Source organism: Ptychodera flava, chromosome 7, assembly GCF_041260155.1.
Source record: "Ptychodera flava strain L36383 chromosome 7, AS_Pfla_20210202, whole genome shotgun sequence".
NCBI classification, from domain to species: domain Eukaryota; kingdom Metazoa; phylum Hemichordata; class Enteropneusta; family Ptychoderidae; genus Ptychodera; species Ptychodera flava.
Window position 1 is genome coordinate 4,127,892 of NC_091934.1, and position 72,089 is coordinate 4,199,980.

At 36.7% G+C, this 72,089-nt stretch overlaps 6 protein-coding genes across 6 annotated transcripts in view; 3 read left to right on the forward strand and 3 right to left on the reverse strand.

The window, feature by feature from the left end:
* Positions 1-3,957: 3,957 nt before the first annotated feature.
* LOC139137761 (NHL-repeat-containing protein 4-like) lies at positions 3,958-4,296 on the reverse strand. The gene has a single exon (XM_070706026.1). The coding sequence runs from the start codon at positions 4,294-4,296 to the stop codon at positions 3,958-3,960; it is 339 nt and encodes a 112-aa protein (XP_070562127.1).
* A 6,940-nt stretch (positions 4,297-11,236) lies between these two features.
* On the forward strand, positions 11,237-12,229 carry LOC139137762 (putative acyl-CoA synthetase YngI). The gene has a single exon (XM_070706028.1). It carries the CDS (start codon positions 11,237-11,239, stop codon positions 12,227-12,229), a length of 993 nt encoding a protein of 330 aa, XP_070562129.1.
* Positions 12,230-14,762: 2,533 nt separating this feature from the next.
* LOC139136600 (AP-2 complex subunit mu-like) lies at positions 14,763-27,438 on the forward strand. Its single transcript, XM_070704359.1, is given in 11 exon segments — positions 14,763-14,786; positions 15,797-15,921; positions 16,697-16,962; positions 17,865-17,947; positions 18,572-18,707; positions 19,227-19,359; positions 20,303-20,425; positions 21,044-21,179; positions 23,221-23,362; positions 23,365-23,429; positions 24,580-27,438. Coding segments are annotated over 10 exon segments (1,293 nt in total). The 5' UTR covers positions 14,763-14,786; positions 15,797-15,847; the 3' UTR covers positions 24,715-27,438.
* A 2,768-nt stretch (positions 27,439-30,206) lies between these two features.
* LOC139136601 (uncharacterized) lies at positions 30,207-35,419 on the reverse strand. The gene is made up of 2 exons (XM_070704360.1): positions 35,265-35,419; positions 30,207-32,510 (listed from the first exon to the last, which is right to left on the reverse strand). The coding sequence occupies exon 2, from the start codon at positions 32,488-32,490 to the stop codon at positions 31,411-31,413; it is 1,080 nt and encodes a 359-aa protein (XP_070560461.1). The 5' UTR covers positions 32,491-32,510; positions 35,265-35,419; the 3' UTR covers positions 30,207-31,410.
* Positions 35,420-36,687: 1,268 nt separating this feature from the next.
* LOC139136602 (phosphatidylinositol N-acetylglucosaminyltransferase subunit P-like) lies at positions 36,688-42,415 on the reverse strand. Its single transcript, XM_070704361.1, has 4 exons — positions 42,270-42,415; positions 39,257-39,329; positions 38,609-38,727; positions 36,688-38,153 (listed from the first exon to the last, which is right to left on the reverse strand). Exons 1-4 carry the CDS (start codon positions 42,343-42,345, stop codon positions 38,050-38,052), a joined length of 372 nt encoding a protein of 123 aa, XP_070560462.1. The 5' UTR covers positions 42,346-42,415; the 3' UTR covers positions 36,688-38,049.
* Positions 42,416-42,453: 38 nt separating this feature from the next.
* Positions 42,454-72,089, forward strand: part of LOC139137763 (nephrocystin-4-like) — a 48,035-nt gene continuing 18,399 nt past the window's right edge. The window contains exon 1 of the mRNA XM_070706029.1: positions 42,454-42,830. Coding sequence (XP_070562130.1) covers positions 42,678-42,830 — 153 coding nt within the window. The 5' untranslated portion in view covers positions 42,454-42,677. The remainder of the gene's footprint in view (positions 42,831-72,089) is intronic.

Consider the following 72,089-nt stretch of genomic DNA (forward strand, 5'->3'; position numbering starts at 1 on the left):
TCAATTCTTGTCCGGACAGAAATACAAACTCTGTTGACACGCGGATTGCAATGTAGGCATTCTTCTGCACCTGCGCGAGCCATTTACAGCAATTTCAAAATAAATATTCATTACTTATGCCCGGTACTTACGTCGTTGTCCATTGTCCGAGCACGTTGCGTAGCCAGATGTCTGGCAATCCACGACGCGATGTTGTTTTGATCCCGCAATAAACGTGAAATTGTACATCTTGCGTGATCGCGGCGTCACCATATTTGCGTTCTCCCCAGCACGCTGAGCATGCCAGACGTCAACAAACGAGCTCGGAAGGGCAACACGTTTGAACAAAAATTAGCAGTTTTATGTGGCTATAACATCACTAATCATGTTTGTTTCTTCGTAAAACAACATTTTGCAACAAATATGAGCCTCCAACATGGAATTTTCCGAGGTAAAAATGGTTAAAAGTTACAAATAATGGCCCTTTAACTACAGCTGCTTCTGCCCCATCAATAGCTAAACATTGAAATTGTCAACATAGCCAAAACACACACACACACACACACACACACACACACACACACACACACACACACACACACACACACATATATATATATATATATATATATATATATATATATATATATATATATATATATATATATATATATATATATATATATAATATGTGTGTCTGTATATCTGTCTGTCTGTCTGTTTTTCTGTCTGTAACGTCTTTCTGTCTGTATGTGTAGCCAGTAAAGTGGTAGTGTTTACAGTTGAGTTTGGATTTAGGCTGCGTTCACAAAAAAATAGTTAGGGGGCTGGAGGAACTCAGGGGGGATTCGAAACTGAGTAGAGGGGGGACTTGAAAGATTTGCTCTGCCTATAGGGGGCACCTGGAAATTTTTTTGGTTTCCTTTTTTTAACTATTAGAAGGTTTGGTGGGTGGGTAATTCAATGAAACTTTGATGACATTTTAATGTCATGCAATTGTTGCAATTTTAGTAACAATTAAACAAAATCTAGAACCATTTTGTCACATTTCATTACTTTTGTCTCGACAAAAATCTAAAACTGTATGAATTTTTGTAAAAAAACCAAACATGTAAGCCTGGTATCTTGGCAGAAGCTGCAACTGTTGATAATATTTTTCAATATTTTTGTGCAGTATATCTAATACAGTTTTCTTGCATGCTGAAACACACAATATTCGGTTTGTCGACAAAAGCTTGCATGAATATTGGGTGATAATTGAATTAGAGTCCAGACTGACGGTCAGTTGTCAGTGATACAAATGCATGGTACACATACACAGGCTGTGGTGGCAAGCTGAATGTTGGACAGGTAAACACGCTGTAGGAAGTAGAACAAGAATGCAGTTGTATAAACTGAACAAAATTATTGTCAAAATAAGCTACTGCCATGCTACTGCCCACTGCATACCGGTAGTGACAGAGATAGCTCTGACTATGAAGTCGCTGAAGAGTTCGGGTCATGTGACACTCATAACAGTGAAACATGCTTGTACACAAGTCAGGAGAGAGAGCATCACATGGAAGACCAGAAGACTTGAAAGTTATCAGGTATTTTTGAATTTTGGCATATGAGAATAATCAAATATTAATACATAACAAAATAAACGTAAAACTTTGTAAAGTAGAGACTTTGATTCAAATTACCATCATTACACCAACAATTCAGAGATTAAAACGTTTATTTGATGGAAAGTTTTAACCCTTCCAGTATAATCAATGTTTAAAACTTATAAGTAGCATCTAATGTAGCCAGGAATTCACAATTTGCACACTTTCTCATGATCGTCATTTTGTGTGATCTTCAGCAGGTGCCATTGGCCTTGACAGATCGAGATAGATTAACTAAAGTTGGCTTTTATCTCATAAATCAAAAATGTCCACTGATGTGTTTTAAAATGAATCAATTTCAGAACTTGCCTAAAGGAATATGGCTCTACCAACTGCTAATAGCAGGTATAGTGTTGAACATGTACGAGCAGAATCGGCAAATACATGTTTATTTTTTCTTTACGTGCACCCCAAATAAATATGCGGCTATATGATAATTGGGGGGGACATGAACATTTTGAGAGTATCAGGGGGGATCTGAAAAAGAAAATCTGCTTGATCACTACGTATGGATAAAATGATCGTTGACATTGCGAAGTCTCTGCGTAAAGATGTTTGTGTTGCCTGAATATCTAAATGTCAGTTTAGTTTTCCTCTGCAGGGTTTAAAGTCGATTACAATAAAAACGTTGCAAAGGTTTTGTGAAAAAATAGTTGTCATATCCACTTACCCTATCGTCAACACTGTTAATTCCAATTCTACCGTTTACATTATCATTAAATTCATACGACATAGTTTGCAAGAATAATTGACTCACAGCAGTTACAATTGCTTTGGAAATTAGAAACTGAAAAGCAAGATACTATTAACAAGCATATAACGAGTTATCACGCACTGCAGGCGATAAAATGCTGGCCACGTTGTTGGATTTAGAGTCTTACCATCTTACGTATCGATTGTTATTTAATTTTACTTCGAAAAAGAAATGCACTAGTATATATTACCAAACATTCTCAGGAAAATGAATTATAGACATGCAAGGGCTGTTTTAATTATACGTTAAACGTATTCCGATCATTAGGGGGTATGGCAGGATATGTAATATACAGGAAAATAACATTTAATTACCGATGTGTCAGTCTTTAAGGAAATGAGTTTGTTCAGTATGTAATAGTGTCTGGTATCAAATGTGCACGGTAAAGCTGTCATTCTGATCCATTTGCTGTCTTGCTTCCATTGACTGCATCGATGGTTTTATCATTTGTAGACTTTGTCCTCATTTTGAATGTTTGTATTTATTATTTTATTGCTATGTGAATCATTGAGGTTTTTATAGTCCAACGAAAGTTTCAGGTCATTTCAAGGCAAATATACTCGAAATATCAGCACCAAGTTAAATACATATTTCTATGTGTCTGTGTCTGTCTGTCTACCTCTGTCTCTGTCTCTCTCTGTCTCTCTGTCTCTCTGTAATTTTAATGACCAGTACGAAATACTGAAGGTTGATGTCGGCTATCGATGCATTGATATTGGGGTCGAAATCTGGTGTGTCCTGTCGTGATTTTGCAATTATTGATGAAGAACAGCAAGTCCGTTTTCAAATACTTTAATACCTACATGAATTATACCAATTATGACATGAACTACGTGCTACCAAGCCTAATTTGCTCTACCACTCTGGCAGAATAATATTGCAATTCACATAGACATTACATTACAAAGCAAATCCAAGATACCTAAAAGGGATGATGTCATACATCAATTCTGCATCCCTTCTCTTGAATTGTCAATTAGCACCCCTTACTCCCTATCACACCTGGAGTCCGTTTATCGTTAGCAAATTTGGGAAATGTGTCTACCAGATTGCCTGATTGCTGTTTAATGATTTAATAATGTTTAGTGCATTGCATGCGTGCATTACAGTGCATCAGAGATCTGAAGTGTTATTCGCAGTACAAAGGCATTGTACATATGAATCTTACTCAATCGTTCAAAGAAAGCGTCATCATTCATACATTCAGTGAGTTTCAAAGACTGCAACGTTCGCATTCTGTCAATCTCTTTCAAAGAATACGGCGGATTTTTTCCCGAATGCAAAGTATGACAAAATGTAAGCGATATCCAGTACTTTAGTGTCATTATTCAAGATGACAGACAATGCTGCATCATTGAACAGTCACTGCATTCGTCACAGGAATCGATATCGCATGTTTGAAATCTCTCTACAACTCAGAGTTGCTATAGGAGAATTTCAACTTCTCTTGTAACTGTACAAACCCGATATAGCTGCGCTGTCACTAATGCTGCGTTATCCACTAAACAAGTGAATTCTAGGGTCTGTCTGCAAAACCTGAGTAAATACAGGTCAGACGACGGTTTCAGGTGATCTTTAGTTTCTACTCTTCTTAGAGTATTGGTACACTTTGACTCTATTGTTGCCTCCGTCAACCACAACTAACTTTCCGTTAGTCAAAGCCATACCCTCTGGGTGATGTAAACCTTCGACGAGGTGACCGGCGAATGTACCATCATTGCGAATCATCAACACCTGTCCGGTGCGATAGCTCATCACCAGGATGTTGTCTTCTTCGTCGCAACAGATACCGGTCAGAAAATGGCCCGGCAGCTTCGTTGACCACTTCTCATGCCCATTGACATCGAACTTCCGAACATTTCGGTTCCCGTGATCGGATACGACGATGTTATGGCCAGTAGAGTCGACTGCCATATAGAATATACGATCTAACATGTCCTTCTCGCTGATACGGCCAACTTCAACACCATACGGTGTAAATACTCGAATTTGCGACGTTTCGTGACGAGAGCTTGACGCGATGACGTGGCCAACACTGTCAACGGTAACGCCGTGAAGGTAATTCCAAAATACGTCATCGATCGGACTCTTTGGGTAGTCGGAGTCACCCTTACGAATCTTGTGGTGACACTTGTCGATTGAAGTAATCTTGATACAACGCTCACCGTAGTCAATGACGACAAAATGGTGTGACATCGGTCGGCGTTTTAAACATATGTGGTGGTGACTGAAACTTGTAATGTCCCAAAGCATCGAATATTTGAATTCTGCCATTGCCCTTGTCGGCTACAACAATATCGCCCGATTTTGTGACGGCAACTCCCTCGGGATCTCGGAACTCACCAACACCGCTACCTTGCTTTCCAAACTCAAAAAGCAACTTACAAAAATACTGTGGGCAGTCGGAATCGGAAGGACCGTCGACGGCAGTACCACTGTCGTCAACCACTGTACCTAGTGGATCTGTATGGTCGTAGTTGACGATAAATTTGACCGCAGTGTCGATATCCAACTTTGCTTCTATGCACGTATCAGCCAGCTCTTTCAATCGACTTTCAATTTGAGATTTTCCAGACAAGATGTCTCGATCACTTCCCATCTTAAGCACAATATCCGTAAATTCGTAACTGCTTCTCAGTTTCAGTAACTCGACGTCAAGCGATTTCTTCAAATCGGAGAGTTGCGTTTCTTTAATTGCCGCAAGCGAATTTGTATCTCGCTCTAGGGTTGTACGCATGTGATCTATATCATCATGTCGTTTCTGAGCCTCTGTGCGAATCTTGTTCAGAGCCGTTTCTTTTCTTCAAGAATTTCTTGTTCGGATTTGAAACCGCCTTCAGAGTATCGGAGACAAGAGAGATTTTGGTCTTGACTTGGGCGAGCATCTTCTTGAACGCCTCACGGTATTCGGTTACTGCATCAGCTATTTTACAATACCGATGGATGGTTCCTTGTGGTCGAGAACGGTGCAATCTCGACAGATAGGTTTCTCGCAAGTTCTGCAGTAGAATCGGGTAACTTCTCCGCCATGCACGTCACAGGTGGAAACGTTTCCTCGTTGTACCAGACAATCAGTGTACCTGCCCGACCGCAAGTCATCCAAGGTCACCGAATCATGATCGTGGAAAACCTTCAATCGACCGTGGGCCTCCACGCATTCTGTACAGAGCATATCCTTACAGCTTAAGCAATATGATGTAGCATTATTTTTTGATGAACAGCAAGTACATGTGATATCAGTTTCGCCGTCTCGTATCTTTCTCAGCATGGACCTCGTTTCGATTAGGGTAACGATGAAGTAATTATCTCGGATAATATACACACCATTGTGATCGTAGAGAGGTGTGTGGTGGTTGCATACCGGACACTGCACTTCTCGTTGTTCGGTAGAAATGAGCTTCGTTACACAGTCATTGCAAAACGAATGCAAGCAAGGAAGTATCTTGGGCTTATCGATGTCCTGGAAGCAGATTTTACAACGTAAAAATTGATCACTGAGCTCGGAGAATATAGGCGAGGCCGCCATGTCGACATGGAGCTCGACAATGGCATAAATTATACAGATACGCCCAAACTCAATCAGTATTCATGTCATATCGTCTTAATGTAGAGGCATATGTAATGAGTTCACGCGTGCATCGTGTTCTCAATCTTTGAACGGTGTCGTGCCTTTCTTTACGTGTCTCTCTTTCTAAAGATTAATACATCAGTATGTAAAGTCTACAATTCAAAAAAGCTCGAAGTTTCGCGGAACAATGGCATTGGTTCTTATCCTGTGAGTGCTCTGAAAACGATCGTTTTCAGAGCACGCACAGGATAAGAAGCAATGCAATTGTTTGCTTGGCAACAACGCATAAATGCTTGGCGTTGTGAATAGGCTCTTGTATGATATAAAGTTTTATGACTGAACAAAAATAAACAGAGCAGACACAACAACAAAACGTATACAAAAAATCTATATCTAATAAATAGATCGTAACTGTTGTGTACAGTACTAGTGAATATTTTAAGCGAGAGAGAGAGAGAGAGAGAGAGAGAGAGAGAGAGAGAGAGAGAGAGAGAGAGAGAGAGAGAGAGAGAGAGAGAGAGAGAGAGACAGACAGACAGACAGACAGACAGAGAGACAGAGACAGACAGACAGACAGACAGACAGACAGAGACAGAGAGAGGGGGGTATGGGATGCGTTGAAAACACCAGCCTAAGTATAGTTGGGGAAAGGTCGAGGACGTGTTGTAGGATAACGATATATGCAAACCAGAAAGCACGATAAATATGGAACTTGTACATATACCAGCCAGGTTGGCAAGTCGAATTATTGGTGTTTAAAGAGTAACTGACATGCCCTTGTTGTGACAAACAAACATAAAAAATAGTTAAGTATAACAGGGTTCTAAACAAGAGAATTGACGCCCTCGGCCCAAGTCGATCACTTTCTTGAGTATTTGAAGCAAACGTGGAAGGAAGAAAATTGATATTATAGTGGTCGCGGATACCAAATGATCAAATTACTTGGCAACGGTTACTAGGCTTATTTATTATATTCTGGAAAACAGCGAGTTTATTGATAACGAAATACAAAATAATGCAATTAAGGAGGTAAAGGTTACTGAAAATGGTGGAATTAATGTTCACAACGTCCATGGCTGAACATCATGCACAGTGTTTTCATAATTTTTTCAAGCAACGCTCATCTAACCTCAAGACCTGGTAAAACACATTTCACTAAGTAGCCATATCCAAATACTTTCAATATTTCTTTTGCACCGGATAGGTATCTGCACCTCCCTGAATTGATCCTACTGATTTATTTACTATTCGTCTTAATGTCTGCTTTTGTCAATATAGATTATACTTCTCGAGGCTGATTTTGTTAAAACTCAGGATAATTAAGGAACGCTCGAAAACGAAAAAGCTTGCGGGAGACATCGCATATATTGCCATGTTCACATCAACACTTGGGATCAAGCACCGACATTTGCCGATTTGGAATTGTCTTTGTCTGTCAGCCAGGAAAATCGGTAACTGTTTCAAGGTAAGGAGCAATAACTGGATCCTTGAAAAATGAAGCTTAGAATTATAATTGAGAAATAATTTTTAACAGAAAGATGGTTACTACCAAAAGTCAAACGTTACATAAAATGCGCTCCTGTGAACTTGAATTTACGCTTCAAAGATATCTTGTCTTTTCTTAGTTTCCTTCGGATGAAACAAACAAACAAACAAACAAACAACATACACTCTTAGGTGTGAGAGCTGTAAGTTCACAACAGTTTGTTAACTTTCCTGTCACCATGACAATAACGTCAGTTACTAATACCAAAAGAAAATGTACAGTTGACTGTCATTAAAATTTAAAACTGACAATTAAAAATAAATAAGATACTTCCGTAATAAATTAAAATGATGATCAAACGTCCGTGATGGCCAAGTTTTTCATGACAGACTTCGTGTACGGTTTTGCTTGCAAGTTTAGAAAACGTGAAATTGTCGTCATCAATAGCAATGTACAGAATCATAAAGACATCCTTATACACACAAATCACTGTACTTCAGCGATTGTAGGATGCTAGTCAGCGCTATGATAGGTGTACTTAAGATATAAATAGTTGAAGAGAGTTCTCACCATACTGCTTTAAAGACTTCCAATTTTTTAAAAACAATCTGGAAGGGTTCCTCGCTTTTACTAGACCTAGTTAAACTTGTATTTCCAACATGCACAGGGTGCAGTGTACTTAGAAAAATCTTGCTGCATTCATCTGACATGTACCTGCACAGGCAGGGGTACTAGCTACTTCGAACGCTGGGATAAATCCCTGATGGCTTTGATTGCAATAAATCAACAAGAAATGATAAGTTATATGCTTAGATGTAGTAGGAAGCACGCCATCAACGGTACATCGTAACGCTATGTGCATGTATACCCTGAATACGATTGGAACTAAATTGGGATAATTGGATTGGCACAATTTCTCAAGAATTTTAGAAATTTGTCTAATATTACACCATGTTTGCTTACAATCTTTAAAATTTTATTCAAAATTTACGATGCTGTTGAAATGTTATTAGTAAGAATCAGTGCATGAGAGTATCTAATGCGATATTGTTCAAAACATTTTTAAATCTTTTAAATGTAATATAGATATTTTTCTACGATGTGTAGTTTTAAAACTTTTTTATCCAGTCATTTTAACAGTTCTCCTTTTTGATTCGTGTATGTTTTTTAAATTTAATGTATCGTGTTACTTTTATGGTTGTCTTGTACATTTGTCTTGTGATGGTGTGACTTTTTTGTTTCGCAGATCTGTTAGTGGGTTTGCCCGTTGATCTGTGTATCAAATAAAATAAAATAAAAGATAAAAAAAAATAAAATAAAATGACATTTGAACAATATTCATATTTGAATGAAAATATGAGAGTTTGTCTGTAGTTTCTTCATTACTGAAACACTAGTAATAATCTCAGTTTGTCACTTTTCCTCGACCAAAATGAAACTTTTCGATTGATTACAGTTAAGTCAGTCAGGGTCATTTAAAATGTGTCCTGACTCAATTTAATGTTTATGAAGCCTAAAATCCACGAAAAAGTCAGGGGCATTTCAAAAGTGCCTGACTCAAAAGTCGTCAATTAGAGAAATTTTAAGCATTTTGTCTCGTTTCTTTAGTACATTTACACAAAAATGAAAATTTTTTCATGAAAATGAATCCGATGAAAGAGGTATGCAATAATCGTTGTGTTTTCGTTGTTTTGTTTGATGAGAACAACATTTTAAATTTTACATTATTCTATCATTTTGTAAAATTTCAGCTGTAAAAATTTGGATTTCGTTACATTTTCCTACTAACTCTCATCCAATTTTCCCAAATTAGTTCCAATCGTGTTCCTGGCAAAATGCAGGATGTGGAAAGCACTGAAGCATGTGGTCACATCATATAAATACTCAAATCATATCTGACAGGAAAACTGGATACACATATCGTTGGCTTTAAAAAGTCTGTCTTGTATAGCAATGTAAAACGTTATTGCAATACAAAATAGGAATTTTGTGTTAATCCTTCGTAAAAATGTTTTTGGAAGGTCAAAATTACGGCGCACAGTCAATCATTCTATGACGGTAGCGCCAACAGAGGTGTTCGTAGCCTTCGACCTTGTCTCAGTGGCAGTGCCCTTTCTTGCACAACCACTAATGCTCGGCCCGCATATCCGCTTAATTTCACCCGACCGCTGACCCCAATGCTATAAAGCGCCTGTGGTGGCAATTAGATCAGCAATATACAACAAGCTACTAAAATGTATCGTAGCCTAATCTAGTGTTTGTTTACTTATCAAAACAGAAATACAACTTTTCGCAGCGAATTATGGATGCACAACCCACTATATGGTTCATGGTCCCGTGACTGTTCACTTTGAGAAACGCTGAAGCACAGTTTCGACTCAGTATTGCAGCCGCCTTTCACATTGACCATAGAGATTCAAGGTTTTGTTTCTTGGTTGCAAGCACCATTTTCGGCGGGGGACCTAGTCCACAGATTTATCACCTGACAGAGATTGTACATGCTTACAATTCAGCGATAAAGGTAAGGCAAAGTCAGAGGAGAATGAATATTTGTCAAGACAGAGGGTCATGATAAGGACCACTCCTTAGTTTGAACTCAGTACCATGATCAAAGGATCATTTTCGGCCAAATTTTTCGTCGTTGAGCATAGTAAAATGTACGGCAAGCAATACAGTGTGTGCAAGCAATTCTTTTATGAAGTTATGCATACCGCTTCAAGGGCTTCATGACCTGACACGTATCACAATTGATATTCTACTGAAATTATTTCAAGTATACTTGAACTTTGTTACGCATCTATAAAGTATCGGGAGGCATCGAATGACTAGGTTGACCCCGCATGACCTTCGATAAGATTGTAGACCCGTCTACAGCCTGGGCTGATAGGCGCAAACCCCACTTGATACTCATTCCTACATTGAGAGAAACAATCCCATTTTAATATAAAGACATTTGTTTCGTGTGATATAAGACACACTTTACATTCATTATTTTGACTTTGAACTAGTTCGAGACCAACTCGGAAACTACTATGTACTTTTACGTAAGATTTAAGGGCAAAAATTGCACGTAAAGATATGTTCGAAAACATGTTGCAAAACATCTTCCATTTTTATTTATGTTACAATTTAAGCATATAGTCAGACCGCTAACTACAAGTATGATGTGGAAATTAATTTCACTGTGATTCTTGGGTAGTACGTGGCGGTACAAACTGCCAGATATCATGAACTTGCTTAATTATATTTCAGACACTCAAGGAAGGCAAACCATGCAGGGTTTAAGTTAACGAAGAGCTATTGTTATAATGCAAACACCGTCAGACTAGACGGACTTCCGATTGGTCAGACGTTTGACCGTACTGCAGATAAATATCCCGACAGAGAGGCGTTCGTATTTCCCGATGATGATGTAAGAATAACATATGGCGAATTGAAGAAGAAGATAGACAAGTTTGCGTGTGGGTTGATAGCTGTGGGTTTCAATCACGGTGACCGACTGGGTATTTGGAGTGACAACCATCTGGAATGGGTCATTGTTCACTTTGCTGCACTTAAATAGGGCTGGTTTTGGTACACCTGCAAACAGGGATCTCCAAAGAGCAGGCTGAGCATGTCTTGCATAAGACGTAGTGCTCTGGTCTTGTGATGGGATTATCAACGAGAGATTTATTTTCCGTGATTGCTGACGTCATTCCCGAGTTGATGGAAAGTTCGCCGGGAAAAATATCAAGCAGTGAATACACAAGCTTTCACACCGTTATCAACCTAGAAAAACAGGCAAGAAATGGAATGTATCAATGTCAGAAATCCTGGAATTAGGTGAGAGCGTCGGGGAGGAGAAACTCCGTGAGAGGATGGAGGCTGTGGATTATGATGACGTCAGTAACATATTCTTTACGTCTGGTAGCACAGGCTTTCCAAAAGCTGTGGTACATACCCATCACAATCGTCTGAGATCAAGGGCTGCTGTTTCATATGTCGACGAACATGATAATAGAGTGTTTTGCATGTCACCGTTCACACATGTCGGTGGCTCAGAATGGCCTCTGCTTGGCGCTGCAGTTATTGGTAAAACATACATCATTGGCCCTCTGCGATGGCGAGTCCCTGACATCATCAGGTGTTTGCAGGAGGAGCAAATTACAGCGTTGTTTTTCTTGCCGCATATGTTGTATGACGCCATCAGTTATGTGAAAGCAAATGCTGTACAGCTTCCAGCCCTTCAAGCAATTGTGACAGGAGGAAGCATGATGCCAGACAGCCTCCTCACCACTGCAGCTGAAGTTTTTGACGCTAAAGTGTTTCGTGCTTACGGTTCAACAGAAACCCTAGGAATCCTACGACAAAACCCGGCCTCTCCATCAGCCATAACAACCAGCAAAGATGGCTATCCTAGCGCTGGTTGTGAAGTGAAAATTGTGAACGAACAGGGACATGTTCTACCAGTTGGTATTTGTGGAGAGATGTGGTTCAGGTCCTTCTTTACTTTCATCTATTATCTCGGAGATGACGAGAAAACACGAGAAGTAAAGAAGCCCGATGGTTGGTTTTGCAGTGGTGATGTTGGTGTGATGGATGAATCAGGGTATTGTCGCGTCATGGGCAGAAAAACAGACGTCATCGTACGAAGCAGCATCAATATCTACCCTGTGGAAATAGAAGTTGTTCTCATCCAGCATCCGAGCGTCTTGTTAACATCGGTTGTCCCTCTGCCAAATGTAAGATTGAACGAAGATATCTGCGCATGCGTCATCCTGAAAGATGTGAGACGGCTTCTACCGAAGATCTGAGAGATTACTGTCGTAGTCGGGTTCATCAGGATTATCAACCGGATTATATCCTGATCTTCAAGGAATTTCCCAAAATAAATTCACAAAAGATTGACAAGGCAGCCTTAGCTAACGAAGCTCGAAAAGTTATCAGCAGCGAATAAAAAGAATGATAGTGTTCAGTTTTAAATATGTTAATAAATATGTACGCGCTGTCCTTTCATATGAAATAGATTCATTAAGAGACCGCGTGCCCTTTCTCTTGTCAATTTTCTTTTCCTTCAAAGTGAATTTAGTTTGTAAAGGCTGTTCTTCGCAGTGGAAAATGCAGCATCAGAATACGTATGTCCACTATAATGATTATTTATACTCTTTAAGTTGGCAATTGCTTACTCGAAACTTTTCTATTAAATACATCAACCTTCGTATATCTATTACTTTTTCTGTTCTCTGCACAATAGTACAGTTCATTCTATAGTGTGAATCTGTTCAACTTTCAGTTTCCATTTGCTATACATTTGACAGACAAGTCTCCAAATGGTAGCCATATACCGAAAATGGGACACTGTTGATGCACAAATTAAATTCATCTCTCTCCCTATTTCCGTGAATGTGAATAATGCCGAAAATGAAATAAACAAAATAATTTAAACTCTTTATTTGTCTTTGTACACTGTGTCACAATTTTATGGTATTTTTATGGTATTTCTTCAGCGTTTCGACCATAATAAGTTTCCCTTCCCTATTCTTCGAAAGCTAAATTTTCCATACAGTAACAGTAGGTCAACAGTAAACACGATCGGAACTAATTTGGGATAATTGGATCTTCGTGTTTTTCAAATTTCTCAAAAATGGTAGGTGCCTTAGTGCTGAAAGTTGCAATATTACAAATTACCTATGATAAAAACAAGTGAGTAACGTAAAAAGAAAAGCAAATGAGCTTACATTTGCAGATTTTAAAGACATCAGTTCACCATCCAATTATCCCAAATTAGTTCCAATCGTGTAAGTAACAGTAAGTCGAGTTGCTTAAAAACAAATTATGAGATGTATTTTGAAATTCAAAGTATACAATTAAACTAAAATTGTTTCTTATTTTCTTGTGTACTCATTGTTGCCTATATCATATGTACTGAGTTTTTAAAGAAAATGACAATATTTGTATTTACTGTAGTATTCGCTGTGGCACTAGTGTATAGAGTATTAATTTTTCACGCAGTAACCATTCACTTGAATGTCGAAAGTAATGGTACTACTGAATAAAAGACACACAGTCACCCATTCCTTGTCTCAGTGCTTGAAGTATTCAAAGACAAACTGTCGTGATTTCAGCTAGACATCAATTACATTTTCTGGTGAAGTAGCGCTTTCATGCCATGTCACTGTTGTTATAGATTTTGTTAATTAAATAGGAGAGTAGACAGTCGATCATTTTTCTCTGTATTGTTAGTAGTGAATAATTCTGCTTGTTTGTTTGTTTGTTTGCTGTTGACCTACCTTGTAATTCTTAAAAGAAACGTATAGGGCACAACTGTGATTTACTAGTGAACATTTGAAAACAGCTGCTGTTTATCACAATTTTGAAAAACTGTCGATTACGAAGGTGTAAATCAGTCTAACTCTTTTATCTGAAATGTACCATACCACACTCTCTGTAAGTGTGTGATGAGTAATAAAAGATTGATTAAATCAAAATATTTCATAGGTTCGTGTTGACTTCATATTTTAGCAGTAGTCACCAGATCAATGAAAAGTTTTGCAAATTTACCGAAACCCAAAATACAACTTTTTATTGATATTTTTAATTGACATAGGCCTATTATGAGAGAGCTGTAGTCGAGTAAGCAGCTTCAGATAATGTAAATCAGAAAGGTAATACGTCATAGAAATTTTCGTTGTTTTCCTGATGACGAATAAGTCCCCGTGACAGTTTGGCTAATGTTGCCGAGGAGGTATGTGAAACAATATATGATTTAAATTTGTCCGGGCCTTCCTTCACAAAATATTGCAGTTCAATTAAATTCACCTTCAATCACAATGGCAGTATATGCCTCTGAGTTTTAGGCCTGTAACAATCTCGGAAAAAATATATCAGACGCCGACAAACCAGCTACAACTGCAGCTAGAAGGTTATAATATAGAACTTCATTTGGCATCTTAGGTGATTACATGACTGAAAGTTTCTAAAATGTCTACAATCAATCAATCAATCAATCAATCAAGAGAGAGAGAGAGAGAGAGAGAGAGAGAGAGAGAGAGAGAGAGAGAGAGAGATGCATGCCACACGTACATATATAGCAAGAAATACATCAATACATTACGCACAGAATTATTTTGTTAGTAATTTGACACCATATCGCTACTCTTGCTATGTGCACTATTAAGTGTTAAATACGTCAACATCCTTGGCGCTTTGCAGAAGACTTATTTTATGGAACGTGGAACGAAAAACATGCTTCTCCGACGGATCCGGGCAAAGAGCTTGGTAGACTCTTAATTATGCGTCACGTGACCAATCATTGGTAAAATTACCCGGCATGCCGTGCGTCACAAGTCAAGAAAATGGCAGCCATATTTGGTGAGTAGCGAGGCGTTGGCAGTCGAGATTTTCCGATTCTTTTCTCTAGTAACATGTTTCATAACGATGTTTTGCGTTTAAAGTGTACATCTGATCGAATGATTGCACATGGAATCCTAAATTGACACGTTTTGTTCATTTGATGGGATAAAATCGCTCACTTCCGGCTGGACCTCGCCGGGAAATGGGAGGCGGTGCAGTCTTGCAGTAACTCTCGTGGCAGAGCAAGTCCTCTTCGGCAAGCCGCGATTTCACTCTCTAGTAAATGTTTACAGTCGACGACACATCGGAAAATTTGAATCGATGTTGCATGATTTTAGACAATCTTATAATGGTCAATGATTCGGATTCCGTTAATTCAATAGTGCAGAACTGTAGTGTAGTAGGGTACTATGAACGCTAAAGGTGTGTACATTAAACCGGCGGAAGTGATTCGGTGGGCGTAAAACTGGGAGTTGCCAAACTCATAATCGAATCTAACATTAAATTCTTCTGTTTGTTTTTTTTCTTTGAGGTATTTTTTTAAAATTTTGTTCCACGTGATTAATAGGTGACTTAACAGCACAATGCTACGCCGCCCTTGGATTTTTTGTGCGACTCAGTCATTACTATTATTACGGGAGGTTTCAAAATTGTGTAGTTTTATCATATACTGTACGTGTCATTCTGCTATGAGCCCATGGGCCGTGCAATGGCTTTTGTGACCAATTGTTAGTGACTTGCACGTACCTATTTAATCTTCTACAAAGCTAGTATTCAATGTCAAAGCATATTTCAGCTGACAAGTATGTTACCCCTTGGGACATAAATGAATTAGCTAAAGTCGTGAGAATGATAACGTAAATTATTTGAACCTCCAGGTAACTTCTTTGTAAGCTTGTCTATGATGTATTCTGAGGAATCTACTTGTTTTTCTCAGTTCTGCTTGTGATAAAGTCTTTGAGAAGAAGACAGTGCTTGTGTAAAATTATTACTATGAAGCACTTACATTCAATTTCCATTCTTTATAGCAAGATAGCATGTGAGAGTGGAAAGCATGGTGATTGGATAAAACAGCAAACATGATTGGCGGTCTTTTCATATATAATCACAAGGGGGAAGTACTTATATCAAGGGTTTACAGAGATGATATTGGGTAAGTATTATATCTCAACAATTATTAACATTACAGTAGTAATCATGATTTGAAGTCATGTGTTTGAAGTTGTGAATTTTACTCTGTACCATTACAAAGTAAAGCATGCATGATTTTGCCTATAAAGGTGTAAAAAATGGTGTGTTTTTATGATGATATTGATTGTGAACAAAGTCAATACAAAGTGTAATTTACACAAAATATATATTAGTATGGAAAATTAGAAGGTTGCAGTGGCATATAGCAGTTAAAAATGAACTCTTGGTGTCATTGGTAAATGGTTTTGAATAAAAAAGTGTAGTAATTGTGAAGTAAGCAGTGTTGTCTTGAAATTTTATAATCTCTTCTTAGACTTTTACTCAAAAGATTGCAGTTCAAACACATGCCACAGTGCAAGTTACCCTTATGTTTTAACATAATAGATAGAATTTGAGATTCTTCTCATCAAATCTTCACAAATAAAGTAGTAGGTACTTGCCATTTATCTGGACAATTCCTCAAAAGTTTGTAACTCATGTACCAAAGACTTCATCATACTATATAAGTATTCTGACAGAAAGAATATACTTGATTGCTTTACATTTATACGTTGCAATCAAATTGATCTGCAGTTACATAGTTTGTAGAGTAGGAAAAAAATTCTAAAGTCGTTTAAAAAATATTTGAAATAGTTATGAAGCCTATAAAGATTTTTGAATATCTGTGTAATCTTATTAGCTGGTTTTAGTGTCATTTATTAAGTGACTTTCATATTTTTCAACTTTTTGTCCTTAAGTCGGCATGCCGTTGATGCATTCCGTGTCAACATCATCCACGCCCGTCAACAAGTACGATCACCGGTGACCAACATAGCACGTACAAGCTTCTTCCATATTAAGCGTTCCAACATATGGCTTGCTGCCGTTACCAAACAGAATGTCAATGCCACTATGGTGTTTGAATTTCTTATCAAGATGGTTGAAGTTATGCAGTCATATTTTGGCAAAGTCAACGAAGACAACATAAAAAATAACTTTGTGCTGATCTATGAATTGCTTGACGGTAAGTTCAAAACTTTTTCAAATATAACATAAATAATGCATGAAAAACATGTTTGGATCGTTGCATTTTCAGTGAACCCTTTGAACCCTGACCCCCCTTGTGACCTATGATGTCATATGGACATTTTTTCTGAGCCTTGTTCAAAGGGTTAACCCTTTGAGCGCCAAAGTCTATTTTTGTCCCCTTTATAAATTAACCCCCTGTCAATTTTTCTCAAATTTTTGTCAAAATTTTGAGAAAAAAATGTAGCAAATAAAACGTGATGTCCATTTGGTCCAAAATTATCAAAAAGTTACAGAAAAATTCATAAAAATTGGTAAAATGTTGTACTAAAATTTTGGCGGGAGAAAATTACAGCGCTCAAAGAGTTAATAATGAATTACTTTCACATCTGTCTATGACCGACTTCCTGACAGACAGACTGATGATTGATTGATTGATAAACAAGTTTAATTTAATTGAATGGATCTGTTGGAGATCATTGAATCCCCAAAAATATAAGAAACTAAAGTCCTAATAGTGTGCTTGTTTATGTTTTGACAATGCACACCATCAGTAATAGGTGGAATTATAATATGAAACAAATTCATGTAAAGTTGGAAGATTGGTGTTGCAACATGGCTGTTGATGGATCTGTCTGTTATGACCATTGAGGTTTGATAGTTGACTATTTAGTATAATCAGTTTTTTGGATGTTTGATAAATTCATCATCCATTTCAACTCTAAGTGGGAATGAAACAGATTTCTTATTAAATCCAAGGAAATATTGATGAAGATACAATGTAGCTAGACTCAAAAATTTAGGAAAGGTTGAATGCACTTTATATAAAGCCAAGCAATTCTAAGCTCTTGTTCCCTTTGACGAAAAGATATTAATAAATGTGAAATAATTTTATTTCAGAAATTCTGGATTATGGATACCCCCAGAACACTGATACTGGGATATTGAAGACATACATTACACAACAGGGTATCAAATCACAGGTACTTGTCTTTTCTTTGAGCAACTTAAAGACATGGATATGTGTGTGTGTATATGTCAGTGTAAGCTTGAATGAATGATATACCGGTACATACGTACATGTAGACATATGTATGTATGTTTATGCAGTGTACCTATACCATGAAGTGTTATCAGTTGATGTAGGGGAAACATACCTTGTATGTGTAGATTGCCAGCTTCTGCTGTTGTGAAAATTTAGAGGTTGAAAAGTAGGTATTTCTACAAAGATCTTTCAAAGTCTTACAGAAGTCAAACAGGATAGCGAAATGGCAAATGGCAGAGGATATAAGGTGTTTTAGGTTATTGTATGTATTGTTAATGATATTTACAGCAGTCAAGAAAACATTGTGTGAGAGAAAGAAACCATTCTGAGAGAGGTGTAAGCCATTCTGAGAGAGTGACGAAGTAACTTTTCTTAGATAGTGAGACTGAAACTATTCTGAGATTGTGAGGCAGAAACCATTCTGTTAAAGAGGAAGAAATTTGATTGGCAGCCTCTGACACATCGTAGCACTCCAGCTCATACATTTGCACTTATGACTATCCTGAATGAAAGTATCATTGTATTAGTTATCAAACTTTGTGTTTATTGTCCCATTTCACAGACAAAAGAAGAGCAGTCTCAAATCACTAGCCAAGTTACTGGTCAAATTGGATGGAGGCGAGAAGGCATCAAATACAGAAGAAATGAACTCTTTTTGGATGTCTTGGAATCTGTCAACTTACTTATGTCACCACAAGGTGAACAATTCTTCACATTGATTGAATTACTGTATGAAAACCTGATGAGATTTCAGTAAACATGTCTTCTTCTCTGTAGCAATATTATTTTCTAATTTCTTTACTATTGTTCTTTGCAGCATACTGTCACTGGACTAATCACTTGATTAAATCCAGGAATGATCTTTCAATGAAAGTGATGCCATCTTACCTTGCAGCTCTGTTGATTTCAAACTTTGAAAATAACAATATATGGTTGTATCAATCATATTTTTATGACATCCTCTGCTAATGGTATTTTCAAGTTATCAAACAACATTAATGAACCCTCTATTCTGCTCTGTAATATGTAAATCTCCATCATTATTTAAACCATTCAACTCTATGGCTTTGCACAAACCCAATGTTCACAGGAAATTAGGGTCTGACAGGTTAAATTCAATACTCAAACCTGTTACAACTTGTGTGCAATGTGTATCAGTAGTCCAGACAGCTTGTTTTATTCAGTCCAAGTAATGTTCTGTTGTTTTATGTGTCCAGGTCAAGTACTCAGTGCACACGTAGCTGGCCGTGTTGTCATGAAAAGTTACCTGAGTGGCATGCCAGAGTGTAAGTTTGGAATGAATGATAAGATCACATTAGACAAGCAAGGCAAATCAGAGGAGGCTAAAACGTAAGTAAATTTACTCTTCAAGATTTCAAATGGGCAGTAAGAAAATAGAAGATTTCAAGAACATACGTTGTTATGAAGGTTTTCAGATGTGTGTAGTTGTTGGTATTCCACATCACTTACAATAACAATGTAGGATAGATACTTGGTAGAGCAAAACAGTAGTTAATTATTTGATCACATTTTTTTCATTGAAAGTTTTCTAAGAGCAGTCAACCAACACTCTAATGTGTCACATGAAGAAAAAAAATGAAAACTGCTGATTTGTTGAGCCTTGCTACAAGTCAGACGTGTGATAGAAACTTCTCCAAATGATAAGGCACTGCGCCATCCCATCTTCACAGCTTAATGACATACTGGGTAAACTTCCACAAAAATTAGACATTCTCTGTAGCAGTTTCTTGTTAAAGAGAAGAAGAGGTTCATTGCCTATAAAGTATATTTCACCACTAACCTATAACTTGCAGACCTTTTGGTATGGTGCTAGTACCATTTCAGATTGTGTTGTCACATTATTTCAGATGATATTACAGCTTCATCAATACCAGTGAATTTTGTGACATCATCCCACCAGATAATTAGTGATACTGTATCCAATTATCCAGTATTGCGGCCGCAGATGCTTTCTGCATCTACAAATTAACTGCCATTGCCCAAACTATAAAATAATAGCAATAATACACCCCATCCCAGCCAATAATGGACTCAAGCAAACTTTGCAGTCCATAATGTACTCTCCTGTGCTTTGTACATTATGTCATGCAAAGTTTGCTTTCATCCATCATGGGCCAGAGGGATACATTATTGCACAAACATAAACTGCACCTTTTAGTGGGGGCATACTTATAGTTGTCTATATTTGTGAAGGCTTTATGACAATATTGTCTTAAATTGCATTCGATCTCATCAGCAGTTTCTTGAACAGAGTCATCTAATTTTCTTTTAGGTCGGGAAAAACTTCAATAGCTATTGATGACTGTACTTTCCATCAGTGTGTCAAATTAAGTAAATTTGAAACGGATCGCAGCATCAGTTTTATACCTCCTGATGGTGAATTTGAACTCATGAGGTAAGCTTCATCAGCATCTATTCGTCTCAAAGTATATATTCATGGCTTTTACTCATGATGTAAGCTTTATTAGGATCAATTCATCTCAGAATGAATCAATTCATCTCAGAGTCATGGCTTTTATTCATGGATTCATCCCAGTTCTAGACATTTACTTGAAAGATGGTCTGTACTTTTTGTAAAATTTCCTGACTTTGGGATATGCAATGTGTCTATTCATAGTTCTTTACAAACTGTTCATCAAATTTATGATTGCATGGTCGTACTTTGATAACTACCTGTTCTGTAAACGTATTGTGCTGTCCTTTAAACAAGGACAGTAAGTCGGTTCGCATCAACTTTTTAATAGATGTGCCTGATATCTTTCAGTTGAAACCTTCATCAGTGTTGGTCAGACTAATTTTCAACACTAGACTTTACTGAGTAACTGTCAGAGAAGATCATCAATGTGTGTTGTTAAATGTATCTAGAACAAAAATGTGTACTTTTATATTTCAGTACTTGGTAGTGAGATAATTTTACAATGTCAGTTATTCCTTGTGTGATTGTGTCCACAAGCTTTCTATTGATATTTCTATGAAATGACTGTTATTAATTGAATGATGCTTTATCTTACAGATACCGAACAACTAAAGATATAAGTCTGCCATTCCGTGTGATTCCCCTTGTCAGAGAAGTTGGCAGAACTAAAATGGAAGTCAAAGTTGTCTTGAAGTCAAATTTCAAACCTTCAATACTAGCACAAAAAATTGAGGTAAGAAGTTTTATGTTGGCCTGAAATTCACAAAGATATTGGTTGTGATTTAACAGTATTTATGCATTGATAACATTTTCCATGTATATGTACAGTTTCCAACTAGTATAATTGTATATTACCTGGTCCTAAGTGCATTTGTGTGACTGTCTTAATGTTATAGATGTAATCATTTTCTCCAAGTTCAAGATTTTAAATTCTGTTAAAGAGCATGTCTATCACTTTGATAGATAAACTGTGCAAATAAAATTTTGTTTACTGCATTATTTTAACTATTGCACGATAAAAAAATATAAGAAATTATTCGATATGACCACTACCAGCTTTTGCTGAACCCTTTCACCACCACGGTTTAGTCCCTAAGCCAGTAATATCAATGATTTGTGTGGGCCTTTTGGTGAACAGTTTGGCTTATAAGATAGTAAACAAAAATTTAAGCGATACAGTAATGTAAGGTTGTCACAAGGGCAACATTTCGCAGTAACAAGCCATCATCAGAAATCCCTGTTTTTTGGCAAAGAATGTTTAGAGTTTTGTAAGCATACACTAAGAATAAAGTAATAGAAACTTCTTTTGGAAGTGTTAGTTAGTATTGAGATGGATGATTCTTTTTTGACAAATCCATAGTGAAAAAGGTGAGAGATGTAACACACCACGTTAGTTACGTTTCACCGCTAACCTAGCAGCTTCTTCAGACTGACAACTCAAGCCATACAGCCTCGATCTTTTACAGCTGCTATCTGCTGCCGTTGAGGGCGTAGTATGGATGAGTTGATCAAAAATGTTATGTAACTTGTAGGCCCCCTCATCCTATTTAGAATGTTCTCTCCCCTCCGTCTAATCCAAATGGCTTCCTTGATCCATCTGGTGGTTTTGTCAGACTCCCTGTCCACGATGTTGGCCTCCTCCCAGGCAATGTTGTGATTGGTGGCTACAACATGGTCTGTGATAGCGGACTTATGTTGATCTGTCATTGAAGACTTCCGTGTTGAACGGGTGTATTGTTTGGATTCAAATTTTTGGACTTCCTTTTGATGTTCTTGGAGGCGTACGCCAAAAGAGCGGCCTGTTCCCCAACATACGATTTAGGACAATCAGCACATGGTATTTCATAAACTACCTCTGCTTTCTTGTTGGTAAGAAGTTTGTCCTTCGGATGGACAAGGATGTTGCGTAGGGTTCTGTGTGGTTTCATAGCTGTAGAGAAACCAAACTTGCGAAATACTCTTGCAATTTTCTCCGAAAGGCCCTCAACATATGGTATCACAACTAGTCCTCTTGATTTCTCAGAGTTTTTATCTTTCTTCGATGTACACTTGGGTTTCGGGCTGGATTTATCCTTTTTGACCTTGTTTATTGTCCAATTGGGATAGCCACAAGTGGACAATGCTTTGCGGATGTGCTGTTCTTCAATGTCTCTATCATGTTGCTCTGTAACTATGGAATCATTCCTGTCTAACACTTTGACACTTCGACAATATGCATTGATGTGTAGACTACTGATCGGCATTAACGTCATGACATTTCAAGTGAAGTTGAACTTGTTGAAAGTTCCATAAGCTGTATCTTTTGGCTATTTTTCAGAACTTTTGTTCTGTGGTTTCCCTACACTTTCTGCATTGAATCCCTAAATGCCAAGTATTTAGCATATCAACACAACCTATATGAGTATAATCTACATTGTTATTGTTGAAAATTGTGTTCAAGTCCGGATTAGAATTCAGTTGTAAACAATAAACAATGATCACTACACACATACAAGCTGTGTTGATAAAAAGAATAGTTGAAAAATTTCAGCATGACAAACGGATCAGGGTTAGACACGGTAGTTGATATACAGAATCAGAATACTGAAAAACTTGCCACAAGTTACAGCTTATGTCGCTTTGAAGACAGTTTGATGAGCAAGTATTATTAAGTGGAACCCGATGAGCAAGTTCATAAATTGTTTGGCTTACTTCCAACCAACATTGTTGATGTGAAAATGTAACCCTCTTTAAAGCAGGATGATGAATGTCCTCGCAATATTGCATTTTGACAGGTGCGTATTCCCACACCATTGAATACCAGTGGTGTTCAAGTTATCTGCATGAAAGGTAAAGCCAAGTACAAAGCTAGTGAGAATGCCATTGTCTGGAAGATGAAACGTATCGGAGGTATGAAAGAATCTCAAATCAGCGCTGAAATGAACTACTACCAACCTCAGAGAAAAAGAAGTGGGCACGTCCTCCAATTTCAATGAATTTTGAGGTAAGACTTAGAGACGTGAATGTGTGTAGTTAGTCCCTTGTTAAGAAACAAACCCTTGGATTTGTGTATTTGAGAAATGTTTTCCTGCTTGAAAGATGTCTTAAAGGCTAGGCCAACACTTCCCACAAAATATTACAAATTCAAAACAACTAACATAGTAAATGAAATCATTATTACATTCCAAAAATAAACATCTATATTCAGACTGTCATTGAACATACAGAAGATGATTCATCAAACCATATGGAACTTTTTGAAGTTCTTTAGAATTTCAATTTTATAAAAAATTGATTATGATTCAAATGAAAACCATTGCCAGTGATGTCCATGATATGGAAGTCAACCTCAACACATATCATCTCACTGGAACTTTGCAGCTTTACGGGTATATATTAATTCAATGTAGCACCGAGATTTTTGGCATTCAATGAAGTCAAGGGGCTAAATGCAACGTAACAGTTGCGGGAGAAAATTCACGTCACATATTAAGTGAAAGTTAATGAGTCTGAGCATGTGCATAACACAACATCAGAGTTTAACATGGAGGTTGAAAAACCATGAGTATGTCATGTTCCTTTCAATGTAAGGGACTCTCTCAGATTGTCGCATAAGTTCAAGAAACGAAATTCTTCGTTTACATCAAAACCCCCTCCCCATACCCCTTAAGGAAAGTTAAAAAGTGTGAAATGTTGATGTTTGCCTGAGAGTGCAATATAGCATTTCGCTATAGATACTGAAGAATATGTATCCATTGAGCACATGACATTGTCAAGTAATCAATTAAATTTGAGTATTAACCATAGCATGACACAAACGAGTTGGAAACAGTTACAGCAAAATTTGTAGGTACAAGTGTGCAATTTTGTTCATTGTTACACACAATGTAAAGAGTACTTGTAATCACAAAATAAAAGTGTGGAAGTGAAGTTCACTAAATGAATGGAGGTCAAACCCCCTGCCCCGGAAATGAACGAATTTTGCTTTATGAACTTATGTGGCAATCTGAGATGGTCCCTTAGTTTCTTTTCATTTACCTTGGACTGAAGGATTCTACAATTCTGGGTTTCCAACCAAGTCAATTTTATTGAGAATTAACATTATAATGACTGCAGATAGTGTTGGACTGATGTGTGATATGATTTGCTTCCAGGTTCCATTCGCACCATCTGGTCTGAAGGTCAGATATCTGAAAGTATTTGAACCAAAGCTTAACTACAGTGATCATGATGTCATAAAATGGGTGAGGTACATTGGAAAGAGTGGACTCTACGAAACAAGATCATGAGCAAGATGATATGCATCTTCCAATCAAATAAAATACGGAGAATTTTAATTAAATTGTAGGCAATGAGTCTTAGTAGAATGCTAAAGAGATTGTTGTCTATTTCTGTCAATGGTAACATGCAGCTGTAGTAACCTCATCACCTCAGTTCTCGGTAAACAGGCCTGCATTCACAATTGATAAAATTGGATTTTAGCCAAACCATGGGTTAAAACACCAATTCTTGTAAAAAAATCCCTGTATCATGATACTTTACCACAGCCACATATTATTAAAAAAACATTGCTTTTTCAGATTGAGGGTTATCATAATAATTCTGAAAAAAGTAGATTTTTTTAAGTTACAGAAATGGACAAGAATCTCCTCAAATGAAAAATGATAATGATTGCAGTGGATGACTGCTGCAGTAATTTAAGTATTAGTTGTCACAGAACCTGTATAAACTGAGCATTATATTTTAGGATAGCAGACTCATAGTGGTAGTTGGTGACTGAGATCAAACACTGTAATAGAAGTAGTTTCTTTCTCATTTTACTAAAGATCTATGTAAGAGTAATGATATTGTACATGGAAGATGGAGTATGTCTTTGTACTTTGCAAGTCATTGTTTTGGAGTGCTTTAGTATCAGGTGTCATGACTTTCTGGGTGATCGAATTGATATTTCAAAAGGTTTTGAAGCAAATGAGTCTTACTGTTAATTGACAATGTGAGTGTCAATGTCTCTATCAAAAAGCAGTAATAGGTTACTAACACAGTCAAATTGTGTTTAATCATCATGTCCCACAGGGTAACACAGTAATTGTAAAAGCTTTACCGGTATGTTAACCAAGTTTGCTTTCTTTGTCAGAGGAATTGTGATTTGAATAATGCAGTTATGTTGTATGTTGGGATATTCTACAGTTGAGAAGATATTTTGTACTTACTTTCCTGACCTTTGAAATTGTTTGGGGCTTTTCCTTCTCAGAATCCATATTTTGATTCCATTGGCAGTAAACATTTTTTTTTCTGTGACAGACACAGCACAGTCAAAGAGGAATTCAAAAATCAATTTGTTATTTATGACTCAAACACCAACAAACATTGACACACTGTTTCAAAGAACACTGCATATGCAAAATTATGGGTTAGTTTTGCATTTCTGCACTGTACAATTCTAGTTGTGTATCAATAATTGTCAGAATCTTTGAAGATCATTAGTATTTCTATGACTACCATGTGTATCTCGTAATGCGTCATTTTGTTTGCTACATCAGCAATGAAGTTCAATTTTACTGCTGTCATTGTTTTTACCTGTGAATTATTGGTTAGAATCACTGAAAATCAGTGAACATTATGTACAGTGAGTCGGGCCAGTATTGTTACCTCTTTGATAACCTAGAAAAATCTCTACATGGTGTGCAAAATTAAACTTGCCCAACTGGACATCGACCAGTGTGTATCACTCTATGGTTTTTAAAATTTGCATTTATATCTTGTGTTTAGCATTTTAAACATGTGTATATAAACATTTACCAACATTTGTGTGTGATATGCATCTGTGAAAATGTTGCATTCTGGGATACCAACATGGTTTCAATTGACGTACACTTCTGAAGACGTTAGTATCATTTAAAGGCATTATCCAATGCATAGAGTCTCTGTGAAATCATTTGCCCTCTGAAATCATGGCAGCAGAATTCTACAATGGATCAGTAATTTAGTAAATTAAAATGTATTGACACTAATAATACAGCTATGCTATGTCTTCTGGTTACATTTATTTCTTGTGCATATTAATATCTCAGCAGTGACACTGTTGTATGATTACATCAGCAATCACAAGGAAAAAAATAATATAATAATATTTGATTTAGAAGCTACAAAACTGTAGAAAGTAATTCAAAAGCATTTTTATTCTTATCAGATTAACTACTGCCAATGTATTTGATTTTGTCATGCTTTTTTCTAAACGGCACAAGCTACATCAGTCCCGTGAACAAGAAATAAAGTATCGTTAGCAATAAATTTTTCAAAGAGGAAAAAGATGGAATTAGCAACTTTTGTCAAAAGTACATCTGTTGAAAGGGCATTGTGTTGTTCTGGCTATGACTCACGTATTTGGTTCAACTGACCTTGATGTGACATTAAATTAAATATAGTGACAAATGAATAGTTTGTGTATCATCTTCATACTAGAGATGCATAACTTCCTGGCATCATATTTGTGATGGTGACGATATACTATAATTTGTATGTACTGCTGAGGTCCTTGTCCCTCTTGAAATGTACAGCCAGTGTATGCATATGCACAAGGTATTTGTACCTGTACATGTATTAGATAGCCTTAGCTGTACATGGTATCCTTGTGAAAGACTGTTCAGTCTGAGAGTGTGAAATTCCATTGAAAATTCCATCAAGCCTGACACACTGAAATACTGCTGAAAAACAGTTAACAGCTACTTCCTGAACGATTATATTTTCCTGCAATCCAAAAAGGAGTGGGCCCACATCCAGAGCATTGGTGTTGTAGTTCTTATGTATTATATGGTAATGCAAGTTAGACATGGTACCTGCGCAAAAGATTGCATTATTTTAAAGATCTTGAAAGGCATGAAACATCAAACCAGCTCTTTTCTGTTACTTGTATTGTCAATGTAATTTCACACTACAGCTTTTAGGTTGCCATTCCAGTGTCTGCCTATGTGGCTTCTGTTTTATCTCACAGTAAACGGTGATTGTGAAACCCATTTCAGTCTTCTTGTCTGAATTTCTTTTAATATCATCGTTGTTTCAGGCATTGTGTCCACTTGTTCAGCAATTGTGTGCTTTCATTCATGTGTGTGAGAATGGCATTGTTTATGAAATATTCTGAAAATACAGAACTGTAATGGAATGCCCAGCATGTACAGGAACACTACCGGTATACTAGCGGTATTTGCACAAGTACTGCGGAGCACGTTGCAAGTCTCTTTTGAATACAAAACAAGCAAATACATATAGCTATCTCTCTGCAATGCATTCCATCATTGATAGATGTGCCCCATCACTTTATCTTGACAAGAAAAGTCTCGGCAGAAAAAATAGCAATCATGGTATTGCCTGTCAAAGCAGACGACCTTCCTTTGTCGGCACGGATGTCACTCTGAATATATTGATTTCTTTTTTGTTATAGAGACTCCACCATAACTTCTGATTTGATGTAGACTGGAGTAACTGTAATACCAGACAGAGAAAATTCTGAAGGCAAAATTTTGATCTTTTTGAGACAATTGTACAAAACACCCCAGTATACAGTGTCAATGCTCTTTCACACACTTTTTAGGCTTTGTACTTTGCTTGTGTTGTGATTGTATAACTCTCTGCCCACAGTGGTTGAAGCAAGCCCTGGTACTGTTGTCAGCCTCAGCAAGCCTTTATTACCATGCTTTTCTAACATCTTAATGCAAGCTAACTTCCTGAATTGACAATGCCATGCTTCTCTTGACCTACTGCCATTACATGGAGTCATGAAATGGCTGTCTAGCAAAAGACAGGAGTAGGATATAGTCACAAAGACCGACCAGAACATGAAATGTAACTCTGGAGAGAGTGGATCTTCATTAAAACTTTGTTTCTCCTTGACAGCTACTGTATGCCCTCTATGCTAGGTTCATTGAAATATCACAGATTCAATTCTTTGATTCAGGAAAATTTTATTCATATATCCGGTACACATGCTGGGCTAACACACACACATTACCTGAAAGTCCAAAACGTAAATACTGAAAGTTGGAGAGCACACTGCATGGATACTCTTGAAATGTGCCATTTTAGCCAGTGATGTGGGAGGTTCAGTCTGGGACTTGCACTGTATCCACGTACATGACCAGTGCAATGATTGGTCTGTTCATGTAATTTGATTCAAATGTGAATCACATGACCACTGGGATACACCTTAGTCTGATTTAGAATTGATGTACACCGGTAGCTATCAAAGACATGCACCGTTGCAAAGAAGCCACTTTCTTAGCATATGTGTAACCTTTTTTGCAATCATGAGTTAATGTCTATCATGTTTTTACAAGAAAACAGTCCAGAGATTACAGGTACTCATATTAAAGTTATATTGACATAAACAACATGAGCCCACTACCTCTCAAATAGAAATGACTATGCCAACTGTTTCACTTGTTAAAGGTTTGTAGAAATTGCACTGCCTAGTTGAACATTAATACAGCACAACAGATAGAACAATCATAAATTATCATGAATAGCTAAAATTTCAAAATTGCACAAATGCACAAATGATTTATTACGTTTAATTTGTTTTTTGCAGTTTAATAAATGCAACAACAAATAAAGAATCTCCTTTCATATGCCATTTTCAGTTTCTGGAACCAGTTTGTACTGGTATATGAGATCTGAATAGTATCTTTTTTAGCATTTGTATTAGAATTTGTGTTCACTTGATTTGGATTTCCTGCACTATGTTCAATTGTCACAACGGTATAACTCTTTGGAGATTTTAAACTCCCTTTCTGCATCATTGCTTTCAAAACTGCAAATTCAAAGGACAGACATCTGTAAATAAGTATTGATAATGAGATAATCATGGAGCCCAGGGGCACTGAAGTCCTTTGGACTTGTGTCGTTATCTAAAATAAAAGTGAATTACTGCATACCCATAATTATCATATAGTTCAGAAAAATATAACTCAATGACATGCTATTATTTGTGAGTGGATCAAAGGTTAACCTGAAATTTGATAACAAATGTTGATCCATAATGGGCCCTGGCTAATAAAAACCTCCAATATGCACATGATGAAAATGGTTAGTACACAATTGTACTGTCTCAGTGGTGTGGAGTCAAAATGATCTCCCTATTGCAAATCCACATGTATATTTATTGTCTGCTACAGGTTAGTGACACTGGTGATCAAATTTGGGCCATGGGTTAAAACCAACAATACCAATTAAGTTTAAATGTAATAATTGTTTCTTCTATCACTGTATGTGTAATTTGTTATACCTGTGGGGCTTGACAAAGTATTCAAACTATTCTACGGTGAGATTGCTATTGGCCATTGGTATGTGTGACATCAAGGTAGACCCTTCACATTTGACATAAATTTTCAATGCACGCACTGCTATTTAGTTCTGTTAAAATCTGTTAGATGCTGGTCAATAATGGTAAAATTGTTTGAGAATACCCTGCATGTAACTAAATGTCATATAGGCATGTAATAAAATATTACCGTATTGCCTGAATACATGGGTTAAGTGCCCTCGCAGCAGGAGACAATTTGCCCTCCTGGCATCGGGCAAATTGTCACCTACTCTCGGGAACATAAACCCATTTATTCAGGCAATAATATATAATACAAGGAGTTGTATTTTAGAACTAATACTTTGTAATATCTGCAGTTGCCTTTTTCACAGTCTGCAGAGTGGTGAATGGATTTTGACAAGCATGGCAGAGGCAGTGCATGGGTTTGAACTTGGCCAATGACTAGCTTCAAAGCAATTTTGAATTGTAACAACAAATGCACAAACTTTTTATTATCATTATTGAAAAATTCTTTAAAGTGCACTACTTATACACCTCAGTGCACTGTAAAGAACTACAAATGAATAAACAACTAAATATATGATGAATACAAGAACAATAAAAATATATTAAACATCAGCTAAATAAATACATAGTTGATAAAATCATATGCAATACTCTAAAAAAATATCTGGGTGAAAGTGATACAAATGACACTGTTGGAGAAACAAATCATTGCCAAAATAGTATGTGTAAAACATTCAGGAATTTAAAGATGCACTTGGTTCATGTGTTTTATTTGGATGTATTTTCTCCATATGTTTTGCAACGGCCCGTTGGCGGTGAAAACCTTGCCCACAGATGGTACACACACAAGGACGTACACCTGTGTGTTGCCTTCTGTGTACGTAAAGATTTGTCTTATTACTGAAACTTTTTCCACAGTAATCGCATAAGAAATCATTCTTCTTTGTGTGGACCACCATATGCTCCCTCAGATGCTGTGTGCGACCGAAGCCCTTTCCACAGAGATTGCACAAATGTGGTCTTTCTCCCGAGTGGCATTTCATGTGTCCGCGAAGAGTATATTTTGTCTTAAAGGCTTTCCCACATATCTCACATTGGAAATTCCTCACAACTGAGTGTGATAATAAGTGCAACTTATACATATATTTATCTAAGAATTTTTTGCTGCAAGTGTCACATTGGTACTTCCAAACGCCAAGATGCATTCGCTTGCTGTGCAAGTTTAAGGCACTTTTTGTTTTGAACACTTTGTCACAGTCTTCACAGTTGAAGGAAGTTGTCCCGTGAGCCCGCGTGATGTGCCCATTCAAGTACATAAAGTTATTAAAACCATGGTGGCATACCTCACAAACATAGGGCTTCTCTCCAGGATGCACAGACTTCTCGTGATTTGTCAACTCAATCATTTTTGCAAACTCTGTTCCACAAAGGCGACACTGGAAACGTTTCTGTGCATCCTTTTTATGTATTCTCATGTGCAAAGAGTATTCTTTTTTTAATGTGAAACCAATGCCACAATCCTCACACTTGAAAAATTTCTTGGTAGCTTTCTCTTTTCTTTTCTTTTCTCTCTTAAGTTTCAGTGTCTTTGCTTCCTTTTCCTTCATATGCAATTCTGCATGCAGAGTACCGTTTCTCTCTCTTGTTAACCTTTCCTGACATTTCAACTTATTTTTCTGGGACGGAGTTTTTTTAAACCCAGTGCTCTTCGTTTTTGATTGTGCTCCTGGGAGTAATTCTTCATCACTAGATGGCCCAGCTTTATGATGGTGAGATTTGTTAGTATCAGGGCTAGCAGCGGCCCCAGTGTCAAGACATTGAGTTTCTGTTGTTGCTGCTGCTGGTTCTTTGGACATTTGAGTGATAGCAGGATATGCATTGAATTTATGCCCCGATGTTTCATTTCCAGATTGCTTTCTTTTGTAGACAGCTCTGCACGTAATCTTTTGTCAGTGTCTGTGTTGGGAATGTTGGCCAAATCTTCAGAACTTTCACATGTTTCTGATTTATCAGCTGTTGGTTCTAAATTTCCGTCATCATGGCTGACATCCGCAAATGCCTCTTGATTCTGTCCCTTAATTGTCTTCCTTTCATTTTCATTGTTAAGATCAGTCGAAAATATTTCAAGTGCCTGTTTGTTCTTATCAACTGTCTTACTTGACACCTCCTGGCTGGTATCTGCAGGTGAAAGGTCATGGGACTTCTCTCTCATAGTTGATTGGTGGTGACCTGTGCCTCCTTTAGTTTCAAGTAGTATGGTGATTTCTGATCCAATCAATGATTCTAAATTTTTTGTCAATGTTTCTGCCTCAGACAAATTAATAGCATCATACATGGCAATAAATGGAATTTCCTTTGAATTTCTGACCGGCATACCATCCACATCTTCATCCAACACATTCTGAATCCACTGTAAATGATAAGCTTTAAGCTGAAAGGGTGCTCCAAGTCTTTTCACATCTGGAGTAAACTTATTTTTCAACAGGATGGCTAAGCTAATCTCAGGTTGGCCTTGGGTCTTTTGGAAGTCAAGTTTTACAATGTACGCATGGACACGAAATCCTCCCCAGATTTCTACATCTGATTCTCTCAGAACAGATTGGACCAGGATGGGATATGTGTCTGTATCTTCCTTACAGATGTTGTTTGCGAGTACTTGAAAACCAAATTGTTTGAATAACAAGTCATTCATAGCAGCATATGGACTTGATTGAATAAATCCTTGACTTGATGATAACTCCATGTCTTTTCCTCCAACGAAATCTGTGGATGGTGACAGAAATGGTCCAGAAAAGTAAATACTTTTGTATTGAGAGAGACAACGAGCTGCCTCAGCTGGAAAGCACTAACATCTGAAATATCAGTCCCAAAACAATAATACCGGTATCATGGAACTACATGTATCTGGATGGGGTTGGGGGAGGGGTTATCATATTATTTTTCATAAAGTACATGTATTTTGATGAAAATACAATCAACAACAGTAAGTACACACCATCTCATGTATAATGACCATGCTCAAATACGCAGGAAAATACATAAATGTGGGGTTGTGCTTCATCGATAACAAGTGCCAGCAACTGCCCATATCTAATTCATACGTGTCAGCAATGCTATGAATGTTGTTATTTGCTGACAAAATAGAAGAACACTATGTTATTGTTTCAAAGAAATGCAATGGAACACCACAGATAATCAGAGGAACTCAACAGTTGTTGAAGTAGCAGGATGGTCAGCCCACAGGCACTTGGCTTATTGTCAGAGCTCTTAACAGTTAACCTTTGAGCACTGTAATTTTCTCCTGCCAAAATTTTACTGCAAAATTTTACCAATTTTATGAATTTTTCTGTAATTTTTTGATAATTTTGGACCAAATGGACATCACATTTCACTTGCTACTGTACAGTTTTATCTCAAAATTTGGCAAAAATCTGATAAAAATTGACTGGGGGTTTATTTCATAAAGAGGACAAAAATAGACTTTGGAGCTCAAGAGTTAATTAAGCAATAACCCACGCCGCAGGAGGGTATACACGAGATTTTGGTACAATGCGCGACATATAGCACGAGCCGATAGGCGAGTGCTATATGGAGCGAATTGTACCAAAATCGAGTGTATACCCTCCTGCGAAGGGGGTTATTGCTATTATATTATATCAACTTGTGTGTCTTTGTTGTCTTATTTGAGTATTTTGGCACTTGAAGCCCCAAATGCAGAAAATGGACGTGTGAGAGATCGATCGTCGGAAATTCTGCGCCCGAGACCGAGCATTTTTATGTTGGGATTACGTACACGCACACAGTATCGTACGATAAATACGCATACGTTCATCAACATTGCATTTTATTCGCATGCAACGCGAACAAAATACCTGCTGCAGACACAGAAAACAGGTCAAGAGTTCAAATCAAATGAAAAAGTAACATTTTTTGGTAAAGTTACATATGAACAATAGTCCTGGTTTTTTTGCATACTAAAAATAGATTTGTCTCATTCTGTACCGCTTACGCGTATACGGTATACGTCGACCGTCGCGACATTCAGAGGTGGTACAGTGAAGTTACAGAAAAACACGCAGTTTGAAATAATCCAGACGTACGATGACTGCAATTGTGACGAACAGTTGTACAGTGTGTGTAGCCCGATGCAGCGAGAGCTGGACGCTGATATTGTTCGCAGCATTTGATGTCAAATTTTGTCGCAGTCGCCAGGAGTCGTCCCATTGTTATTTGAACTTCTTGATCTACATCGTTAGGACACCCTGGTCTGTTGCAGCCCAAACTTTGGTAAAGAATATCTGACATACCGTTACTGTGAGGAAGTGTCAATTTATTAGCGTGTGAACGAATACTAGCTTCATTTTAAAGAGCGGTAGGATATATCACGTCTCGATTCCCGCAATATCAAGAAAAGTGCACGGGGCACTGTCGCCTCAATGCAATAATTCGTCTACATCACACTCAAATGTGCTGCCTTAGAGATGTATTTTATCATCGATCCCAACTTATTTTCACCAAGAGGTGAGTTACAGACCCACACTTTATCTGTGTATCAAAATTCGGTATTCTTTCTTGAAACAAAGCGGACTGTTTCGGTTTTTCGCGAGGGTCTATGGTTTAGATGGGTACGTTCAAATGCAGCGAGTGGGAAATTTTCGAAAATGCTGGTTTAGGGGCCCGTTTTACCACTGCTGTCAGTGCTAAAACAGTATTTTAGCATCGGTGGAATGAGCTCTCGTCCAATCAGAATGGCGCATGGTAGCATGATATAATATAATATATCTTTTACTCAATAAGAGTGCAAATGGAAATTTGAAGGTGACTTCAATGCATGAAATGGAAGGGACAGACACATCCATCATATGTCCGAGTCCTCTGTTGTGCGACAGCAATTTGAATTGGACACAGTCTCTCCATGGATAGCCTAGAATCCTATTCGTCCGCTTGCCTCCGTACCTCGGAGTGGGTCGGAGGTACGGAGGCAAGCGGACGAATAGGATTCTAGGCTACTCTATGGATAGAGGGACTGTGAACTGAACTAAACTTTGGTGCTTCTCACTTATTCTTTATCTGCTCTGTCAATTATGGCATCATATGCTAATGACTACTCTACCCTCCGCTACATCAAACGAGTAAGAAGTGTGAATTTTGAAACAATTTTACCAATATAAAAGTGAGATATGTGCCTATTGCTTTTGACAGGATTGGAAATGGCCTGAATTCTCAACTGCAAATGTATATTATTTCTTGATAGCCCAAGCTTTAAATTTAGCATGGCCGACAGTTTAAAATAAGGTCAGCAGCCCTGTAAACTTAGACAAATACATTTATAAAGCTACCATGTTTAGAGGTCAGAACACCGGCCAAGTTACAGAAGACAACTTTGCACACTCATTATTTATATTCATCTCCTGGCGAAGTGTCGTCAGTGAATATGGAATGTACTTTGTCCGATGAAGTCATTTTATCCAAAGATGTAAACGCCTTCAAGAGGAATATTGACATACAGTTCCGTACCTGCACAAGACTTTGGTAGGACCGTGTCTTCTGATGCTTAATCCCTCACAAGGCTGAACTCCATTAAACTGAACCGAACTGAACTGAACTGCGTCGGGTTCAAGTTGTGTCATGGGATGACCAGCTGATAGGCATAAATACGCATGCGCATACAGAACCAAGGAGCCCTCAAACATCGAATCTTACAACAAGTCACTTCAGGACAGGCTATACGTCGAAGGCAAAAATCTCCGGAGGCAAAACTACTCCAGCGAGGGACTAGACGAGCACGACCAATACTACAGAGAAGGGGGGGGGGGGGAGTTTGAGAGGAGAGAATGAGGATAAGAAGAGAGACAGGTTTCGTTGGCGAAGAAGTATCACTTGATCATGACGAAGTGTCCGGCCTTGGCTACGCCGCTTCCCAAAGTCGCGAGTCGGACGGCGGGGTTGACCTTTTGATGACCCGCACAGCGACCTACGCTACCCCGCCAACAGATAGCTGCGTTTCCACAGCTAGAGTCGGACACTCTCGCCATACTCGTAGGGGCTAGTATACTGACTATAATACGTATGTTGTAGCTCCATGGTTGTAGACAGAAGCGTTGGTTTGACCACAGGGGACCCAGTAACCTGGTTGTTGCTGTTTTTTATTGTTGTTTATGTATATATTAGTGTTGTTGTTGAGCAATAAAATTCAACAAGCATAACTTCTGTTGAAAATTAATGTAGATGTCATAAGAAATGGGCTCTCATCGGGGAGCGTAAAGAGCGCTCTTGAGCGACGGACTTTTCAGTATAAGCAGATTGAAACAGCAGCTTCTTCAGTTGAAACTGGCAGAAATTTCGGGATGACTTACTTTTGGTGCCCTCATATCTGAAATCACTAATCTTAACTCCTCTGAGGAAGCACATCAAACGTAGCCTTGAAAGCCTGGGTCCGCTTTACGGTTGGCATTAATTGTGTATGCATTAAAAGAGGAGCAGGTTGAGGAGGGGCCGTAAGGAAGGCTTTCCGAAATTTCTTCACTTGTATCCATGGTGATGATATTTACACCTCAGTAAGCAAATACATGGGACTCAAATCTTACACATGCTCATGATTCTCTCTACCTATATGTCTTTGACGTACATTAAAGGGAGGCGGTCCAAAGAACTTCACATGTGCGACTTTGTTTACATACAATGTATTTCATGCATGATATCTGAATGCATCACTTCAACATATCTCAGTGCAACATTTAAATTTTACGATATTCATCATTAACAAACATGTGTAACTTTCATCGATCACCAACTTATTCTACTGCCTCGATACAGTATTTACTGGGGTCCCTGTCAACCTTTGAGCAGAGTTCAGACGACCGCATCCTTTTAACAAAGTGAAGTCCTTCTTGCAATTCAGAATGCCATGGCCAAAATAATGAAACACAACACACACAAATTATGCTGATACTTTTATTATAAATATATTGATTATTGATGGATGTTAAATCCATATTCCAAATTGCAACATGCAGTATGAAACAAAATGGTACAATTTCAGATCTTTTCGTATTTGTAACACCTACTGGTACTCACTCTCATTTCAAGCTCACTGGTAGATTATCAGCCTCATGGATTCAGGAAAATGAATTCAGTATCTCAATATATATGCTGAAATAATCGTCCAGTCTGATTGGTTGTTAAAAAGATTTACTTGAACCATAGACAGTCGAGAAACAGGACCGGAAGCTGTGGTATTTCCTTAAAACAAAATATGCTGGAATAAATTATCTTGGATTTGTATACCCATTGATAAACAAATCCAATTACTATCCAACTGTCGCACAATCTCGCAAAATATGCTTGCAGGCCTTACATTCAGTGTGTCCTAAACACACCTTTTTCGTAGCAGAGAATAATCCAATTCAGAAGGAATGTACTGTTTCTTTGTCGCATCTAGGAATAAATCAATCTTTAGGATAACCATAGACAGTAGAGGGGAGCCCCCCTCTACTGTCTATGCTATCACCCAGCTGATAATTATGCAAAAATCGATTCACACGTTCTAATTATTCCAAAATAGATGGCTCGTTGCTTCTTCACAGTTCTTTTGTTCTTTGCGGTAGCTTCCCATCCTCTTTCTCAACTGTCTACGCTTGAACTTTGCCAGGTTACTTAAAACAGAATTGAATAAATTTGAATCACCAATCAGACCTGGACTTTATTACTGAATCCCTGTATTTAATTCAAGTCTGACTTGAGTTTGATTTTCTCTGACTGCCAACTGCAGATGTACTGATCTTGGATCATTACTACAATCTCATTCTTGTACTTTCTTAAACTGATGAAACAGGATTGTTACAGACTTTTCACGGCGTTCCAAGTGTATTCTCACAATATGCTGTCTTCATCTGTCTCAGCAGCCAGCCTATTACATGCAACTCTGGTAACTTCAAGCATGAACGTACACTGAAGTTTGAGATTTAATCATGAAAGATTCAAAAGATACCTCAGCCTATAGAGCTGTTACTTTGAGGCAATGTCAATGTATCATCCTGTTTTAGATCAGATCATATGATATCAATCATCCCTAACCTTACAAAGATGTTATGAATGTTATGAATGCCTTGACTGACATGATAGCATGAGCTACCTTGTAACTGTTCCAAATGTTTACAATTTCAGTAGTCAGCTAGTGCATGGCATCTTTAATAGCAGTGGACACCTTTGATGACATTTTCTGGTTTTATGCAACAAGCTATGGCTATGCAGGGTGTCCACACACAAACCACATAGCAGTACGCATCTAGTTACACCACAGTCATGAATACAATCTCTGGTTAACTTCACTGATTGACAAATCTCCTATCTGTGGAATGGCACCGGCTGGTTGGCAGTCTCCATTTATGGGACGAGCATGTTCATCTGAAAAAAAATCACATAATCTGAATGATTGTCACAACCCACACGTGTTTGTACAGGACAAGTGATTGAGTGGCCTAGCGGTGGTCTGATTGTACAACTGTGCAAAACATGAGCCCTCGTATTCATAATATGACTGATTCATTCCGAATCCTGAAATCAAACACTGTGTGTGAATTTGTCAATGTAATTATTATGGCCAGCTTGTAGGAAAACAGTACGGAGTAATTGAATACCAGTAGTTTTTCAAATTCTTTGGACAACCTTGAACTCTGGACAACCTTGAAATAGTAGTGATACTAAGTGATATGATTTAGAGGATATTACATGTACTGTACATATAGAATAGCAGACTGGTGAGGATCGACATTAGACAATTCTGTATGTTAAATAATGATGAATGTGCGTAGTATTCATGGAAATTCAAATAATTCTGAAAAAGTGATAGATCATCGTACCTGTTATGGTGTTCATAGAGTCAAGTGGTTGGGTTATGGTGAAGTTATATCCAATGTAGAAGATATAAGCAAAAAGCAGTGCCATGGTGAAATATGTTGGACCTGCCAATGCCCAATATCTAGAAAATAAGAATAGAAATATTTACCTGTAAGTCTCACAAAATCTCCATTTAATGAAATTAGGTTGATTTGATTTTCAACCCATATAGGATGTGTGTTGAGACTACTAAAACAATCAGTCTTATCACTGATAACAGCTAAAAACAGATCTTATTATTGGGTTTCATTTAAGCCAGCAAGATGCATGTACTGTACTTAGATAAGGATATTCACATGTTTACTAAATAACAAGAAGCATTTATCCATATAGAAAGTGTTCGCTGTTTGTCAGCTGAAGACTCTGATTTGCTATGATGTACACTATTAGACAATAATGCAATAACAGCTGTTCACCTTTAGCATTGGTGTACTTTTAACAACAGTGTGATGATGTTTACATAAAAGTTGTACAACTTATACTGGTATTTGAAGGAATAATTTTTTTTCATATCTGTATATCTATCTAACAGATAATGAGAAATAGCTGTGGAATGAGTTGCTTTCTGTGAAAATATTGTTTTTTGTAAATGAAGTCACTTTTTTACTTACTTCTGTGGCCAGTAAGTCAGTCCAGCATATGTCAGCCAACTCTCAGGAACATATGCCCAAATAAGGTAAAGGCCTGTTGACGGATAGAAAAAGATATTACTGACTTACTGTCTGTGACTAACTTTTAAATAATTGCTGTGCAAATTTTTGAAATTTATGGTTTGATGATCCAAAACTGTTATCCAATGTTTAAAATGAGTGACAACTTGCACAAATGATGACTCACTTAGGGACCGTCTCAGATTGTCGCAGAAGTTCAAAAAGCGAAATTTATTCGTTTAGGGGGGGAGGGGGTTTGACCTCCATTCAATTAGTGAACTTCACTTTCGCACTTTTATTTTGTGATCACAAGTTTTCGTGTGTTTATTTTAAAGTAAAGAAAAACTGCACTCTCGTGCCAACAAACTTTTAACTGTTTCCATCTCGTTTGTGCCCCAAACACAATTTACGATAGGAACATTGTATCCTAAACATTTCATTCATCAAATTATACAAAGACAAAAAGTATCATTTTTTAAAAAATGTGCTATTTATAAGCGTCTGCTCTAACCACTAGATGTCTTTATTCTCACTTGTTATGCACCTGGTCATAGTCGTTTTAATATGATTGAACATGCCTGGGCCCCTTGTTGAAAGTTTCTTGCTTATTTACCGCCCCTACCAAGTACAAATTGCGTGTTCACAAAGACAAAGAACAGCACAAGAGATGCAAAAAGGGAAAGTAAAATAAAATGAAACTTTTATGCGGTAAAATGCCCTGTTAGTACTCAAATCTGATCGTTTACTTTAATTGTAATGTGGCAAGGGGAATACGTCTTTAGTAGCTATAGCAAAATGCAACATTGTACTCTCAGGCAGACATGAACATTTCGCACTTTTGAAGTTTCGTTTAGGGGGAGGGGGGAGGGGGTTTTGATCTAAACGAAGAAATTTCGTTTCTGAACTTCTGCGACAATCTGAGACGGTCCCTTAGAACTGTGGCTTTTTTAGGTAATATTTTGTGTGAGAAATCAAAATATGCAGTTTTATGAGGTACAGGGAACTCACAAGTGTTTCACATATGACCTCTCCTACCCCTATCTGCCAGTTTTAACACCTGACTATCATATACATTCATTGTTTCCAATCATTGTAACAGGCAGGGTGATATATTCATACTTAAATATTGGTTGATCTTTGGAAATGTTAAAAATTGTCCGGTGACCCTATAGTAAGATTACCTCCACGACCCCACTAAGTAACGCTAAAGCATGCTAAAGCACTTGTGCTAATTAAATGCTAAAGCACCTGTCACAGCTTTCTAAAATCAATTTTACTTGGCTGAAGCTAGGGTCCAGTTGACCTTGGGGTTCAGTTGTCTAGAAACCCCTCAATGCATACGGTCCCTTTTGGAATGGCTGATTGTTGACACACCAGCATACTGTACCACAGGCACGCGACGCGTCGCTTCATGATGGGTAATGATTCACAGTAAAGAAAGAACCATCTCTCTTTACTGTGAATAAGTACCGATCGCGAAGCGACATGTCGCGTACCCGAGGCAGTGTACATAGTACACTTGAGACGAGTACAGTACACTTAGGGAGCCGTCATTATTAACGGCCTGGGGGGGGGGGGTCGGAGGAATTGCTTTAGAAACTCCAAAATTTCGAGTAACCCCCACCCTGCCACCATGACGTGTTTGAGTAACCCCCCCTCTGCTACAGAAATTTTGAGTGACCCCCCACCAAAAAAAAGAAATTGGGAAAGTTAAATATCTATACAGTAAAATGGATTGCTGCTGCGACAGGCCCTGCACAGACCCTGATTAAACCCTGTGGTACAGGTCTGTGTTGGGAAAGAGGTTCCATTACTGTAACACGGGCTAATGTACAGGTCTGTATATAGTGCTCTGATGACATGCAGTGTTCTCCGTAGGATTAATTTACAGGAGGTGAAAGAAGTGGTCACGGTGTGAAAGCACCACAAGCGACTGTGCAATGAGGGGAGGTCAGGAGGGGGATGTCCCCCCTCCTGCCGTGGGAGCTTTCGAAAAATAGAGATTAAAATGGTGTTATTTGGTGGCACTTGGGGCGTATTTTTTTCAGATTTTTTTCTTATAAAAAACTCAAAGGAACAGAAATCAGTATTCCAAAACTTATATTCTAGTTCACTGATTTCAATGAAGATTATAGTTTTGAAAACAAAAAATAGTGACAGACATACAATTCTTCACATTTATTATTTATTATTATTTTCTGCAATAAAAGATGGGTTTGTTGTCAAGGCATTCCACTGGTTTTAAACTTTATAGAATCAGAATTAGCTTGCTTTACACATTTTCCCCTATCGGTAACCTATACAATGTAGAATATAGAAAGCAGACGTTTCTCATGAATTTTCAGGCAAGTGTATCAATCTTAATAAGGAAATACTGAAAAATGTACTCAGTACTAGCCTCTAACATTAAAGACTTGCCACGTCGAATAGCTGATTATTCTCATCTGAAGATCACAATAACGTGAAACACATAGGTAATGAGATTTAGTTTCTACTTGAAATCACCTGTATTATGATATATATATCTATATATCTATATACTATATATCTCTATCTATCTATCTATATATATATATATATATAATATATTATATATATATATATATATATGTGTGTGTGTGTGTGTGTGTGTGTGTGTGTGTGTGTACATTTACAGGGTGAACATATCTCAAGCATACATATTGCTGTTTGTTACTATTATTGTTGTATTAATTCATAACATCACTAAATGCTTCAGTACATATCAACAAAATTGAGTAGCCCCCCTTCTTGTCCCCACTTTTGAGCACCCCCCCTTGCAGCTTTCCATTTTTTTGATTGACCCTCCCCCCTTAGATTCCTCCGACCCCCCCCCCATGCTATAAGTAATGACGGCTCCCTTACTCAGTTACTGTACTCATCTCAAGTGTACTACGTACACGTACAGCTTCAACTTGTAGAGAAAAATGTAACTAGGAAATATAAAACAACATACCAAAACCAATAATAGATGCGAGATATAACACAAAACCATATATAGCCCGTTCTGGGGTTGGTGACGGATTGCTCATGATTTTGAACGGCTTCTCTCAACAACGCGACAAACCGACGGTCACCGTGTCATCTACTGCAGGCAGCCATACTAAAGCTGTGTGTTGTTAGTGTGTTGGTTTTGCATTTTCTCCTGTAAGTAAGAAAAGTAGAAGACGCCGTAACGGTAAGCTAATTACGTAACTGAAAACAGCGATCATTTCATTTCTGTGGATGCATAGACAACGGCGACAGTGCACAGATCGTTGGAAGTCAAAATCCCGGAGTCTTTTCTTCATTTGCTTGGTTCGAGAGGGCTGTCCGATCAGGAGAACCAGAGCGTCGCGGTCAACTCAACCGTGAAATTTTCAAGATGGCTGAACGAGATCCTGCTAAACGGTGGAAAGATTTCATGAACAAGAACAGCTTGCTACCTCTGGCAAGCGAACGAAACGATGAGGTTCAGGATGCACCGTCTTCGGGCTACTGTATTATTCTACAGGCCGTCGAGGGTATGGCGGTACCGGTGAGTAGACGTTCATAATAGGACACACACCCGATCATTGCATTATGGTTTACATTCCGATTGAAACGGTCGCGAAGGAACGCTCAGCTTGTCGGAAGTATTTTGCCGGAAAAATATTTTCGGCTTCGTTAACTTCTTATCCTGTACAATTGAGCTCCCCCTACAGTTGTAATGGATCTCCAATTATTCCGATTTACAAGAAAATGCTTTTCTGACACTTGTTGGAGTATGGATTGGTTATCATGCGTTACGCTGCGGGGTCACAATCACAATGGGTGTTAACTCGGTTCATTATCACTTTCTTACAGTTGTCAGTTCGCACTTCAACACTCTGTATTTACATATTTTAACAACTTGCAATATATGGAACGATCATTCTTTACATTTTACATTCGACAAGTAACAGTACTGTTTTTCTTTCGTTTGGCATTTTGCAAAGTTCGGATTCATGAACACAAACGATCATGGATAAGTCCCACAAAACTATTCCACATTACAGCGCCGCCTACGATCAAAATAGCACTTTAAAATTACACTGACAGATATTGCATGTACGTTCAAAGTTTTGCTCATGTCAAACGGTGAACTAATGCCAGGATTATGATTAATGTAACATATGTAGAAAAGTGACACGAAAAAATGTGATTCTTTCCTCAGAAATAATTCTCCATCATATCAAAATATTCATACAGTGAGTGTACATACAGTAACAAGTCAATGAATAGAACAATGAAAATGAAGGAAAAGTTAGAAATACCTCTGTTTATTCACTGTTAAAGGTTGATATTTTTCTTAAGAATTACTTGTACTTCTGAATGATTACTCAAATTAAAAGACACGTACAGAAAATCAGGGTTCTCCACAAGTGGATTTTTAGGGGTGGGCTATCCCTCTGTTTTTTGAGCAATCTATTCATATGTTAATAACTGCACAAAAGAATATATTTTCACAACATCAGAATATGCAAATTATGCATTGTTATGTAAATTGGTCGCCCCTCTGATTTTCTAAGCTGTGGAGAACACTAGAAAATGATGTACATGGAAAAGTAATTTAATCCCTCTTGAGTGGTAAATCTTGTGGAAACTCATTGAATGTTGTGTCATCTAAAAATTGAGAAATTCAAGTTCAAAAGAGCTGCCAATAGTGTGAGGAATTTCATTCCTCTAAGGTGAAACACTTGCAGTCAAACTTGGTGGGAAGGGATCTGATGACATACTTGCTTCAAATAGAACTTTATGGAGTACAATGTATACTTTTGTTTGATATGTAAGTTAATCAAATTAGTGTACCTTTCTCAGAATTCATTCAGTTTTTAGAACTTAAAAGAAATGAAAGTGATATTGTAGTGATCTAATGAGACATAGTCTATTCTTGTAGCATGGACATTATAACACTATGACAGTAAGTCATTATTTACACTGCAGGGTTTTACATGACGCGCATTTCTGCGTCCTTTACGCATAAAACCGGACGCAGGACCCCTCAAAAACTAAACTACGCGTCCCTTCGGACGCAGAAATATCTGTTGCTAGTGTACATGGTGTATATCTCGCGAAGCTGCTGAACACGCAAAACACATCCCAGTAAACCTTACCGACCCCATACTTTAATGGAATGCTCCGTAGTGCATTGGCCCCACTGTTTGATGACCAATGGTACCCGCGGAAACAAATTTTATTACCGTAAAAAGTGACTTTCAAAATGTAAACTGATTCTTAATGGTCGATTTCTTGTTTGCGTCGATTAACACATGTTTATGCATCATGGCGGGTCGTGTCAAACACCCAAAACAGGCCGATCTGCGAAAGTTTTTCGGCGGCCGCAGCAACCAGCACGATGCAGGTTTGGTCGAGGCCGAAACAGCAGCTCGCCATGCGATACTGATACATCAGGTCCCCCGGCCAAGTCAGCAAAATTACGAACATTCAGAAGTTGGCTCAATAGGTTTAAATGGCTTCGATATTCTGAAGAGCGAAACGTCATGGAATGCGATGTACGTTTGAAAGCGAATAGGTTGTTCCAATTTTCAACATTCAACTCTCACTCGTCATCAGGACTCGAAAAGTCATCTCACAAGTGTTAAAATCCTAAGCTTGAGGTCGCAATTTACTACTGCTTGCAAATCTGCAGAAGACCGCAGTTGCAGGGTAAGAGTAACGAACTCGAGGCGTACGCAGCACAATTACGTACTGTTTTGTTTACCTGATCGCTAAACGTGACCTTCCGTGCGATGTATTCACTGACATCTTGCATCAACAGAATCTGAACGGCTTAGACATTGAATATTACAAACGTCCTCAGATAGTTATGGAGTTTGAAGAGTGTATTCAACGTGTGATCGAGAAGTCCCTGATTGATAGTATACATGCAAGTGACTTCATCGGTATAATGTTGGATGAGACTTGTGACATTACCGTTCATAAGAAACTTGCTATATATGTTCGATATATTCAGAATGGCGAGGCGAATGTTTCTTTCCTCGGTAACCAGCAAATTACAGATGCCACTGCTGCAGGGGTCGAAACCGCCTTGATTGAATTTTTGATTAGGAAAGAAATCTGTGACGCGGCCGTAGACAAAATATACGGACTAGGAACAGATGGGGCTGCCGTAATGACGGTCGTTTGAACGGGTTGGGTGCAAAATTAAAAGCCAGAAATCCCAACCTTGTTCAAGTGCATTGTGTTGCACATCGATTGAATCTTGCTGCTTCTCAAGCAGGCAGAGATATTGAATATTGCAAAGAATATCATAATATAATCCATTCATTGTATAAATACTTCAATGACTCTAGTGTGAGATATGACAAACTTAGAGAAATTCAAACTCTGTTGAATGGGAAGGCAGAACAAATTACTGAGCCTACATCTGTTCGTTGGTTGTCGGTTGAATCAGCTGTCAAGATGATTTTCATCAGTTTTGAGCCAATTGCCTTGGCACTGGCAAGTGACAAAAAAGGGGTGAGGCTGATGGAGCTGCTGGCAGAGTGTGAACTCAAACCTACTGGACTTGGAATTACTTACCTTCTTGTCAATTTGCCGAATTTGAATACTTGTTCAAAATTCACAACGTTGTGAACTTGTCATTAAAGTTATGAGATAATTTCAATCATTGATAGTGTTCTTTTACTTGATCAATGAGGGCCCTCAGTATGAACTAGAATTTTCATGTAAGAGTTATTTTAGAAATGTGCAACCATTTGCCGTGTGTTATAACACTAATTGAACACAGTGAAGACCATGGCATGGATAAACAATAAAATATTTTTGTGAAATAAATTGGGACCCCCATATTTGATGTAGGACTCACATTTTCTAACACCAGGGGTCCCAGGGACTCTCAAAAGTAAAAAGTGATGTAAAACCTGACACTGTATTCATCCATCAGGGAAAGACACTTATTTTGGGCAAGTGGGGGGTTAAGTTCACTTGCCCGAATTGGAAAACCACTTGCCCAGTAAAATTGTGTTTTGAAAATTGCAAAAGCAGTGATTTTTTTCAAAAACTTTATCATGTTATTCATCAAACTGCATGATTTAGTGAAAAATGCCATCGTATTCTCTACCCTGGGTTGATAGTTCTGCTGGTGGACAGAATTGTCCCCGAGGCTATCTTCCGCCCAGATTAAGCGTTGTATTCATTGCTTCGCTTCGATATAGTTTGTGTGAGATGTATGATAGTGTGTGTACTAGCGTGAGTGCTTCACAAACTCTACGGCGAGCGGAGAGGGCGAAGTCAGAATTGCAACATCCTTAGCTCCTTAGCTCCTCAGACTTCCAAGAGTGCTTGACAGCTCATTAATATTCATGATCATTAATATTCATGAAAAAAATATAATATTTAATATGCTTGTACGTTTACTTTCTTGGGGCTATAATAATGTACAAATAATAAAGCCACTTCCACTTCCAACTGTACCTTCAGGGTAATTTTTCAGTTTTAACTGAACTATACAGGACGTACGCTCAACCAGTGTACGGTAATTAACCGATGGTATTGTTTATTGAAAACGATCATGCAATTTTGTGAAAAACTTTACGCTAGTTCGCACAATGACATAAAACGATTATCATTTGTTGTTCAAGTCGGTGTTCCCACATCAGAAAATCAATCTCATGGATTTGATTTCTAGGTAATTATATTTTCACTTGTCCCGTCAGGCAAGTGGCATCGGCGTTTCACTTGTCCGAATGCGACTTTCACTTGCCCCGGGCAATCGGACAACCGTTAGTGTATTTCCCTGTCCATAGAAATATAAACAATGGTACTTACAAAAGGTAGGTACTACGACAGGCAAGAATGTCTTGTATTAACAGATGCAAATGGGTGGAAAATGTGACATGTAACTTTTGATTCGTTTAGGTGGAAAAATATGATACAGTGAGTAAATGTGGAACACTAAAGTGATAAGATGGACTTATTGGCCTCTGTTTCAAAAATCAAGCATTTTTGTATGTTGATATCTGCACAAGCCAAGGTATGATGAAAGTATTGGGTAAGGTCCTCCTGTTGAAGTACAGTGGTAGGGCGCCACCTATGGCAAAGTGTGACAAGGGAACTACTGTCTGATCACAGTTCCTCTGGGGTCTAATCAAACCTTGTAGGGAAAACTTCATTGCAATGTTTGTCATTCATACAATTATTTCCAGTTAAATATTTGGTATTGTTGAATTAAATAAAGAAGATTTCCTTGTTTCCTGTGTTCCCTTACTCATATTGAACTTTACTGTATTGTTTCGAAAACCATAAATGCCTACATCCTGCCATACCATAGTTGCTTACATTTGTACGTGTTCTCATATATGGTAAAGCTTTTATGAAAGCTCACTAATGTACCTTCAACACAGTAGTGCTAAGGGTTTCCTTTTATCATTGTCATACAAAGTTTTAGTGTGAACATATACATTAATACTTCAATATGCAGTCATAAAACCCATCCCCAATAGTACTAGTGGCAGGGCTTTAACAGACTTTTCCAAGAAATTTGTATGAAGATTTGCATGTTGAAAAACTTGATAAAAATATGCAGTCAGCCACTGACTAGCAGTTACATACATTGCTGTCATATTTTGAATGTTTTCCATTGTGTTTTGTCCAACATACAGTATATGTATCATTCCATAATGCTCATTGTCTGAAACTACCATTTTAGAGGATTTACCATTGTGGTCAGTGTACATGCAAATAAGTATGTAGCACAGCCACTTCCTAACAGAAAGTCTTCATCGCTCTGGACAAGTGTTATACCTTTATTGACAAGATCACCATCATCAATGGAATTGTCTTTGTAAACTTATAAAAGAAATGCACAATTTTGAAAAACCTGGAAATAGAACCATTGCTTGTGATATTTTTTAAGTTTGTGAAAACAAATTCAGATGAAATTTTGCTCTTCACAAAGGAAAGCAACTTGAACTAAATACTGACTTCAAATTTTTAACGAACTAGGAGCAGCCTGGCTGTCTAATATCTACAAGAAATATACTAACAGCATATGACATGTCTTTTTATACTATCCAATCATATTACAACTGTATAAAACAATGATAAAACAAACAACGCATTTCTGTTTTCTTCTCAGCACAAAAAATGCAGTGGAATTTCTGTCAATAATGTATTATTTGCTATTCTACTGGTAGTGATATGTTTGACATTGCAATTAAGTATCATATGTGTACATTGTGAAGTAGAACAGTATAGATACTTGATACAGTGTAAAGTTTATGCTGTGGTGATAAGTACAGGTACTGTTTTACTTTTTATTAGAAAGGAACTGAAGCTGAATACAGGGCAGTTATTTCTTATTTTATTTTAACTTAATGTCTAAACTTTGAGGTACTACCTCCATAACGTCAATTTTGCAGTTTTTTAAAGACTGAACTAATTCCACAAAATGCTCCATCAAGTATCATCTGTTTCCTTTCTGATGTATCATGCAAAATTTAGTGGTATATTTGACTTAATGGTTTAATCTTGTAATTTTACATTAATGACCAGAAAATGTAGACTGAAAAAAAATTAAATGAACATCATGACCGAATTCACATTTATATTTGAGGAGCTTACATGTATGAAAAAATGACTGAACCTTGGAGTCTGTTGAATGAAAACTACATACTCAGAAGATCAAAGTTTCCCTGGGATGGACATATAAAGTACAAGTACCATAACTCTGTTTGCAGGGCTGTTTTCCTTGCCCTTACATGTAGGTCTTGCAAAACAGGGAACACACAGACTATTGGTATTGCAGACATGAGACAAGATCCATGCCAGTTTTTGTTAAGGCCAGTACCTTGGTATATGTTATCGGGGTTCCCATGTCATTTTACCAGGGTTCCCCTTGGTATATTGATCAATGCAATCAGATTAGGGGACAGCAGAAATGTTACCGGTACCGGGGTTCCCAAATCATTTAGCAATGTTCCCCAACCATAGCAAAAACACTGCATGCCACAACATACTGTATGGTCAACAATTTGAAGGCAACAATTTGATGGCAAGTTGGAGGGAAAATATAATTACTAACATGAAAAATGAATGTGATGAAATTTATGTGAATATTTCAACTTTGACTATCCTTTGTGAGAGCATTGGCAATACCCAACCTTACTTTCCATGCATGACTTTAATGGGAGATTTTACCGTTATCCGCCCCACCTTGTTCTACAATAGATCGACTAAGCTCTTCAACCCTAAATCCCTGACTGTAAGACCAGCTTCTTTCATAAGAACAAAGCAGTTGGATGAGAATTACTGAGTGAAAACAGCTGCAGGCATTCAATGCAGCCCGTAAAATAATTTTAATTGTGCTCTATGCTTCACAATATAAATTGTTGACAAAACTGACATTTGTATCATGACCACACTTTTTACTTCTGAAAATTCGGTGAAAGGAACAGTCCTACAGCTTACAAGGACTTTTTCAACTATGCAATTCACCTAAAAATAGAGAGTTTCTTTCAAAATGTGTAAGCCATTCCGATTTGTTCACCATCTTCTTTTCACACCACAAAGCAGATGAGACGGTACATATATGCAATAGGTCTGCATTCAGGTCTCTGTATTGTTAATGGCTATGGCTGTGCTTTGAGGCTAAGCTGTCAAAAACATAAAGACTTCTACGCAGAGCCGAGATGCATATTAACATAGGATACTGTTCTAGAAAGATTTCTAATCATTAATTATAGAACTATTCATTTCAAACTACCGGGTAAAGAAACCTAGAAGAACAGTCTACAAATGAAGGAGAGTACTTGACTTTTCAAAAATTGATTTCATTTTCAAACTTTCGTAATTTATGAAATATCAAGTCAAATAATGTGTTTATGTAAATGTACTATAGTTTTAAACAATGTAATTTATATTTATATTATTTATATCATTATATTATATATTTATATTATATTATTAATTTATTGACTGTTAACATTCACTGCCCATGAAAGATGTTTCCAAAATGATCAAGTCGCTAAAACCTGTATAATGAATATTTTCACAAAAGATATTAACCATCTCAAATATTGAAGAACTCAGCTGCAATTTACATTGAACCTGATCTGAGTATTGGACAATTAGTCTACCCAATTCTATTAGATTAGTGCATATATCTAGATCTGTACTGGTATATAGCATTGTTTTTATAAGAGAACTCTGAAGGGAAGCCAATTTTTACAGCAATGCTAGCACATGAATATGGAAAGCTTGGACTAGTGTATTCTTAAAATCATAATGCTAAATTATCAAGTTGAACTTACTGTCAATGATAAATAGCAAATATAAGTGAACGGCAAAAAAGGTCACCATGCTTGTTATTGCAAATTTTTAGGATTACCAATACCAGGTCACAAGTGACAGGCGGTGAGTGTTACAAAAAGCAAACAACAACAACGAGCCATATACCAGTTGACCAAATGTAGTTGACTAACAGTAACACAGGTACTGATAGAGCTGAGAACAGACTTAAGTTAATTAAAGATGTATATTTCACCATGACTGACATTTTATCTTGTTACTATCTGTACAAGTACACTAAGCCATCCAAAATTAGTCCTGCCAGATAGTAAGATATTATGTGTAGCACACTGCAGTCCTTTGGTTTTGAATAAAAACTCCAATTACCGGTATTCCAAGTTTCATTTTTATGGATGCATACAGAAGTAGATATGATAATTCATGACATATGGAATGAAACCATGTAATTGTCATTGAACGATTCTGAAAGATTGAAATCTGTACACTCCCACCTAAAAAAATTTGTTAACGTATATTTTTAATTATTTGTTATTTGTTATTTTAATTTTTGCATCAGCTGCATTCTTTAACACCCATCCCTAAAAATTATCACAGACTATGTCTATGATTATGACAACAAGTCCTGTGATTGGATAGACAGATAGTGTGTGTTGCTCACCCTCAATGTGTATCAATTTTGGACAGTTCTGATTATTTGCAAAGGATTATTGCAATGAGCAGTGAAGATTTGAGAAGTCAGTATGACTGAACTCTTGAATAAGGTTATGATATTTAGTGAACTTTGTAGAGTATTTAAGTTTCAGTACAGCTGTACATCTGTTTCACAACATAATTAAGAAGGCGACATGGTCATTTTGAAGCGGATATACCAATATAGCAAAATAAAAACTCAAGAGAGATTGCAGCATGATGTTATTCCTAATCCCACTGCATTCCACATTTCCAATATTAGGAGGCATTTTTAGAAGAGTTTTTTTCTCATTTAAAAGAAGAGAAGACAAAATTTGGTTGATAAGCCTGACATGGAGTCACCTGAATTGTACTAATAGATATCCAGTTAAAACTGAATATGTCACTTTTCAATTAAACCTTTTGTGCCTTTTCTAAGTCTCTATTACCATTAAAACACAGAAAATATTTCTTGTAAATGTGATTGAACACAGAAACATAAATGTTTACATACCTTTGCCGTACTTTTGTGATGTTATTCCATCAGTCTAATTTTCTACACTGTCAGCTCTGAGTGTCATAGTATACTGACATGTACTCTATGGAGTTCACCGACAGTGTACAGTGTATCAATAACAGTTATTAGTCACATATGCAGGGTTTGGGGCCTTGAATAATAAGTTTTGAAGCCACCAATCAAAAGTGGAGTAAGTGAAGAATTCAGAGTAGGTGGCCAATGCCTTTTATGGTTCAGAATTTAATGTCATACGGATCACTTCAAGAATTTAAAATATTGCACATTGCTTGGAAACAGTCTGTTTTGTTCCATAAACTTTGGCAACCAACATGTCTGCCTGCTTAAAAGATGTTGGCAAATTGTAGATTTGTCTCAGTGCTTTATAATAGTGAAAGAACTCATCCTTGAAAGATGGCTAAGAGGAACTAATCAATGCATCGAAAAATTTTCTAACATGTTTTTAATTTCACATATCCCCAGATAATGTCATTTACCGCAATAGCAGCACAGTTCACACATATTCCTTTCAATGTTTTTACAACCACACCCACCTTTAAGTGTTGAGATAAATTTCCAGCCAGTATGAAGGCTACAATTGATGTCAACTGATGTCTGATTTGTATGCGGAGGTCGACTTAGAGACTTTCTTCATATAGTAGGATCATCGTGAGCTCACAGATATTGTGACCAATGACCTGGTATACTGCTCTTCAGACATTTGCAAAGTGCTTCTTCATAGTATCATGGTTACTAATACCATTAAATCTTAGAAACAAGTTGACTATTACAAGACAGCAAACAGTTAAATGTCAAAAAAGCTGAAATCCTTTGAAAACCCTGACATATGGAAATCATGTTTATCTAGATTAGTCCAAATACATTATAACTCACAATACACATCACAATGTTGTATTCATTTGACAAAGACAATAGTAATGAAACTGTCAGGTTGTATATCTTTCATGATAGAATGATGTATCAGTGTGCAAACACAATGAAATTTTAGTAGCGGCGCCTTTGGACATTATACCGTCGATAAGGTTTATCATGGCCACCTTGTGCACTGTGCATGCAACACTTCTAGTTTATTGGAATACCTGAACAGGGTAAATGTCACGATTTTGACACTGTAAATGTCATGATTTTCACAAAGGGGGAAAATGATGTTTTTTCTTTTTGCAGTCTTTAGTAGAGTGAGGGAAACTAAAGTATTCACACAAAGTTGATACTCTCTGTTTTTTGTAAATTTAACATTTCTAAAGTGTCATTTCTATCAAATGTCTTAGTGCTACATGTAAGTTATCTGTGTCACCTTAGATGCCAGTTGCTTACACTGTACCATCAACTAGTAAAAGATCTGTCTATGATGTTACTGACTGAAAATATGTTAGCAAAAACATATATGAGGATGGTCAGCAACAGTCAACCATCATAAAAGCTTAAAATTCCCATCCCAAATTGCAGTTTGGACTGCAAACACATTGCAAAATTCACGCACACAAACAATGGACAGAAGATATAACAAAGTACTGTCATAATCAATCAATAAAGTCATCAATTGAAAGATTGTAACCATTGGTTCTACTGCAGGACATGCTGCGCTGTGTTCCTTTACTCGACAAAATTGACATCAAATCTTACTTTGTGTCTTTCTAACAATATTACAAGTTGTCAATCATTTTCATGTTTTTCTTCATAGAGTACATTGATCTGACGTTCTTCCTGCACATCATAACCAGTCATAAGTTAATTCTTTCTGAGAGACATGTATTGACAAGAAACATAAATTTTGAAAGCAATTCCTTTGTACAGCATTTTCTCATCAGCATATGTAGGTGTCTCAAGCAATACATGTACATTCACCAATTTGTCAATCATGTATTGGACCTGTCTGACACTGTCCCAATTTCGTCACTTATTGGGTGTGTGTCTGACACTTTGTCCAAAGTTTGTCACTTATTGGCCCCGTCTGATTCTTTGTCACTGTTGTCACTTATCAGTTCTGTCTTAAATTGTATCTTACATTTGAGTCTGTTTGACAATCAGCAGCTGTGCAGGTAGTTTTCTGTCAGTTTATCTGAAACTTGAATGTGTAAAACTCAATGATAGGGGTGAATGGAAATGACCTTTCCTTTGTAGATCAGTGCATTACTCCACCAATCAGCTATTGTTTGATTCTGATTGACAGGAGTATCAGGTCTACCATATATCCCCAATTGTGCTGCATTTCAAAATTGTCATACATGGTATGCCAGTATTCCTTGGGAATGTTTGTACAACCACCTACACCTGTACAAAACAAACTTGAAAAGTTACAATGTCAAATCAGAGACACCTTTTGAATGTATTGGACAAACAAATAAACAGTGCAGGGTTGTGAAAAACATGCCAATGACAATTGGTTTATCTCAAGATGTTGTGTGCAGCGTCATTATCTGCAAAACAGCAGTCTGCAGGTGTACAGCATTCAGTATTAAAGAAGATATGTATGTTGCTGCAATGCTGTGAATGAGACAAAAATTGTTTCAGATTTCACAGCCACTGTGAAGAAATACAAATGAACACTTTCATGTGTTTGACTTATTCAAACCCATTTATCCATGAAGATTCCTGACTTATCTGTCGTAAACACTGAGGTTTGATCAAAGCCAAGGTAACACTGAGGTTTGATCAAAGCCAAGGTAACACTGAGGTTTGATCAAAGCCAAGGTAACACTGAGGTTTGATCAAAGCCAAGGTAACAGTGAGCCAATCATAAAATTATCATTGCCAGGTTTACAGCCAACAGAGAATTTCAGTACTAAACATGTAACCATGTTCATCTTTTGCAACATTTCCAAAATGTTTGGTTGACAGCAAAGAAGAACTATTTCCATTATAGCTTCAAGATATCTACATGTACCGGTACATGTAGGTGTACTCTAATCCCTCATAAGAACTAGCCCATTCACCCTTTCTGCATGAACGTATATCTTTTGTGTATTCCATCCCATAAGGCATTTACGAGGGGAAGTCCAGAGGTACAGTGAGTCTAGTCAAGATTACACTGGTTAACTGTCCTTTAGTTACATGTACCTGAGGAGGACAAGTGACAATTGATAACAATAGTTAGGATAGTTGAATTGTTAGGGTGGTGCCCATCACAAACCTGTGTTCCTAGGCAATGCAAACACTTTTGAGAAAAACTAAACAAGTAAATGGCCTTTGTGTGAATTGTTTGCTAGCTGTGTTGTTCTGGTTTTGTTGGTCAGAAATTAATGTGCACGTGAAGTGGCGTGATGTCGTCTGTGTTGCTTTTTTTGTGTGGACAGATGTCCACCCTGCAGAGGCAGTGTGAGATACAGTGCTATGTGTACACTGCCCTGGATAAATCTGTGATATCTTTAGTGTTGCTTAACCCTCAAGGCAATCTTGATAACTGATGTCATTTCTTTCCTATCTATCACTATCAGACTTCGGTTGTTTTTTAACAAATTACACTTCATTGAACATCAATGACAGATAAGTGTCTACCATGTTTCTTTTGATCCATTGTGGTAAATAAGGCTAAAAATACTTAGCCAGAGGCTTGGTTTCTTGCAAAATTATGCAACGAACTGGACTTTTATTTTCTTTTTCAAGCTATTTTTTTGGTTCATTTAATTAAGTTGACATGTCCCACTACAAACATTTGAACAAACAGTATTGTTTCTTTATATGCTGAAGTACTGAAGTGAGTGCATGGGTCTGTGCTTGCATTTTATACATGCTGAAGTACAATAAAGTGGGTCTGTGCTTTCATTGCTACGTGTGACAGGCAAGAAGATGGGTTCACTCTTCATAATTGTACAATGTATTAACAACAAGTATTTTACATTATCATAGTGCACTGTTATTTTTTACTCTTAAATTTTTCAAGTGAATGTGCAAAAAAATGCTGATGTGGCAAGCCTTGATCAACGTGGAAAAGGATAAATACAACCATTTTGCCTATAAAATGTCGTACCTCGCACATGTACCGTACATGAACCTGTTGAGTACATAAAGGAGACTGGTCACACAGCATATTATCATGGAAATGAATATATTGAAACTTTCTAAAGCAAGTGTCAAAAACAGTCTGCAATATTTCTTACTCAATCAGTATTCACGTTGTGTTTAATGATTAGGTCTGTGTAGGTTTTACTTTTGCCTGAGCTCACCTCTGTTACTATGACTACAGCTTATAGAAGTAGTGAGGTATACACTGGAATGAATTCAGTGATTTGAAAGAACAATTGAGAATTCTATTAAACCATCAATTGTTTGTATTGGAAAGCAATGTGCTGCGGCTGTAAAATGAGTTGGTCTGTTTCACTGGCTGAGATGTGCCTGACGTAAAACGAATTCAAGTTTCTATTACTGAATAAATGAACAGTGAAGTACAAGCTATCAGTTGACATAATCTATGCACTAGAAAGCTGAACCAGCTGTGACCTCTAAGTGATAATTATTGGAACTGATATCAATGCACCCAGTGGCCTTCTCCAATATTCAACATTGCACTAATTGTGTTGTGCTGTTTGAAATTTACAATCCAGGCAGACCGACCAGGTTAGCACCCAGGCAACGGGATTTAGTGGGCGCTACCTATTGGCTTTGTGTTGTCACACACAGAGTAGGCATTGGCTGTCAGCCAGTGACTGCTTTTCAGGTCACCCATGTACAAATGTATAGACTGTATAGTTGGAGAGGCTATGTTTTGAAGTGACAGTGCCATTGATTGTGGTCAAGGCTAACTGAGCTTAACATAATTACTCAGACGGACGACTCACATTCCTCCCAAGGATTTTAAATTTTTTTCTTCTGATCCAATCACTTGAAGCACAGCTGTTCCCGTTCATCAATTCTAGTCTGGAAGAATTTATTGGGACAACAATTTCAGTCTGTTAGCATCAATTGTGTGTCCGTACGGTACATTGTTCATGCAGCTACACCCATCAGCCGTTGTCACAGTCCGGGGAATCACAATAAGTCACCGCTATCAAGGTGATTGTTGTCAGCGATTTTTCTCATGGATTAACTCAGAGTACGTACTTGGTACAGGATAACTATGGAAGGAAAACATGACTAAATAACAGTGGTCATTTACTGTCTATGGTGTCATCTGAGCTGTGAAATCCAGGTGAATAGATAAATATCTATTTCATTGTGTAGATTTATGAGAGGTAACTGATCATGTCTTGTATTTTCATTGATAGTTGGACATATAGTGTTTTGGTGGTGGAGTTTATCTACTCAGGAAAGACAGCAGTTGGTGGCTGTTTCAGTTTGATTGAGAGCTGGTCATGATGAAGTATTTCATAAACAAAGACATTGCTATTTCAATATATCTTCCATTGATCAGATATTATTTCATCTCTTTAACAAAAGGCTCCATGTACATGCCCTATGTATTGAGCAAGAGTCATTAGATATTTTGTTCTGACAATATCCATAGCCTAACATAGCTGTACTGAAAATGTTAATATACTTACCGCATGATATGGTATAGCATATATTATCCATAGCTTATGTATCTGTCAAATGTAGTGGTTATTTTAATGAAACAGCACAGGTATTCAGTTAGAGTTCATAAAGTAAGTAAATTGTCAACATTCTGCTGTGCAACATTTACATAGCAGGCCAGCAGTAGCTGCTCTAAAGATCACAATAAAAGTTACTAAGGACTTACCATGGATAGAAACCCAGCTATCTCCCTAAGTAAATACTTTACAACAATGATCAGGCAGCTAGTCATTGTACTCCGGTATTCTCATTAGAGTTTTCAACATTAACCAGTTGCAAATGCTATTCCATATATTTTTTACCACTGTTATCGGGGAAAGTAATGCTAGAGTATTTTAAACAACACTGAAATTCCCTGTTTTTTTATGAGTTCTGCCTCTAGCCTTGGTTTCAAGGGCTTCCCGCAATCAGTTGTTTGGCTTTAGCCTTAACTGCAAAGGCTTCTGTTGTCCATGTATGCAGGCAAGATTGAACAAGATTCCAGGCAGTAAACATAAGTTTAGGTTTTAAAGTCACCCTTCAAAGTTAATAATTATGTTCAGTTTTATAAAAGATAAATATGTGAAAAGTATGATAAAAGACAGAAATTAACCAACATATTGTGCAGGGTACAAAGATTTTTGGGTGTTCATGCTGAACACAATAACAAAGATTTTTTGAGACCTTTGATTGCACAAAATAGATCCCAAAATAAATGAAAGATATGAATTTCAGAAGATGAAGGCATTCATTGGAATAACTCTATCGGTGAATTTTTTCATTCCTTTTGCAGTAACTGTGAAGTGTCTGTAGAGCTTTGAATCTCATTACACAATAAACAGAGATTTTTGATCATAAGGATGTAGTACAAGTACATGTAGGTTGAACAATGGAAAATAATTATGCTCTGAATATGAACAGCTTTCAGCTGATGAGTTTTTCCCAGTCTTTAACCACAAAACTTGTCCTCAACAAATTTTGTGTGAAATAAACATATTTCCTCTCAGATATGTCATTGGTATCTACAACTATGTGTGAAATTTTTCAGCAAAGTCATTAATCTGGATGAATGGTAAAATGTTTTGTACTTTCAGTCAGTGATTTGTATCCACACCCTCCGTGTTAATATGTACAAATTAGCTTCACAAATATTTCCAACAATATTTGCCAACAAGACTTTGGGTCATAATTATCATTGAAATAAAAGCAAGACAAATTTTAAAAATGACAGTAAAATTTCTAAGATAGGCAATGTCAAAGGCAAGATTACATTTGAATTTTAGGTTTATAAAAGCAAGTATTCAATGGTGTGGTCATAAGTTACTTTAAGAAAGGTAGTTGAAATGATCAGTACACAAAATATTTGTGTACAAGTTTCAAACCAAATGTTGTACATAGAGTAAGGGGCTTAGTGACCATACACCATTAATTATATGTCACATTGTCACATAGACCTTATTGATCAAAAATTAAAGAGAACATGACTAGTTGTAAAATTACAAGATAGAGGAAGTAGAGTTGGTTGTTTGAGTATGAGGACAGTTGTCTCAGCAAACCCTATGATTATAGATGAAATAGGGACTTGTAAAAAACTGCAATGTAAGAAATATATGACTATCTTCTCACAATATTAAATGATGAAAATATGAACTAAGGAGACAAGGATAGACATATGGCTTTGATAAATGACTTGTGAAGACAAACAGAAGCCAATACAAATCTTTTGGAAAATGCAAGGTTTTCTTGCTGACTGAGACAAGAAGTGTACCGGTATACCGTAAAATGTAGAATAGAGAAGAAATAAAAAAATTGGTACTCAGTCATCCTAGGAAAGATTCTTTGTTATTTTAAAAAAGAACAACTTTCCTTAGCTTTTTTGGTTCAACCAATGTTACAAAGGTGTTCTCAATGGAGAATTACCGCTGTCTTCCAGTGATCTGGCATGTACATAGAGTGTATTAGATCATGAGATTGATTCATGTACATGAAATGTACCATAAAAGTAAATTCAGTGTAGCGTCAATTCAACCTATAACCTGCAGTGCATACCATTATAATGTACATAATGTCTACTGGTTCCAGTAACCACTGAGAATGATATCTTTGCCATGTACTTTGTAGATAGCAGATTAAATTAATGAAATGAAAACTCCTAATATATGGAAAGGATATGCAGGTTTTCTCATGGGAAATTAGTGATCATATATTATAAATAAAATGTTATGTGTACAATTGAAAGTAAACTTTTACACATGGAATTGGCCACATCACTACAAAATTTATGCAATTAAAAAATGATGTATTTTGATGAATAGTGAGTATGATTTAATGAAACTTAAAAAATAATCATCAAACTACTACAGTTATTTTCAGACTTTTCTCAAACTATGCTTAAGTTGTTCAGTCGATCAAATTGTTTTGATAGACAAAAATCTCACAAAGTGACACAATTACAAGTATATGCTAGTTCTGTAGAATGTACGCCTGTGCCTTATTTTGTCATATATCAGGTTTCTGTAGAAATTTAATCATGTATTTTACAATCAATTGGTGCTCTCATTAACGTCATAATATATTTCTGTAATATCCGTTTGCATAATTTTGAACAAAATTGTTGAATGCCTTGTCAGAATAATGGTTCTATACATTTAAATGAAAAAAATTGTAAGTAAAGTGCCATCTGTCTCACTATTAAGTCTTGTCTTTATAAGAAAGTGGCATTGCATGTGCGTATTGTAGTACCGTACATTATCTTTACGCCAATTTTGGATGAAATTGGTTCAGGATGTGTATTAAATTTACAAGTCTGATAGACATGCAGACAGACATACAGTTGCTTCCCTTGCCTGGAATATATGAATAGTGGGCCTTTATGTACAACAAAAAAGATCCATTCTTTAACATTTGTCATGTTTCAGAGGCATTTCATTCAGCTTTTAAAGCCAACAAACCAAACTTACTGTTCACCAGAAAACACCAACGGCATGTAATGTACATGTATTTTATGACCTGAAACACTGATACAAAGCAAAGACACAATGCTGCCTTTTCTTGTGTATTGTCAGGGTCAACAATAGGATTATCCTTTCAATGATAATGATCAAACAGTGCATAGCCTTCTATAGGGTCCATGGAAACAGTTACAGCTATTTACATGACATTAGTACAGACTGTACAGGGATATGGTTACAGTTAGCATAACAACACAAAGTAAAGCTACTATAAGCCATACATGTGTACTGTATTGGTATGTCTCTAGGTAGATTGTGATAATTATCTAAGGTAGTCACCAGGGTGAAAAGAATACGCCGTGTCCTTGCACCCATGAAGGTGATAATGAACAAGTGCTATGTGAGTGTTGGAAAAATCATTGAAATTGTAAGTACACAGTACCCTCCCTATGTATGCAAAGTTGACAGTTGTTGTACATTGTTTTGCTGCTTTGAACATCTCCAAAACCATTACAAATTCAAGTTAGGAAAATCAACAGCAAAATTTGTCTTTAAGATCAACATTTCAAAATTATCCAGTTATTTAAGCAGTAATGGGGATTGAATGGATGATATACATGTACATTGTACATGTATCAAGTCAAATAGGATTCAATGAAGATACTTTGAACTTCAACATTGTTAACAAATAGCAAACAAAATATTTTTTTCTTTCAACTGTGCATATATGATTATTTGTCAAAGTCAATTTAAATTTTGATTCAGCAAAGAATTGAAAAATAATTTCTCTAATTCTTCCCACACTCAAACCAGAATCAAACAATTCATGAATCATTAATTTAAACTGAAGATATTAAAAAGTGATAGTTTATTTAGAGTTGAATATTAAATAGATAAGTAAAGTTCAATTTTTGTTGACCTGGTTTTAATACTCTTGGAATAGAAAATTGTATTATGATGTATGATACTATAAATGTAATATATGTAAACTGCAGTCAAGTCAATATTTGATCAATAGTATCAGGAAATGAAAGGTAAAAGTGCCAGGTACATCATAGAATATCAAATTAGTGACGTCAGAGTGTTTTCAGTTATATTACAGTCAACCAGCAAACATACAGAATATACACAGAATTACAAATGTATGTCTACCTGCACTTACATAGAGCTGGCTCAATCCTCACTCCACGTCCGTGGAGTGAGGATTGAGCCAGCTCTATGTGTACAATACATGAATTAGATCTTGTTCTTCTTTGAAGACAAAGACAGCATTTTATACATCTTCACAGGAAAACAATAAATGATTAAAACAGTTATCAATATTTCACAACAACTCTAAAATTAAAATTCTGTTGCAAGTAAAGTGACAAATTCTTGCCTATAACTTTTCAGTTTCTACAACTGTGTCTTTAATAACTTTCTGAGTTCACAGAAGCTAGCGTCTGCTCTAATCCCAATCTAGAATCTTTCCTGTATTTCTGTACCTCAAAATATCCCGGATGCTGAAAGGCCAGACACATCCTAGACTTCTCTAATCCTTGTATGAATCTCAATACAAATATCTAACTTACAATTCTAAGATAACGTCATCCAACAAAGTACACTTATCTGTTACTAGAAACCAATATGTAATCTAAAGACATGGTCAATTGTAGGGAACCACACAAATACCATAGAGTACTGTAATTATGTCATGTGTGTTCAGTGGTACACCTTCATTTTATGCATACATGTACCCAGGTACATGTACCATAGAATTAAAATGAATGACTCATTAAAAAGTGTTGTCAGAGTTCGTGCTGGAGTTTGCTGACTGCTACAATCTTCAGTCATTATCCTCATAACTGTTGCATCTACCTCAAAGAAACAATTTTGACAAGTCTGTTGACAAGGAAATCACAAATTAACTTTCAGTATTATTTGTAGATCCTGTCTCTACATGCCTATTCTCAGGAACATCATTGTACTTTATTAGCTCCGCTGTCAGCGACGTGGAGCTTATCAAATAGGCTGATTCTCCATCGTCGTCGTCCGTCGTCGTCGTCCGTCGTCCGTCGTCCGTCAACAATTGCCTTCTTCTCTGAAACCGCAAGTCTGATTGCTTTGAAATTTGATATGCAGTTCACTTGGGGTGACCTCACTTAAGTTTGTTCAAATCGTGGTGAAATTTGCATATTTGTATTTTTGGGGCATTTTTTGCTGTTTTTGGTAAAAAAATCTTCTTCTCTCAAACCGCTTGTCCGATTGCTTTGAAATTTGATATGCAGTTTACTTAGGGTGACTTCAGTCAGATTTGTTCAAATCATGGTGAAATTTGCATATTTGTATTTTTAAGGCAATTTTTGTCATTTTTGGTAAAAAAATCTTTAAAATCTTCTTCTTTAAACTACCGGTCAGATAGCTTTGATATTTAGTACATATGTTCCTAGGGATGATCTATTTCAGATTTGTTCAAATTGTGCAGAAATATGTAAATTTGCATTTTTAAGGCAATTTTTGCCATTTTTGGTCAAAAAATGTATATCTCAAAAAGTACTGGTCTGATTGTTTTGAAATTTGGTATACAGGTTTCTATAGATGAACTAAGTAATATATATTGAATTTCTGATGAAATCTGTAATTTTGTATTTTTGGGGCAATTTTTGCCATTTTTGGTCAAAAAATGTGTATTTCCAAAACTACTCATCTGATAGCTTTGAAATTTGGTATACAGGTTCCTACAGATGAACTAAATGATATTTATTGAAATTATGATGAAATCTGCAATTTTGTATTTTGGGGCCATTTTTCCATTTTTGGTCAAAAATGTGTTTATCAAAAAGTACTGGTCTGATAGCTTTGAAATTTGGTATACAGGTTTCTACAGATGAGCTAAGTAATATATTGAATTTCTGATGAAATCTGTAATTTTGTATTTTGGGGCAATTTTTGCCATTTTTGGTCAAAAAATGTGTATTTCCTAAACTACTCATCTGATAGCTTTGAAATTTGGTATACAGGTTTCTATAGATGAACTAAATGATATTTATTGAAATAATGATGAAATCTGCAATTTTGAATTTTTGGGGTAATTTTTCCCATTTTTGGTCAAAAAATGTGTTTCTCAAAAAGTACTGGTCTAACAGCTTTGAAATTTGGTATACAGGTTTCTATAGATGAACTAAATTTGATCTTTTAAATTATGATGAAATCTGCAATTTTATTTTTGGGGCAATTGTTGCAATTTTTGGTCAGAAATTTTATTCTCACAAATCTACTCATCTTAGGGATGATCCAGTGTGATATATTCAAAGTATGATGAAATCGTCAATGTGTATTTTTGCAGCTTATTTTAGCCACTTGTCTCTGGCCACTGCATTGAGCTATCAAAGATTTTCCACCTTCGTCATCAACATGTCATGTGTCAAAAATAGTTATTCTCTACATAAACACAGCGGAGCTATATCGGCCGCTAGGTCGCTTGTTTGTATTTGTTTACCAAAACCAATCCTCTGAAAAACATTCACATAAAAACATGTTAAATAACTTCTAAATTACGGTACATACCAGTACATGTCAGTATTCAGTCAGCTTTACACATACCAGTACACTCAAGAATGTAAAAAGCTAGCTTGCGCTAATAATTGTCTCACATGTACCAGGGGTACTGTACAGTAGGTAGATTCCATACATTACTGGTGTATGCCGCATGAATTTCATTGCAAAAAAAACTGAAATTTAGTTTTGGTCACTTGTAAAATGAAGGTGAATGAAATGTGCTAAATGGGAGCCTTGGTCTTGTTTATCATAAGGTTCTTTATAACCATGGAGGCCTATTTAAACATTAAGTTTCGTACCATACGATGTATATATCTGCATATACAGTATCATATGTATGAGATGAAGCTATATCCATGGCGATAATGGTATTGCAAAGTTAGGTGAAGGCACTGCTATTGACTTTTCTGAAATGCTTCGGAAACGTCAAACGGAGATAACTTGAGCGTATAAGCTTCAAAATCTTGCAAAGGAAATATTCATGCAGTGCAGTTTGTAAGTAGCAAGATTGTAATCCACTGTAGTGGAAATATTAAACTGAAAGTATCAACTGCTGAATCCATTAGACAAGGGGCCGTTGATAATTAAAACACGCGCACTGCAAATGCAACTTCCACGTTTAAAGGGGAGGGGATTGTCTGAATTTCGATTACTGTGTGCAAAAATCACTCTACATGTTTTTATATCGCAACATCTCACTCCATGTTTTACTTTATTGCAAAATATCAAGCTAAATTGTTGCTTGGTGCATACAAGGCCAGTGCGGCACAGGTGCTACACCATTATTTTGACATACATGTGGTTCAGTGCATAGTGTAAAATAATATAACGATCATTTTGGATACACTTTCAATTTATTTCATTGCATCATTGTTGTGTTGATGCTGAACAAGGATTGATTTTAGAGGGGCTACACCAGGGGTGGTGGGAGCGTACATGTATACGTGATGCATGATTTGGCCAAGCAGTTCTGTCTGTCGCTTCTCTGCTAGGTGACTGGATGCCATATATTATGGGTTCAAACCTGATTGAAAACACTGTATATTCATAGCCATGTAATGACTGATTGTAGGTATGATACAGAATGAGGCTAAGTTGGATTTTCACACTTCCAAACTTTTGTTTAGGAGGGGAGGGGGTGGATGGTTGACGCCCAACACACTTATTTGCATTTACCGTTCGCATATTTTAATTATCCATGGCCCCTAACATCAATGTGTATGACACTATGGAAAACATTGGCAGCTAATTTCTCATCCTTAAATTTCCCTGATACATCACTTAGGATCACAGATTTTATCATTTTCACAAAACAAAATGATTCAAAGGTAAATGTGACTTTAATACACACACGGACAGTAGCTACATGCACCAATATGTACAAAAACAGATGTACACAAACACATATACAGTATTCTGTATACTTGTACCAGTACATGTGTGTTTGTATGTCAATATACATACATGCACATGCATGTACTGATACAACAGTAAATACAGTATATATTCATTTTAATAAATTTTAAAGTGTTTTGATTACTTTTAAAAATATAGAAATGAATGTGTGTGCACTATACAATTAAAAATGATAAAAAACTGTATGTTATGCTGGATTCAATGTGTGCGGCATTTGATGTAAGAAGACTTTGGATCTTGGATTTACACAAATTACTATTTTGAATGGTGCACATAGGGACATCAACAAGGATTTCAAGTCTGGCTGTACGAAATCAATGAATATAAATTACCCATTGAAGACTCTGCATTGACAGCTCTAAGCATGGCCTCTGGGCATTCATTTTGTTTAGGGGCATTCCTTTGCTCATAGATTGATAAATGGGCTTGTGCTGTTGCCAATTTGTTAACAATTCCGTAGTTCTTCCGTGACAATTCCCAGACTAGAGATTACCTGACTTCAGTCTTACAAGTAATGCTCAGAAACCATGATTCATTGACCCTAAATGTAACCTTTCTCAGCCAAAGCCAAAGGTATTTTACATTGTAAGAAATATTTTCCTCTTTTCACATAAATACAGTGTACTGATTTATAGCTTTTTCATCCAAACATTTTGTACCTCATTATAAAATGGAACAAACTGGGCCCTACTGATGCTGTGTCACCTTCTGCAAAATGAACTATTCCAATTTTCTAGGTATATAGTCTTAAATATCTATTAATCAGTAATGCTGTCAGCGTAATGGAATAAATAAAATACTTGCACATGTATTGTACATGTATTCTGTATGTCCGGCCTTGCTTTCAACTCTGTACAGTTGACATTATTGAAAGAAGATATTTGATAATGTGCCTTCAGCAAGATGTAGTGTCATAATAGGTTTCATGAATACATTTAGCATTCAAGGATTAGCCTAATGTTCAATGTAATTTGATGGATATGAAATTTTCAAGACATAAGAAAGTGGGTTGTTTAATCTAGATGATACCTGCTCAGTGTTGAATCATACATATTGTAGTACTTGCCTGCAGCAGTTTTCTATTTCATCCACATTTCAATATTTCAATAAAGCTATCCTTCAAGGATTAAACCATGAACTTTGACATTTATTATAAATTATAAATAAAAAACAATGAACTTTAAATGCAATTTAATTATAAAGGTTTGAACTTAATGATAAATATCAAATAAAGTGACTCTGTTTTCACATAAATAAATCGCTGGTATCGGAAGTTGATAAATTTTCAAATAAAAGTGAAGTCTTTGAGTTATGCAGGAGGCAAAATTTTGAATACAGAAGCAAATGAATAATTTTACAAGTACAAACCCTTGATCGGAAGATAGGCAATTTGTAAAATGACCCTTAGGCGGTTGAAAGAATCCCATGTACTTGCATAATCCTTGATTTAATCCTCTGAGTGCTGTATTTTGCTCCCGCCAAAGATTTTAGTGCAAAATTTTACCAATTTGTATTAATTTTTCTGTAACTTTTTGATAATTTTGGACCAAATGGACATCACATTTCATTGGCTACAGTTTTTTCTCAAAATTTTGGCAAAGATCTGAGAAAAATTGACTTGGGTTTATTTTATAAAGGGGACAAAAATAGACTTTGGCACTCAAAGGGTTAATCAGCTGTGTACAGCTTTGAAATCAGTTTGACAAATTCATGTTACATAGCAGATGGATCATTTCTGACATGCCTGTTGTACATTGATCATGACAGTTTTGATGAAATGAACTAGAAAATTTGTACAAAACTGCTGGCCGTGTAAAATGATGGATATATTGCCATGGCAACTGCTTGATAAAATTTATCATCAACTAAAGCTGACTGTATGCAAAACCACTTGACTTGTCATTCCATGTACTCTGGCTTATCTGTTGTAGCTGTGTAATCTCACAGATTATCAAAACAGTTACAGTAATCCTTGATAAAATATTCAGCTTGATTGTGATTAGAAAAGAAGAGAATCTGTAAGGATTTTCAATGGCTTTGATAATGAGGATACCATGAATACGGCAGGGTATCTATCTTATGAAATCCAAATTGGCTTAATGTTAAGAATCTGGATTTATGCTCATTTGTAGTGTATTCATATTCTTCTTCCTTCTTTGACTGTTTAAACTGGTTAATGAAGGATGCTTACATGTGTAATGCATCATGCTATAGCTATTAATAGAGGTATAGTATATAGTTAACCCTTTGAGCGCTAAAGTCAATTTTTGTCACCTTTACAGAATATACCTCAGTCAATTTTTTTCAAATTTTTTCCAAAATTTTGATAAAGACTTGTAGCCAACGAAATGTGATTTCCATTTGGTCCAAAATTATCAAAAAAATTACAGAAAAATTCATAAAATTTGGTAAAATGTTGCTCTAAAATTTTGGAGGGAAATGTTACAGCGCTCAAAGTAATATTGTGAACAGTAGCTTTGTGTTTGATACATGCTACATATGCAGTACATGCACATCACGTGATCATACAAGTTCTTTCAAATGACAACCCTATGGATCTGACACAAGAACAGGTACTTGAAAAATATATGAATGGAATACCAATTCTTATGTCTGCATTGATAAAACACTTTGAACTCATTCCATAAATCAAACAGCATATTTATATCACAATTACAATTTCAAAGGAAAATAAAAGACAGAAATACCTCACAGTCTTCTTAAAACTTAAGTTAATCCCAATCCCTGCCTTTTTTGAGCTGGGGTTTAGTTAGTAAGATGTACAGTAATAGTGTAACGTTAAACTGTCAACAGCATAGTCTTTGATTTGTACAAATACAAGTTTATTATATCAAGTGATAAGCTGTTCAAGTCTGTGCAGTAAATCCCTGCTGACAATCCACAAACTTTATCTCTAAAGGCAGAAGAACTCTAAAATTGAAGATGTGTACAGCACAAGATAAGAATTCAGTGTAATAGGTTATACTCTTGTATCATGACCAGCTCTCAGTCTTCCAGATACATGTATGTTTCCTTATGGACATTGTGCATTCAGGTTTGCTTGCATTCAGGGTTTTTGTCATCCTATGGTATTTGTCTAGTCTCTTTTCAACATAGGTTGTCTCAAGTGGTCCCAGAGGACACTCAACTTGTAAGTTGTAACATACATGTAAAGGAGGACATCCCTATTGCAGTATTGTGAAATTTCTGTGGCTTTATAATGTACAAAATCAACCAAATGTGCTTCTAAGCATCGTCTGCCCTGTCATTGTTATGAACACAAATTTCATGTTCTACAGGTGATTAGCTATCAAATATTATTTATGTCACATAGGAACAGTAATGCTGATGCAGTATGATACACACTTTTTCAGCATCATCAGGTATATGATGCCATTACATGTACACTATGTCACAATATGGTCCAGTTTGTATCTCCATTGTCTCAATGATGACATAGAAGTGATCTGTACCAGCAAAACTCAGTCTCCTAAATTCTAGCCATGTTGTACCCCAGATTAATAGGTCAACATTGTATATACATTGCATATATAGTTTAATTTGTACCAGACAATTATTACAATCCACTTGTTTGGCACAAATGGAAAAAATTCTGATGTTGAAGAGCAGCTTTTTAATAAGCAAGAAGAAGGTTTACCAGGGTATCCAAAATTACCACCCACTGTGTCAATTGATATAGAGTTTAAGGTATTGCCTCGGTAGATAGATACAGTATCTATATTGTCCAATGGGATAACAGACACCTGTTGAATTAGCAACATGTGTTTGGAGGTCATCTTTGTGATGGATTTGTGTTACAGTAATAGGTGCTGTAGTTACGTACCGTATGGCATTGGTTATCTTTTCGAATTGCCATGATTTTGTCAGGAAGTTTTTTCATTTCCGATTGAAAAAGTCTATTTCCTTTGGTAAGTTGCAGGACCGGGTCTTGTTTGAACATTCAATGGCAGCCATCAGTCATTCAGGGTTTTACAATGGATACTCTCTATCATTTGTTGTCATTGCAGTCCCCAGATATTGTTTATGGTACAGTAGAGGCTACTTGGTCCAAGTGAATTTTCTTCAGTTTTTCATGATGTAAATATTGCTCTATGATTTTCAAAGTGATAGTTTGTGATCTGAGAAATAAGGATTAACAGGAATAGCAGATGGTTATTTTTTTCTGGAGTCTGTTGTCAAAAAGATAAGCTGAGATATTAAAAAACTTTGTGGTATAAATATTGGCAAAAGCTTATTCTAGGAAGAGTTATTTTTGTATAAAATGCACATTATTGAAGCTGGAGTATGACAGTATATTATGTGTATTGAGACATTATAACTTCATATGGAACTAGAGTTTTTTCTGGATCACTTTTGTGGCAAGAACATAAACATGTAGATGTACATATGGTTGTGTGATGGTGTATGGAAATCCAGGCTGGAATCATTATGTTGGTTTTCAATGGTGCATAGTCGTATGTCTTGACATGTACATTAGGTGTTCATATAGAAAGATGTTGATCAGTAAATGAAGTATGAATGATTTTACTGACAGGATCACAACGGAGCTTTAACTCATGACAGTTGGAACTGCAGCAGATATCAATATGACAAGCCGATCAAATTTGTCGGTGAAAAGCCCAGTTGTTACAATCATCACCCCACCAGGGTCTCCTGACCCCGGTAAACATTCACTGCCACATCTCTTGGGTACAGATGAATGGCAGCAATTCTTAGAGGACCAGTATGGCCAAACACCGCGTGTTACTATCACTGAACCGACTCCAACTACTCCTAAGGTTATCAAACAGTACACTCAAGCAGAGGAGTGGACTAATGAAACTAAAAAAATGTACAGAAAGACAAGGACCCTCCCTGCTGATGACCGACGAACTACAGAACATTATTATGGATATGTACCACCAAGTGAGGAATCGTATGGATTTTGTGTCAATTTTTCCTTTGTTGAGGGTGTGCCGCAAGTCACGGGTATATCCAGTACTACAGACGTGCCATCTGGACAACCTACAGCTAATGATTCGGTTGGTACATGTACATTGTACATCTTACTGTAATTCTTATCCCGGGCCATAATGGACTCTAGCAAACTTTGCACTCCATAATTTACTCAGCTTCACCTCGTACATTATTTCGTGCAAAGTTTGCTTTCACCCACTATAGGCCATGAAGCTGTACATTATTACTTAAATAATGACTACACGAAAATTATCTTGTCTTTAGTGAAATGTTTTGGCTGCAACGCCATGCAAATTTGGTGAACGTAAGGCAGAATGTGCCTAAGGGACAGATACTGTGACTCTCAATTTTGAACAATCCTTTTCTGATCTACTACCTGGTGAAAGAAAACTTTTCACCATCTTAGTTTTTCAAAAATCGAAAATTTAATTTTTCTCCATACAGTTTACACAGGGATGGCAGCCATTTTGAATTTCAAATATCGATAAAAATTTGCACGGTGACCCCAAATTTAAATTCTTGATTTTGAAAGAGAATAGTTGAAATAATCCTTGAGGAAATTTTGAGCAAAACTTTAAGTCTTTCACTTTCAAAGTGCATACACTACCTTAAATGAACTCTTCATATATAATTATTGTCAACATTGCCCACTACATGTAGCTGCCACTTAAAGATAAGCTGATTGATTAAAAATTGATAAAAATACAAATCTTTAGAAAAAATGACAGAAAAAAGTATACACACAAGACACAACTTAGAAAACTACACCAAAATCACATCGGATTCAACAAGGATAAAAAGAAGTTACGTTTCAAAAAGGTGTGAAGAATCCGGAAACAGTTCAACAGTACTATTACGCACATTAAAAAGACTGGAAATTCACCCAACAAAACCATTCAGAATAATATTAACATGGTTGTATAGCATGTCAATTAAATCTTTCTTCTTTGCATGCAAACATGGAATGTTTAGACTAAAATATTAACACAATCTGTACCACAAAAATATGACAAAACAACATTTTTGCAAAAATCACAATTTTAGCAGGTGTAGTTGTAGCAGGGAAATATAAAATAAGCACAGAGTTTCACATTTGTTTCTCTCACTGAAAGGTCAGCGAGGTTATTTCTTACCAGCAGCAAATCAAAGTATGTGTATTTTGTTTTTAGTTCTTCTCTCTAAAGTGACCAACCGTGTAAAGTAACACTTGAGATGTACTGTGAGCCTGAACATTGAGATGGTTTGTTTGTGTCCAGCATACAACAATCTCATGAATAGCAATATTTCATTTCCTTGAACAAATTACAAAGGGTATGTATACTAGGAGTATTCAGGCCTAATGAAAAATCATTAACCCTTTGAGTGCTGTAATTTTTCCCACCGAAATTTTAGTGCAACATTTTCCCACTTTTTGTGAATTTTTCCAAAATTGTTTTGATAATTTTGGACCGAATGGACATTACATTTCATGGGTTACAGGTTTTTATCTAAATTTTGGTGAAAATCTGAAACAACTGACTAGGGAATATTTTGTAACAGTGAAAAAAATCGACGTTGGCTCTCAAAGGGTTATTATGTATCACGATTGATAAAAAACCAACAAAACATTGCCCAAAAGGTTAAATGTTTCTCTTTCTGTGTAAAGTTACCAGTTTCAGAAAAATCTGTAAATTTTTGCATCTGTTCAAAAATTCAAGATTCCATGTTATTAAGTACATTCTTAAAACATCTGAGCTTCACTTACATGGATTTGGTAATTCAAGTGTTGTTTTACGTTCGATCAAAATTCATGACACAATAGCGCTGACCGCCAATGACATCATGTTTTCTCTCATTAATATGCATAAATAAATATTTGTCCATATTATCCGCATAAAAGACAACAATAAAACCTGCTGGTGTTACAATGGCTACTAAAGGTCACACTTATGAA

What these genes read in the sequence shown, in the direction of transcription:
- LOC139137761 (XM_070706026.1), bottom strand. Translation starts at nt 4,296, where the DNA reads ATGGCAGTCGACTCTACTGGCCATAACATCGTCGTATCCGATCACGGG.
- LOC139137762 (XM_070706028.1), top strand. Translation starts at nt 11,237, where the DNA reads ATGTCAGAAATCCTGGAATTAGGTGAGAGCGTCGGGGAGGAGAAACTC.
- LOC139136602 (XM_070704361.1), bottom strand. Translation starts at nt 42,345, where the DNA reads ATGAGCAATCCGTCACCAACCCCAGAACGGGCTATATATGGTTTTGTG. An exon ending in CTGACTTACTGGCCACAGAA is followed by an intron (nt 38,728 to 39,256) that starts GTAAGTAAAAAA and finishes CTTATTTTCTAG; the next exon opens with ATATTGGGCATTGGCAGGTC. An exon ending in CTCTATGAACACCATAACAG is followed by an intron (nt 38,154 to 38,608) that starts GTACGATGATCT and finishes ATTTTTTTTCAG; the next exon opens with ATGAACATGCTCGTCCCATA.
- LOC139136601 (XM_070704360.1), bottom strand. Translation starts at nt 32,490, where the DNA reads ATGGAGTTATCATCAAGTCAAGGATTTATTCAATCAAGTCCATATGCT.